This window comes from Falco cherrug, chromosome 4, assembly GCF_023634085.1.
Source record: "Falco cherrug isolate bFalChe1 chromosome 4, bFalChe1.pri, whole genome shotgun sequence".
Classification (NCBI taxonomy): Eukaryota; Metazoa; Chordata; class Aves; order Falconiformes; family Falconidae; genus Falco; species Falco cherrug.
Genome location: NC_073700.1, coordinates 93,803,629 through 93,875,717, shown reverse-complemented (window position 1 = coordinate 93,875,717; position 72,089 = coordinate 93,803,629). Strand labels below are relative to the sequence as shown.

The 72,089-nt window shown below is 42.7% G+C and overlaps 1 protein-coding gene across 1 annotated transcript; it reads right to left on the bottom strand.

The window, feature by feature from the left end:
• Positions 1–11,613: 11,613 nt before the first annotated feature.
• NPSR1 (neuropeptide S receptor 1) lies at positions 11,614–71,033 on the bottom strand. The gene is made up of 9 exons (XM_055707630.1): positions 70,887–71,033; positions 57,852–57,984; positions 30,426–30,529; positions 29,981–30,074; positions 25,016–25,217; positions 15,015–15,091; positions 14,247–14,336; positions 11,976–12,156; positions 11,614–11,853 (listed from the first exon to the last, which is right to left on the bottom strand). Exons 1-9 carry the CDS (start codon positions 71,031–71,033, stop codon positions 11,760–11,762), a joined length of 1,122 nt encoding a protein of 373 aa, XP_055563605.1. The 3' UTR covers positions 11,614–11,759.
• Positions 71,034–72,089: the final 1,056 nt, after the last annotated feature.

The window sequence follows — 72,089 nt, the reverse complement described above, 5'->3', positions numbered from 1 at the left end:
GAACAGTTAATAGAAGAGGAAGGGGGGGAACTGACATCCTCAGATGGGTTAGAGACCATCTCCCGCCCTGTCCCGTTTTACCAGCAGTGATCTTGGCTGGGTTTATCAGCAGAGGAAAAAGGAGACAGACCCCAAAGCAATATATGACAGGGCATTCATTCACAGCTACACATTGCTGGGAATGGCATTTCTTTCTGATCCCACCTGTGATTGTATCTGTTTTTTTTACCTGCAAATATAGCATTCATATTTCTAATCTGAAACCCACCCAGAGCTGCTGTAACTGCAGGTGCTGCTCATTTCAGTCAAGCATTGAAGAGTTTACAAAGATTTAAATTGATTAAGTGTTAGCATGGAGTAATGAATTCCAAATACTGGTATGCTGATTATAATATTGCATTTGCACTGATTACTTACAAGTCTGATTGCCTTTCTGATTGAATCCAGTACTCTTCTTTGGCTATGGGATAAAACAGATAGGAGCATCCAGTCTATTCTATATCTCTGGCTTTTATATCTTATTCCTGTCCTCCTAAGACAACTGTCCCAGCAGTTCATAAATGATATCACAACGTTGTCCAGATTCTGATTTTTTTCCCAGGTGAACTGAGAAATGTTTGTGTGTTCTTTTTGAACTCAAAGGCAAAATTCCCATTGATGGCAGTAGGATCAGGAAATCTCCTTCATAGTCCTGCAAGTTTCTTCTTGCTACCCAGCTGTGGTCTTGCTCACCCCTTCTTTTAACATGTTCTGTTTTCTCTGTGTCCTGCTGAGGTGAGGTTGGGAGCCTGCTTTACCCGCACTGAACATCCCATCCGCTCGTTTCCCTGTGTTGCTTCACCGTGTCCTAGAAGATATCTGGACATTTTACTCATTTTGGTTTGATATAAACAATCAGTGTTTTGAGATTGTTTCTATCCAAAACCAGGGATGCAAACACCAGGTTGGAAGCTGGCCAACTATTTTACCTGTGGTTCTTATATTACTCAATACAGCTAACTATGTCTAGAAGAGACAATGCAAAGCCATGCAGAATATAATTTCCCTTTTCACAGATTTTAAACTGCAGAAGGACTGTTGGATTGTGTTTATAAAATAGAAACACCTCAGCTTTGATTACAGTACATCAAAGATGAAGAATCTGGTATTTCTCATGGTAATTCCCTCCACTGGTTAAAAATTTTCACTGTTAAAATGTGATCCTAATGTCTGACTTGATTTGTAGGCTTCAGCTTTATACCACTGATGCGTAATGCATTGCTTCGCTAACCTTAATTTTTTGGTGCTGTGCTTTTCCTCCCTGTGAATGTTCTTAGGTGCTGTTTTTGGTGATCCTATTCTAAGCAAAAAAGATTCATCTTGACGTTTCTTACTGTAGGAGGTTTCCTTCCATCCTGGCAGCGTACCCAGGTTTTGTAACAGCTTTTTGAAAAAGATGTGATTTCCACATCTGTCCTTCCCGTTGGGCTTGGAAGGGTATGGAACAGCCCCTTGTTTCTTCTCCATGATCTTTGATCCCCTGATCACAATGGGAGCTCGTGCTGTGTTGTTCATTCATTATTCTCTATAGGTCCTTTCTTGGGCTTTCCAGCCCCAGCATCACTTTCTTTAGACAGAGGGGACGTATATTTCCCCTGGATGCATAGCTTGGTGTTTGACTCTACTCATACACCTTTAGTACGGGACTAATTTACTGGATGTCCTTGTCCTGCTTCTGTGAGCGCTCAGCCCTCATCCGTGTTTATCTCTTTGCCATCTGCATAGTTTAGCAGAAGTGATTTCTTTTTTATTTCCAAATCAGTGATAAGCGTACTGAATCAGATCAATATGATATCTCTCCACACTCTTTTTGGGCTGCCTACAGGCTTCAGACTGTACAAGGCTTGGTGGCAAAGTGATTGCAAGAGCCCTGATGAAGGAACCTTCAGTGGAAGGTGATGATTGAAAGGCGCCTTTGCCCTGCTGCCAGCCCTGCCTGCCCTCCGCTGATCCCCACGTTGCCCTCTGCCCTTTGCCTACATAGCGAGTGGAGCTGGAGGACTGGATGGGAAGGGGATTCCTGCCATCGGTAGGATACTGTGTGTTCTGAGTTTCCGACACACTGCAACATGGTGACAGGAGGATTTCGGATGCACTGTAAGGGATTTATGGTGCTGCAGTGGGGTGGCAGGAGAAAGCTTGAAATGTGGGGGTTTGATATGCCAAAATGTCACGCTGCTGTTCTGATGGTAGCTGTGGGTTGTGGTAAACAAACTTTCCTGAGAGTCACTCCTTACTAGAAAAATCTTTTTTTCCCCTATTCTTTTCAGCAACACTTTAAAGGACTTAAAAGCAGCTTTAGTGCCAAAGTGCCACTTCTGTCTCTGCTTGCAGGTATGCACCTGAAATAGTATGAACCATAAATCACTTTAAAAGATAGCAGCAGAAGCTTCACAAATCCTTGTGATTCAAACTTCAGAGGAAGCTAATGTAGCAATTCAAAAGTGGAGGACTAGGAAACTGCAGTCATGAAGACTGAAAAGATCAGGAACTGAATTCAGTTAATCACATAAAGATTGTCGGTCAATAGAGCAACGGTGAGATGTTTAAAGGTTTTAATGACTCCGCTGGTGAAGGTCCCGTAGCTTGATAATCAATTGTCCTTGAGTTAATTATCACAGTCATATTAGCTTGGCAAAGCAGAGATAGAGTGGTGGGTGGCTTTTATGTGCCGTAGAAATCTTAAAATCAGATTGCTATATCCTGAATCTTAAAAAAGAACGTCTTGGCAGGGGAAACACTTTTACTCTGAAGCTCACCTTTTGCTTGCATCACTTGAACAAACAGCAAAGCAATTGGGCATGCTTTTATCCAAAAGCCTTTACTTTATCAAGAAGACAGAAGTTAGACGTGGTGTGACTGTGACCTAGACATAAGGGTGTCACATCCACAGGCGCAGTGTCTGAGGGCGCACCTGGGTGCAACAGCATGCAGAGGTATCCAAACCAGCTCTGAACACAAAGTAGTATGGTCAGGGTACCATGGCCCCTGACTTCTTGCCTGTAGCCCCACATGTGGACAAGAGTGCCATAGAGAGGGCTACTCGAATGACGGGCTTGGACGTGGCTTTTGACCATGAGTAAATCTTTCCTGGACTTTTTCCAGCCTGATTTCTTCTCTCTCCAGACTGAGGTTCAGGCTGCAACCGCCAGCATGTGTTACCAGTTACCCCACAGTAACCAGGGTTTCCCCACGGTGCAAAAAGATGACAGTGACTCCACAAACTCTTCATGAAGACCCTGGCACTTGTGAAATACTGTGGACCTGCTTTGGGAGGTCTATGACTTTGGGTCACACTCTGAGGACATGGAAGAAAATTTTATTGAGGTTAAGACTCTTTGTCCATTGGCACCTTTGAAACAGGTCTTATTTCTGCTGTTTAACCCCAGTTTGGGGTGGGAAGGAGTGAAATTCAGCAGAGTTCTGATCTTGAGTAGGGAGAGGCTTTCGTTATCCCTTAGGCTGCCTTTAGTTCCTATAGATGTGGCTCTAAGCATACTCAGTGATCCAGGAATTATATTATACCACTGCTGAGCCCATAAAAATTTCAAGAATATGTTTGAGGTTCATGCAATGTTCTTGGAAAGATTTGTGCCCCACAGTGTCATCAAATACACGCTGTTTAAGGGCTGTTGGTATTCTGTGATTTTCCTGTCTGTAGTCTAATTTGAATCCACTAAACTTCAGCAGGGTATCAGGGCAGTCTTTCAAAAAACAGGAATGACCTGTGCTTCTAGGAAGCTTGCATTATTTTTCCCCCCCTCTGTCACCATTGAGGTGATTCCTCTCATCCTATTTCGTAGGTTTTTCTTAGATAACTCCGTGTCAACGTGCACTATTTTCTCTTACCATTTTGCTTGGCCGACCTGAAAAAGTCTGTGCAACCTGTTTTTTAAATGTCAGTTTGATTTGAGGTGGCAGTTAAATCACTTCAGTCCTGCCCAAAATAGTAAATGTAAACACGTTAAACAGGTCTTGTGTTCCTCTTGAACAGAGCCCCATCAACTCCCACTGAAACCAGCAAGAAGAATCTTCCTAACTTGTCATAGGGCTGGGTTGATCTCCCAGTAAGGTTTATTCATCATCCCAACAGGCTTCCTCTGACAATGTGAACTGAAGTTCATGCTGCTTTATCTAAGAAAAGAAATTAAACTGATTAGATACTTTCAAAATATAGCAGTTTAATTGCCTTCAGGCCTTTGCAAAGTCTCCAGCTGGGTTGACTACTAATATTTTGCAATTATTCTCATCATTATAAAATTACAATTATGCCTGTTTGCTGATGATTGATCGTGGTTCAGAATGGCTCACACATGTATTCCTTGATACATGGATGTAGGCCTGCTCTAATAAAAACTATCATATCTTCAACAGAAGGTGATAAAGACCTGCTGAGACACGTGAACGGACAATCTGGCTCAGAATATTAAGCAGGTTCAAATGTGTGATGCTGGGCTCCCAGCAGGCTCCTTCTGATACCTTACTGAGTCCCTGTGTGAGCCATATCAACAGCGTGCCTCCATACATTGTTAATTAAGTATCTTGCCCATATACTTGGGATTTGAAAGGAGCATTCGCTATACTCATGTAGCATGATATGTTGCAATGATTCTTGCTTACCAAGCAATGCACTAAGAAAACTGAAGCAGAGCTACATTACCCCTCTTGACTCAGGTTAAACTAATTTTCATGCCATTTCCTTTTTTTTTTCCTTTCTTTTCTTTTCTTAAGAATACAGACATTTTTCCAGATCCAATAAGAAGGCCCAAACCACATGAAAATCTTGGTGTGGGAGGTAAGATAGACTGAAAAAGAGGAGGGGCAATTGCAGAAGGGTGCAACAGCAAAGGCAGCTCCAGGGTGCTCCTCTGGAGGGGTTCACCACCCAGGGTGGATGGTGGACACCATGTCGGAAAGTTCACCAGGAAGCATCTCCTTGACTCTCCTGTTGGAGGGGTTCACCACCCAGGGTGGATGCTGGACACCATGTCGGAAAGTTCACCAGGAAGCATCTCCTTGACTCTCCTGTTGGAGGTGTTCTCATTCGAATGAGTGAGTATTGGTTTAATACCTGGGTGTATAGCCCTGGGGGTTTTGGAGCTGGGAAGCTACATCAAGACCTTGTTCCCTAACCCTGTGGCCATGGCCATGGCTGCGCTGAGGTGCCTCCCTCTTCTATTTTATCCACAAGATGTTCTCTGCATGCAAAAAACTTCAAAGTTTTCTCAAAAATAATAATTTGCTGCAGGGGTCTGACAATAAACATTTCCAGATGACACTACACCCTGTCCCATGGAAATAACCACATTAACAGCCATCGAGGGAATTGCCAAGTATTCCTGAAAGAGTGATTGCATTTGAAATTCCTCTATGAATTATTTTACACCCGTGGCATTTTATAAACTCCACAATGCCAAGTCACCTTTAAATTGTTCTTTTGGCACCATATCAAAACTGAGCACGCTTCTTCCACCTACATTACATCTATACAAATCAATAATTCCCCTGTGTAGGTTTTAAAAAACTCTCCTGGAGTAATCCTTCTCTCCCAAATGAGGACATTAAGCCATGTGCTCCAAATGGGACTTAGTGATGTTTTCCTACTTGATTACTTTAAAGTCTTTCCTCACTCTGTGGTAGCTTCATAAAGTACCTTTTAGCTTTTAGCATGATCATGGGAGTCTGACTTCTCTTTAATTTTCTATGTAATGCATTTAAGTGACCCAAATCCTTTAATTCAAGGACACTTTATTAATTTACGGCTAAAGAATTTTTCCCTCTGGCTTTAGTCTGTACTGTCCAGGAGGTGCAGTTTGCCAGTCACGCCATGCATAAATGTATGCCTGATTACAAGCTCTTAGCCACTTTGTAAAACCGGGAGCTCATGTGGAGGTAGCAGAGTGGTCACTCTGCAACCGGTGAGTAGACACAGGCTGTCTGCAAGCTGCCAGCACGGCTGTGGGCTGCCGCTCCCACACAAGGTTTGTACAAACGACGTGAGCCACTGTGTCTTCGGCAAAAGAGGGGGAAGGATTATACTTCAAAGAGTAATGCTTGTATAACTCTACTATCATTGGTATCGGTCTCAACCTGAAAGCCTGAACACAAGCAAAAAGGCCAGCTGCTACCTGGCATGCGTCTGAAACCTGGGATGTTGCGGTGGTAGGGCAGGGATGGGGAAAGCATGCTCATGCCTGAAGTTCACTCGCTTTTCCAGCTCCATCAGCTTGACTAAAGATATTATTGCTCCAAATAAATGTCACCCACTGATACTCTCTTCATTAGATCTCCTCACCGCACCATTGCAAAGGCATGGCCATCAGCATGCTTCAAAATGAAAGGAACTGGCTCCTGGTGCCCTTGAAAACTTGCACAGAAAGTCTTGCCTTGCATTGCATTTAGATCTCAATAAACAGCCATATAGCAGAGACTAGGAGAGCTCTCTGATAACCAAAAAGCTTGTTGCTGTCCCATGAAATAAGGTCTGGGCAGGCTGATCATTGTTCTGCTGAATTTATTCAAATTTATTCATGGTGAGATTGTTCCCGGGGGCAGGGTTTGTTGCACATTTATCATGTCTTTTAAGAAGAAAGTTAACTCCATCCCAGCTGAAACCAGGACAGCAGTTGTCTCCTCTCTCTCCTTTTCCCATTGGTATCCCTGTATTAACAGGCAGCAGAAATACCCCTTTTCAGCTTTCCATTTCACCAGCCCCAACTAGCCAAAATCTTAGGTTGCTCTTCTCCGTGTTCTTTCTTTCCCTTGTTTTGCACAGAGTGGTCTCAACAGAGGGCAACGATGATGCTAGTACAGCCTTAGCTCCTGTGACAAACGCTTCACCACACACACGTTGGGACCGTATTAGCTCCCGTGGCCCCAGCAGCCGCTTTGTTGTCAGTAACCGGGCATCGCCTGGCCAATGAACTCACCCAAGGCTTTCTTCCCTTCAGGTATTTCCAGCTGATGAGCTCCCAGTTTATAACAGGATTTCTGGTAATCGATGCGATTGATTATTAACACGCAGCGTGGTACCTTTCACCACTTTTCTGCTATTGAGTTCTGAAGATCACCCAGTACTTTCTATGTGATGCCTCAGGCTCCGTTAACTTTTACTGAATTTATTAAAGCTGCTGAATTTTAGCCCATTTTCATTTGCCTCGCTTGAGTCTAAATTAACAGTTAAGCTTCTAATTATGTCCCACTATAACCAACTCAGTCTGAGGAATCAGCGAGGAATCAGAGTCTATTTGTAAATTCATGCCTGTGTTTGTATGCCCAACCCTCTACCCCCATATTTTATGTGTACTCAGAATAAGATGCCATCAAACATGACAAAAGATTATCTAATGAACCATTCAGCTATACTGCTTATCTAAATTGAACGCTGTATGAAATAAATTACAGTTTGCTATAGAAAAGGAAACATATTTTACCTTATGCTAAAAATTGCATTTACTCCCCAAATCAATCATATTTCCCAAGGTTGATGAATAAACTAAAATCTCTGCTCCTGCAAGCGCCAGGCGCTGGGTTGGAAGGTAGGCACAGACAGCTTTTGCACTAGTGTATTTTTATCTGTGGAGTGGTTCCTCTCTTAAAAGAAGGCACTTGTGCCTGCATCATATATACGCTTTTTTGCTGTGCTTCCTGCGATTGCTTTCTTTTGTAGGTATTCTGTTTCCATCAAGTATTTCTGAAGATTGCATGCAGCCCGTGGGAGGGGTAAGGTGAAGTGGCAGGTAGTGTGATGCCTTCCGAGTTCTTGTCTAAAATGAATGGGCATGAGCGGTGAGGTAGAGCTTTCTGAGGGGACGCAGAACTGGAGGCATCTTGCTAGCAAGTCTATTCCTTGTCAAGAGAGTGCCAAGAGACTGTTCTTAGTAATTTCAGGCTGGAGTTACCCCCAAGCGCTCATATCTTGAGAAATTCTCTGCCAAAGTCACTTTGAAAATGTTTTTTTTGGGGGGTCGAGTCACTTGTTCCTATGTTTTGCACAGGGTCCTGTGGTTTGAGAGAGGATTTTCCCAATTTCCTGCATCTTACAGTGTCAACAAAGTACGAAATCTGAATAGGCATAAAGCTTTCCGGTATTCAAATGCCACGCCTCCAACTAAAATAAGCACCAGGCTCACTTTTATTTCGCCTGCTTATGTGTCTGTCTTAGAGATTGCTATCAGTAAGGGTCTGATGCTTGCAATAACTAGTACTCTAAAAATATATTGTGGAAGTCCGCTTCTGTAATGACATTTATGTGCCCAATTCTTACTAAAACAATTCGTATTTAAATGTCTAGGTACCTTGTAGAGTATGGACCTTCATTCGTTCATTCCTTGCAAGTCTTAGACATGTGTAAAAATTAATTTTATTTTGTTCTGTGGAACTCAAATCATCCTGTATCATATCAAAACATTTATTTTTTCTGTGAAAGACATCTCTAAAAAAAAACCCACCAAAAAACCTCAAAACCTACAAATGACCAGGCAGTAGCTTCCTTTTCTTTTTTGACTGATAAAGTCTGCACCTCTAGGCACTTGGCCAGCAGTGTGCAAGAGCATGCAAAATGCTTCTATAGGTAGGCATTTACTTTGCTGTTCTTCCCTGACTGCAATGTGGAATATTGCACTGCATTATTAGAGTATACCTACTCAGTGATTTGGATGTTAATTTTTGCTGTCTTGCGTATTTTTTTTTTTAAATAAAAATGAAAAAGAAGACAGAAATTTCAAAGGCAAAACCAAGATGAAAGACAAAATACTGGTTTATGCTTTTAGCGACAGATGGAAACTGGGCTAAGAGAACTGAACTTTAAATTACATAAGAAAAATGTCCAAGAACAAATTAAATAGCCTTCTCATACAGGTTTTATTTGAACCTGTCACAGAAAGCACACATTTTCTATTCTCTTGAATTAATATATTAGTTGGAAAAGTATCCTAGTCCTATGCTGTTTGATGTGACTTCTCTGAGGGATGAGTATCTGATTTTTCATGCTTCCTGGGAATCTATAACCATACAGGACTTTATTATCATACAGGATTTTATGTCCTAGCAGTCACGCATACCAATATTTCTGGTTGCTGCGGGAATGTCAGGAGGATCTCACAGATGCATCTGGAAGTGTTAAAGCTGGTGAAGAGCACAGCTCCTCATGGGCTGTCACGGGCAAACCAGCTGGGTGCCCTTTTCTTGCTGTGTTCAGACTCCCTGGGTGTTCAGACCTTGACACTGACTTTCGCTACCTCTCCTCATAGGTGTGGGGTCTTTTGTAACAACTCTGTCACCGTTAGGCAAGTAAATAGATGTAGAACAAGTTGTGGATGCGGAATAGGAATAAGAAACCTGCCGGTGTCAGATGAAATCCCTAAATCTGTCTCCCAAAAGACAAAGAATGGCAGTGCAAGTGTTTTCCAGACTAATGCAAAAACTCAAGCTTTTTCTATTTCTTTAGAATAAAAGTTTTGAGGAATATAAATAGGTAGTAAAATGCCATGTCCTGCACAGTAAGAAAGCAGGATAGAAAATGAGATAAATTATTTACCTCTGTATTTGATTACTTGGAAGGGATGCAGGCAAAAGTGGTATGAGGACATTTCAACTGACAGATCCTCATAGGAGGAAGGGCGTCACCATCATGTCCAGAGGCAAAAGAATAGGAACAACATCTAAACGGTACATAATGCAATAAGGAATGAAACAAAAATACTTTTTCTTTGAAAATAAATGGGTAATTGCTTCATTTAAGGCTGGAACCTTACATTTACTCATGCATATGCTTAATTTAAATGGGATAATTCATGTGGTGACCCCAGTGAATAATATGCAAATCTTAGTGGGATTGAGACATGTTAAATTTGCAAATCAAAGTACTGCTCAGAAATGTTATCTGATTTCCAGGTATTAAGTCTACAAACTCCATTAATTGTTCAAAAGTAGGTAGCCAGTGTATATGTATCAGATGAAAAAGTTAAAAACCAAAATCTGTATCACTATGAGGCTTAAACTGAGCAGTCCACTTTTGGGAAAGTTATAACATGCCCACAAGAAGAAAAAATTGTTCTAGTTCTTATATACAATCTATCCAAGTTGGCTGCTGTAAAGGCTGATGTAGATTTATGGTTTTAATTAAGCTGTTACCAAAATTTAGACATAACAGAACTTCATAATAATAAAAAGAGAACCTTTACTTATTTTCCTGAGAACATAAAGCCCCACAATTTTATGTATCTCCTACTTAGGAAAAAATATTTTTGTAATAAAGGTAATTCTAAATAAATTTTATTCAGTTCTTGTGGGGAACAAACTCATTGCAAAGGATCATGATAATAAAAATCACGATAATAAAAATAACCTGTTTAAACTGCCTCCACTTAAGTAATAATGCAATATTTTTTTTTTACCAGGACGAAATAAACACACTTGCCGTACAGCTGCTTAGAGTGAATTATCACACAAACACTTCCCGTTGCCTTGTGGTAAAATGCACCTTGAAGTCACTATCGTCCACCCACCTGCTCAACCCATGTGAGAACATTTCTTAAGTTTAAGAAGGATGTGGTGGGAGGATGCCCCGAGGGCTGGGGGAAGGGGATGCCCAACAGCCCGGGCGCTGTGCAGCAAAGCTCTGCCTGATGGCCAATGCTCCACAGCCCCTACAATGAGTGTACAGGATGGGACCATTAACAGGGATTTTTTTCTAAATATAATTTGAGTTTTATGGTTCCCCTTGGGTTTTTTTTCCAGCTCTGAGGTTGTCTAGAGATGCGTATGGCTCCCTGCATGATTTAAGTGACACGAATGATTTACACAGGGCACGAGCCAGGGAGATGCTGCTGTGTAGGCAGTGAGATTGGTCTGTGCTGATGAGGTGCCACAACTGGCAGCTCCCTGTCGGGTCCCCAAAATCCGCTTAGGGCCTTTGTCACAGAAGCATGTGAAGATCTGTGTGTGTGGTCCACCACGGGGGCTGGGAGAGGCTGGCAAACACTTAGTTAATATGGTAGCCCAGAAATAAATGACCATCTGGATGTGTCATGTGGGAGCTCTGCAGGGACCCTGGGATGCCATCAACACACCAAAGTAGGACAATAGAGAAATACTGTGTGGGAAAAGGGCGACAGCAGGACCGGTGCAGCTGGGAGCATTGGTGTGAGCTGAGAAGTGGGACCAGAAGGGGTGGGAGGCAGTAACCCAGCCCCTCAGTCCCCTCTTCTCTGGGTACTGCTTTGTAAGCGGTTGTGCATGAAACCCAGATATAATTACATAGTGTGACGGTCGTGTGTTCTCATTGGAAAAGTGCCTGTGTGTTAATTTTAAGCAGGGTCCTTGCTCTGTAATTGTGAATCCTCTATCAGTTATGTGAGCTGGACAGTGCAGTAGATGGCTTTTAGTGGCTCCTGAAAAAATAGAGAAGACTGACTAGACACCATTTACATTGCTTTTTGAAGTTTGGAGTACATATATGTATTACAGCTTGCTTAAAACCAGTGTGCCAAGGCAAGTCTTCACAATGGTGGCATGCAAACCCCTTTACTGATTTAGCACTTGCAGCATGCAGCTGCTGAGGCTGCGGTGCCGATCCAAAATACATGGGCTGCTCGACAGCAGCAAGGCGTGGGGTCTTGCCAGTCGGTGTCCGTCTGCTCACGATGCACAGGGCTCGTTGGGAACCTTTCCTTTCCTAGACACAGGTCACGGTGTGCCTTTGTGGAGCATCAGCTGTGCTAGATGTATTCTGGTTTGGACAGGACCTGCATCTCCTGCCCTCCATTGCACCTGTCCCGGAAAGTGCCCCCCAGCCTTCGAGTTCTTCTTTCCCTAAAGAAAATAAGGAACGGTCAGAGTTAAACCAGGGGAAAATAGGTAGTCAGGTTAGGAACTGTGTTTATGTGTTCCCTCCCTTCTTAGGGGTAGTCAGAGTGACGGTAAAGGAGCAATACTCAAAAGGGGGGCAGAGGCGGTTGCTGAAGAGGCAGTAGATGAGGGGGTTGATGGCACTATTCAAGGCTGGTAGGTTCTGAATGATCACAGATGCATAGAAGCGCTCTTTGGTCTCGGGGAGTATGTTGAAGTTGTCCAGGATATCAAACAGAAAATAAGGGCTCCAACAGAGAACAAATGCTGGAAGAGAGGCAGAGAGAGGAACAGCTTGACATTAGATAGTTTAGCTATTTAGGGAGGTAATCACACACGCATTGAGAGACTGGCAAAACACATAAATATTTGTTCATGCAAAAAAGAAATCTCTCCCTATTCAGGGTCTTATTTAAGAGAATAGTTATTAGATTGTGCTTTTATTTGTCTTTATTTTTATTTGAATGCCCATAAAATATATTATGTGTGCTCCTTTAAGTGTTTAGAGTGCTCCCTCTAGATATATCGAGACAGTTTTGAACACTACACAACACATAAAGGGTAAATAGGTAGCCAGTTAAAGCATCATCAGTTATAGTGAAGCGCTCTTTTAATGGTCCCCTGAGTGAGCAGCCAATCTAAATGTACACACCACCAAATTGCCTCTCTGTGACAGCACTGCCCCTCACAGCCACCTATTAAAAAAGGCTTTTAGACACCCAGGAGCAAGGAATTACACCCTTTCACACCACGTTATGGCAGACCAACATGTCATTTGGCATGCTGGCTGGTGGTGCTGCGTACAAAGGGTGTGCAGGAGGACACTAATTCCTGTACTGCAATTTAAGAGATAAGCTTGGGGAAGGGAAGAGGGGACTGCGTTGTTCATAGCCCCTGCTTTTGTTCAGAGATGCTAGAATTAAAAATGCCACAGATCTACCCTTATTTGCAGGCACAGGGAATAAATTTTGCCCCTCACGGATTTCTGTCATCTCCTTTCACAAAGACTTTTGATTCGAGATTTACATAGAAACGGTGGGACAGGCAGTTCGCTCAACTAAGCTGTAAGTATCTGGGTTAAAAATGTACAGGTATCTGTGAAATCAGACACAGGATCTCTCCCTGACCCAAACGGGACAGCAGCAACCTCATGTTTGCTTTCTTGTCATACTGATCAGTATTTCTTTGTTGGCAGTTAGCTGAGTGCTCACTGAACGTGCAAGGAAGAGGTAAACTCCCCTCTATAGTAACTAAGCTGGTAACATCTATGCACAGATTCCAGCAAAAGAGCAATACGGTGTCAGTGTATGGAGCATAACACTGATTACGCAGAACTTTAAGTGGCTTTAGAAAAATCCATGAATGTTCGGTGCCTTCATCTGTTTGCACACCAAGCAATGCTGGCTGCCTAATATTATCAAGCCCTTCTGAAATACTGAGCATCCAGGTGAGCCCTTAACATCTGATGGCATTGCAATAGTAGTTGTTTCAGGCAAAAGCTTTCTCTGATTGCCACGCAGGAAAGTTCAGACACAGAGAAGCTGTTCTTGGGCTTCTGAAAAGCATGAATTACATCAGCCTCTCTCATGTCTGCAGACGCTACCACTAAACAGTGAGCAAAGCACCTCAGTAGTAGCTATTATCACAATATCATCCAATCTGATTTTTGTGTAGTGTCGGCAAGAGAAGCGATCTTTTTCACTGGTAGGGGTGAGCTGTTGGCCCTTGGGAATAAATAGCTTCGGTCGCCTTCCTGCCTGTCGCTGGCAGCTAATCACAAGCCCTGTGCGACGCTGCCTTTATTTATTGAGATAGAATGTCAGCCTCCTAATTCCATCAGAATAATGTCATCTCCCTGGGAGACGGAGAGCACCTGCACTGAGTCATCTGCTGCCCAGTCAGGAAAGGAGAGCTTGTTCTTCCCACCTCAGCAGGCAACACACCTGTGACATCAGAGTCAGTTGCTCTGCATCCCTCACCTCTCCTTCCTCTCCCCAGCACCTAACATGCTGTACATAGTCTCCAAGCCTAAAAGACAACTCAGTCGCCAAATCTTTTGGGAAGGAGAGGACCCCTTCCTTTGTTCCTTTTGGGCAATATCCCTCCTTCACCTTCTTTATGCACATGAGGGGCTGTGCATGTAATTTCATTTGAAGCTTATGTCAGATGCCTAAAATAGGAGTTTATCAGCTAGAGGAGAGGGAAAGGACAAGAAGGCGAAGCAGGGAGTCTAAGTACAGGTCCTACTCTGAGCCATCTACTGCACTTCATCTGCTGATGACGGAGGGAGCTGAGGAAAACCAGCTTCCCAACGTCAGCAATCCTCCCTAGCTACCGCTGTGGGGCTTTTCACTTACCAAGGATAATTACGATGCTGTACTTGATCGCTTTCACTTTCGCCCTGGATATGAACCCACGACTGGTGTAGCCAGCAGAGGTTTTACCACCTGGGGAAAGAACAGTTTGGCTAGTAAAAGAGCAGGGTTGGTGTGTGCATGTGCCAGTGTGTAATGCCACAGACAGGACAGCAACAAAGCCCATCCCTCCCGGTGTCAGGCAAGGGCTCAGGAGCTGCTGAAATTCAGACACTTGCAAGCCTGCTCAAGTTGGACACTCAAAACCTGAGCCACCCAAATTCTAAAGGGGAAAATGTAAGCAGAAGATATCTTTCTGAAGCAATGTGGCGTTTGTGGTCTTGGAGTGGAAAACCCAGCTTGTTTTATGGCTTTCCATAGCCAGGAATTTCTGATCTTGATAAAAATCCAGACTTGCAAGGGCATGTGAAAACCCAGAAAAAGTGTTATCTAAGTATATGCTAGAGGAAAATCATTCTGGAAATGGGCAGAGTTCTGGGAATAGGGATTTTGAGCTCTAGAATAAGGATCTTTAACTTTTAAATTATTTTCTTACAGATGTTTTCCGTTGTTCCTTTAAAGGGGATTTAGTGTCAAAGGAAAGAAGGTAAATAATGCAGAAAAGAGTTACAAATGAGCAATTACAGAAACCCCATTCCCACCGCAGTGATGGGGCCCCAACACGACACTGTGTGTCCAGGCATTTCTGGATTTGGGGGACCGGCTGGATTTGAATCACGAGGCTGGAGACACGTGTGTGCTGAGACTCACCAGGGCAGCTGGATATGATGACAGCCTGAGCTTTGCTCTTCATCCAGATGGTTCGTATCACGATTGAGTATATGACACTACAGAAGGGAGAGAGTCATTGGTATTATTAGACACTGTAAGTTTAACTGACATCTCAGAGGTTCGTGCTCAATGAATACGTTTATCTATGTGTAAGGAGCTCGTAGAGATAATGAGACTGCACAGGAATAATAATAGTAATAATAATAGTAATAATAATGACAACAACAATAATAAAATATAACTCTTCTGTAATACTTTTCAGAAGCAGTTCTGAAGAGCTTTCACCATGGAAGTCATTATCATTGTCCTGGCTTTGCAGATGCCAGATCTGAGGCTCGGAGGAATGCCGTGATTTGGCCAAGATCTCACAGGCAAGAGCTTATTGGGGATTTGGAGCTAGCTGAGGCCAAATCTGCCTGGCTACCAGCCCCAGGCCAACAGCCTGAAATGGCAAAGGGAGGGATCTGGTTTTGCTGTGTGTATGCTTCTGTTTTGATGTTACTTTGTGAGTATGAAGCTGATGAATAAAACGGTATCCTGAGGAATTCAACAGGGGCAAGATCCATGAGAAATGCAGTTAAATATCGTGGTGGTCACTTTCAGGTCTCAAGGTCCTGGGATGGAAATAGAGAAGGACAGAAGTATCAGGTAGGTGGGAAGAGTTAGATGATTCAAAACTAGATCCACTGCAATTTGCATGTTTAGAGGGGAATATACATATACTTTCAATGGGAAAGATGAAAAGTGTCCTAGTCCGCAGTGCCCTCGGGTGGTTATGACTTTTCCCATGGTGATAAGAAATCCAGAATTCTTTTTATTTAATATAGAACAGGTAAAAATAATTCCTTCAAGCTGAAGAGCAGTTTGAACCCACATCCTGGATGACGATGTTACCTTTTCAGCAGTTTACATAAAAAAAAAAATACAAGGCCTTGCTCTGTCTGCCTTTTCTCCTGCAAGCGTGCATAACGTCCAGTTAAAAATCACTAAGCGTACTGGTGTTTTACCTTTTAGTCTGCTATAGAATACAAAAATGATTTAAGATTATTTCAGATAATGGACTCAGGTTGCCATGTTTTCCTGATGTAAAAACCAAACCTTGTAAGAGAAGCCATCGTGTGCTGTTTGCAATACACAGTGGTGATTTGGGGGGCCTGGGGCAGCCTGACCATTAATTGCCATAGACCTCAGGAGTGAGTCTGTGAAAAAGATGCAGCTAGGGAGATTATTTCAGATAAAGATGAGACTAAAATGTGTCCTACTATCATGTGATTTATTTTTATTATCAGAAGAGATGTTATTCTTATTAGAGGTTTCAGACTGATACACAAGCCTTTCCTACAGCACCCGTGATTCCTAGACACACTTGCAAAGGCAGTATTTGTGTGCCTTGGAGGCTTCTTTTCTATGGAAGTTTGAGCCATCTGGTTTCCAGGCTCGATAGGTGAGGGCTGGAGATGCAGCGTGCAGCCTGGGCTGTGCTGCAGAGCAGTAGTGTACTTGCCCAGTGAGGGCTTTGCATGCATCTGCCGCAGACCCTGGCTTGCCCTCCTTAATCCCTTCAAAGGTCCAGCATGCCTCCCAGCTGACTTGAACATTTTCCTTTTATCTCCTGGCTTTTCAAGAACCTGTTTATTTATCAGCTGGTGCACTTGAGAGTTCTTTTGTACTTTGTACTGACAATGGTGGAAAATTCATGTATCATTTCTCCTTTGACTGTTCCAATGAATAAGAATGCACCATAATGACAATTGTTGTCGTCTCAAGAAAATTTCCAGGCAGCTCCTAAAAGACTTTTTTCTATTTTCTCCCTAGCCTGCTATCTCTAGCCTGACCTTTTTATTTGCAGTTGAAACAATATCCCCCCTGATGCAGACCTGCGTGTGCCCAGTAGGACACATTCAGAGTTGCCTAAACACCAGGACAAAGGAGCTTAACTCCATAGCCAAAATACTCAGACTCCCTACTTCCAGCCAAGTGCCAAAAAGATTGAATTACAAAGTCAGGCTCCTCACTTGCCTTCCCTTTGACCCCAGAAATCCTGCCCTCTTGGCTGCAGAGCCTGGTAGGAGCATCCCTTCCACCAGATGCAGTTATAGCAGCTATCTTCTTCACTTGGCATTTCACATATGAGATTAGATGCTGTTTCATTTGAATCCTCAATTTTTAGAAGGCCAGGGGAAAGTTTAATTCCTGGTTTAATCCGGTGGCTTCTAAAGTGCTGCCAACAGAATGGATTTGTACCAGTGGTTTTGCTTCTGTTCATCTTTCTTTTTTCTATAGCTGGATCCACTGGAGCCTTCCTTATCGGGAGGGGACCAGAGGCTCAGGGTGGGTGTCAGGAAAGACGAGTCATTTGTCATGCTGGGTACGCTTCCCAGCAACAGTTCTGCCAGCCACAATTATGCCTTTATACTTTGATCTCTCTGGGACTCCAGATCTTATTAGTACCTAATCTTTCTTTTTTTCCCAGCTATGTTGGTATGAAGCTAAGAAACTGGACTTTCCAGAAATATGTCACCCAAAGCTTAACATCAGAAAAGGCATCTGCACATGGGTTTCAAAGCCACAACAATAAAAAGAGAGCACTTAAAGAACAGAAGTTGTCTTTTTCTTATAGGGGAAAAGCAGTTTTTTTCCAGAATGCATTTGTAGCTTCTTCCTATCTGTAAAATGCAGCTGGAGAAGGACATGGCGGTTGGTGACATCTCAAAGGGTGGGAAGAAATTCCCACTTGATGGAAAATGAAGTGTCAGATAAGCAGAGAGAAGCGGATGACAGATGACAACTGGTATTCAGGTGGACAAGAGGGTGTTGGCAATGGTCTGCACCATTCTGACCGTATTGTAATCTCTGTTTCCTTCCTCTTGACATCAAGCTGCTCAGTCTTCACTGCCAAGATGTAAAAGCACACCATGCACGTTGCCACAGAACTAGTTTTCCAACACATGTAACATGCCTGCATGCTCCTTGCCCTTGTCTCCACTGAAAGCACGAGGAGATGTGATGTACAGTTTGTTAGGTCCAGGTGTTGTCAGGTTTCCTTGTCTCTGTGTGTAGTGCGCTGTCTTCCAGCCTTCAGTGGGGATTCTTGGGGACTATGCAGTCATCTTAATGCATGCTATGATATTAAAATACTATATGAGTTTTTGTGGCCTATTATTTGCAGATGAGAGACTAAGGATAGGGAAGAAAGAGCTGAGGTGGAGCAGTGAAGCCTGGATGGAAAAATATTCCAAGCCTTTTTGAGAAGGAGCTGCTCAGGCTTTGAAGACCACAGGATAGATATCTTTACTGAGGATCTGGACAAGGGGATCGAGTGCACCCTCAGTAAGTTTGCAGATGACACCAGGCTGGGGGGGGTTGTTGATCTGCCTGAGGGCAGGAGGCTCTGCAGGGGGATCTGGACAGGCTGGATCCATGGGCCGAGGCCAGTTGTATGAGGTTCAGCAAGGCTCAGTGCTGGGTCCTGCACTTGGGTCACACCAGCCCCAGGCAGCGCTGCAGGCTGGGGCAGAGCGGCTGGGAAGTGCCTGGCGGGAAAGGACCGGGGTGGGGTGTGTGCATGTGTGGCTGGTCGACAGCTGCTGAACATGAACTAACAGTGTGTGCCCAGGTGGCCAAGGCGGCCAACAGCATCCTGGCTTGTATGAGAAACAGTGTGGCCAGCAGGACCAGGACAGTGACCGTCCCCCTGCAGTGGGCACTGGTGAGGTTGCACCTCAAATCCTGTGTTCAGTTTTGGGCCCCTCGCTACAAGAGGGACGTTGAGGTGCTGCAGCGTGTCCAGAGACGGGCAACGGGGCTGGGGAAGGGTCTGGAGCTCAGGTCTGATGAGGGGTGGCTGAGGGCACTGGGGTGGTTCAGCCTGGAGAGGAGGAGGCTCAGGGGGGACCTTGTTGCTCTCTACAGCTGCCTGAGGGGAGCCTGTAGGCGGGGAGGGGGTGGGAGGGGTGGGGGTGTGTGTGTTGTTTCGGTCTCTGCTCCCGGGTAACAAGGGACAGGACAAGAGGAAAAGCCCTCAGGCTGTGCCAGTGGAGGCTGAGACTGGATGTTAGGAAACATTTCCTCGTGGAAAGGGTGGTCCAGCACTGGAACAGGCTGCCCAGGGAGGGGGTGGAATCACCATCCCTGGAGGCATTCACAAAATACATAGATGCCGTGCTTAGGGACATAGTTTAGTGGTGGATTTGGCAGTCCTGGGTTAACAGTTGGACCTGCTGATCTTACAGGTCTTTTCTAACCTAAATGATTCTATGATTCCATGGTAGAAAGGACATGCTGTTGATCTGAAAATGCAGCTATTTTTATAGCCCTGATAAAATGCGTTATCTGGAGACATGTCAGGAAAATACAAGAATATGGTTCGGACTGCAGGTGTATCTCAGCAAATGACATTTATTGCACCTCCAAAAACATTTTGGCTTGATCCAGATTCTGAAGGACTAAGATACATGTTCATTGTAGCATGTTATCTGTTAATGATGTTGTTTAATATGGCCCCATTGGTAAATACAGCATTTCTTGTCCGTGTAACTAACTCACTCATGGTCAGTCATACATAATGCTACCATGAACAGTCCATCTTTGTTTTTAATTCATAGATTACTTTTGTTTTGGAAAATAAAATGTCTGCTGGTATAGCTATGTATTGATATTAAAAAACATGAGAATTATAGGTCTGCCCACTCTTCAAACACAGACTTTTAATTTTTTTTAAAAATAAATGATTGCATTATGCTAGCATCCCACCCAACTTCAGTATTTGCTAGTAAAATGAAACTTTACCACGGCAAAGAGTACACTTAAGCTCCCTGCTAATTGCTCATATTTATCATCCAGCATTGCCTATTGTTCCTTGTACTTTATTTGTGCAAAGTGATGCAGCTGCGTTATGTTTTATGGTAGCTAATTTACAGCACTATTTATCCAAAGACAATAGGTACATGTAACTTCATCTGAACAAACCATTGTAAGCATGGGTAAGGGGTGAATAGACAGGCAGATATTAGAACATACGTGCAAGACCTAGGCTTTTTTATTTATGAATGGAAATTGCAGGCAAAAATGATTGTGCTCACTGAATCAAGCTCAAAAGATGACCTTTGGTATTTTTATTAATGCTATTTTTATTTCCTTTATTTGATTTAATTCAAACACCTTTTATTTAATCAATTTTTTATTTCATTGCAATGTCTTGGGTTTAGTTCCATATTTTTCATTTTAGCTGATTCTGTTTTTTCTCTTCTAATTATTTTTCTGTTCTCCAAAGCAAATGTTTTCTTGGAGTTTTGATTTTAAACAGCAGATGGATATTTTTTTTTCTCTGTGCTTCAAGAGGAGCTTTTGCAATTTTTTTTAATCTGAATTTGGAATTATATTAGGTAAATGCCTACATATTACATTTATCAGGTTAAAGTATAAGAAAATGTATTTAGTGATCATGAATAAGAGCTAAAAAATACTCCAAATTTCTCAATATATTTCAAAATACTCAAGTGTCAGAATATAATCGTTGGCACAGAGTAGCAACACAGAATGGGAACCCAGCAGCTCTCCCATCTCCTCATCACCGGACCTGAGGGGCCCAGGTGCAAATATTTCCAGGAGAGCAGTCTGTAATCTGGATTTGACCCATATTTAACCTCTGTTCAGCAATGCCCCGGAGGTATTAATCTATCACAGATACCGTCTGAGCTCTGCTTGGCATATATTGTACAGGAGAAATGGCTTTGATTATAGCTGATGATGTCCCAGAATAGGAAAGAACTAATTACAACAGGCTGCCTAATTATTTTTTCTGTATTTTCTGGATTTTGGTAGGTTGATGATATAAATGGCAGAAAAAGTGGTAGATGAGTCTAAATAGGAGGGAAGAACAGACCAAGTTTTGAAGTGCTGTAAAGAAGAATGTGATTCAGGATCTGTGGCTCTCCCTGACTGGCACTGAGACAGTGGGGAGGAGGGGAGGGAGCTTTTACACGAAAAGAACAAATATTCTCCCCTTTTCTCAGCTCTCAAAGCTAACCACACACTTGGGTTAAAAAAATCTAATCACAGCTTTTCATTCTCTTTTTCATTATTCAGGCCTTGCTCGTTTGTATTATAATCAGATAAAAAACTCGCCACAAACCCACAAGGTGTTTGATATCTGTTTGCTGATTCTCCAGTTGTGAAGAAGCGGTGGGAACAGACCTCAAGCATTTCAATCTTTCAGGCTGTTGCAGTTTTGTTCATAGATTGCCTTTTCCTATAGACATTTAAAAAAAAAAAAAAAAGGAACAGATTGTTGTTTTCTTCTGGTTCGTGTTTTGGCTTGGAATCTATAGGGTTTGCCCACACAGTGTTTGAGGGATTAGCTTGGTGGTGGATGGGTTTTACAGACTGAGCAGAAGGTTATCAGCTTAATAATTCATTCCACGGGCTGCGGCGTTATGAATAACACAGCTCCTGTGAGGTGGTTGAAGGCTGTGTCAGGAACATGTGAAATCAGCTCTTCCGAGAGAGCTGAGGGATGGCTGAGAGAAGCTTAAAAGATGATGGTACCTGGGCTGTAGCGAATGAAAAGTGCTCAGCCGAAGTGGCGTATGTAGTATGGAATTAAGCCCTGCACCTGAAAAGTAAAATTTTATCCTTTGTATGCACTTCGGATGAACTGTGCCAGAAAAAGTGCTGTCATCAGTGAACTGCTTTGCTTTAGAGGTTAGGTTTTCAGCAGATTCAGGAGGCAGAACTAATTAAGAATTAACTCCACCAGCCAGTGTCCCACATTGCGTCAGGCACCTGTCACGCAACTAAATCAGAGTGCTTTGGTGGAGAAAATAAAGTAGCTGTGCAAACAAAATGAATTATTGCAGAAAAGGTTTTATTCTTTCTCTGTGTGCGCCCTGCCTCACTTCCTCAGTAAGTGTGGCGTCTGCCTTGGCTTCTGGTTTATTCATATTCCCGGCTTCTTAGATACTGAGCCTTGACTTTTCAGTCGCAGATTTATGGATTGTCTCTCCGTCATTATGTTGTGGCCTTTTTTTGACAACATCTTCGGCTAAAAGCCATTAGACAAAAAAAACCCCAACAAACCTCACAAAATGCCTTCTTTTGTTTACTAAGTAACACCTGTCATTTTTATAATTAATTTTTTGACAGAGTAACACACAACTACCATGTACCTGAACTCTGTCACTCACCCTTATGAAAAAACATCTCGTTGGTCATCAAAGCCACTGTGCGTCTGAAAGAATTCAGTGGAACGAAACTTTTGCAGAGAAATGGAGTCCCTGCAGACATTAACAGCCATTCCTGCCACTCTTTAGCTGCAAACTTCTTACCAGATTATTTATATGCTGCAGCCGCATCAGGTGGATTAACTTTAAACTTCTGGTCTGCCAAGAAATTTTAATGAAATAGATGTCACACCTTGAGGCTACGTTGACATATTTTACAGACACATCAGCTGGGAAGTTGCAACCTTCAGCTGTATGCTTGAAGCTTGAAAAACTGTTCTGAAAAAATAGCCAGTTCTTCCCAAACTGCATGGCATTTCATTCGTGTCTCTGGTGACCTTGCCACAGTGGTAATCCTCTTTTCATGTGATTTTAGACAATCCTCTCTATTCTGAAGAAAACAGTGTCACTGACTACTAGAAATCAATGGGCACCAAAAAATCCTTTCCTGTGCCACCCCCTTTCCTTCCTCCCACTTAGGACCTGTCAAAAATTTGACTTGTGCTGGCAAGGGCATGGGAGCATTGGTGTTAGCATGCGCTGAAAGACAGAATGTGCTTGGGCAGGCCACGGGCGCTGCTCTGCCCTGTGCCTCCAAGGCCGGTGTTTTAAGTCCTGCCATAAACTTCTCGTGTGAAAGTTGCTTAAGGTTAAAGCTGCAAAAATTTTAGGATGCTTTACCCGTGTCTCAGCTGTCAGGGCAATCTCATGAACTGCCGGTTTCACTGCCTTTTCCTTTCCCCTTGCGCCTTCATTGCCTTCTTGCTTCTGGGGATTGACTGCAAAGCAAGTCACAGAGCTGATCTGGTTTGAATATCTCCCTTTGGCAGGGAGGAGGGGAGCATAAAGTCAGCAGCTCTGAAAAATTCATTGCTATGTCACTTGCCTTTCCTTGCCAAAATAGTATACATGCCATGTAAAAAGAGGTGGCTGATCTTTGAAAGAGATGCTTCACATGCCTGTGGAATGGCTGATAACTAGACAGGCTATGGGCCTTTTACCTAAAGCACTGAAGATGCTGGCTAGAATTTCCTGATCGCTGGTTACTTGAAAAAAACTCCTAACTCCTTTCACAGTAAAAGCCAGCCTCAAGTTTTCTAGTGCCATTGCTTTTCACGGTTAAATTACTTTTTGTCTGTTCTGTATGTCTTTATTTTTTTTTTTTTGCTGTTAGGCTGGACTGCAGACCCACCCACATTTTTATTTACATATTCCCAAGAATATTTTTTGGTTTATTTAAAACCAGGCTGGTTTTAAGAGACAGGAAAACATACAAAGAGAAATGATCCTGTCTGGGAAGGAAGAGCAGTTGGACAATCTTGAAGTAGTTTTTCTCTATTGCCCTCATATCCTTTCTTTAAGGAGAAATTCTCATGCTTTTGTTATATCTGTGCAATCTGGCACAGAAACGGAAGGCTTAGAAAACTGATGTGTTATAAGCAAAGTATAAAAATTGTTCCTTCTCTCTAGAGAGCAGCACTGGTCAATGTTGAATTCGTATCAAAAGTCAGATAGATGAGTTCAGGCACCATGTGGTTTTGATTGTATCAGAGATCAACTTGTTGCCATTAGAAGCTGCAGAACTTAATCTCCACGCTTAAACAAGTAAGAAACCTCAATGCACAACTCAGCTGGAAAGGAACTAAATCCGTGACATGGCCTTTACTATATAGCTTATGTAGCCAGCCCTGTCATCATCTAGAAAAGGTCAGTCTCCCCACCCTGCTCTCACTTGGGGTGCTAATGAGCAGGAAGCTCATGGACACTCATGGCTCATCACCTGCTGGCAAAGCAGATGGACCAAGAGAGATGTCCAAGGGACATACACGCATAGCTCCTCACTGACAGCCCAAACAGTGTGTTACCAAATTAAGGTGAAAAAAAGGAGTCCTAGCAAGTCATCTTTGCCACTGAGAAGAAGGGATGGACACCAAGAAATCCTATTGCAACCTTGTAAAGAAAGGTAAAGAAAGGAAAGGGCTCGGAGAACAAGTCGCTGCCACCAGCAGCCTTTCAAGACACTTAAGAAGCCTCACCCCCCTTCCACATCAGTTTTTGACTGCTCCTTTGCATTGGTAGTTTCTTATGGCTAGATAATTTTAGGTTAACAGCAGCTAATAGCAGGACCCCAGAGGGAAGCAGTAAAATTCACTAAGCACAGTCTTGGGATATTGGTTGACCTCAGTTTAAAATAGACTCTGCTGCAGATTGTCCTTGTGATTTGGGGCAAATAGTCTCAAATATTTGCAGTGGAGGTTTCCCATTACAAAATGGGAATAAATTTATTTGCTTGTATTTTAGGAGCGGTTGGCAGCTTCAAACACTTGGAGATTTCTTTCCATCCTGGTGAAGAAACACTCTTCTAGTACTATGAAGCTTGAGAGCACTTTAAGTTAATTTTAGTTTAATTAACATTAAGTACGGTTTCCTGTTCTTTTATTAAAACTGTGTTTTGTCATAATAGCTAGACATTCATACTGGATTTATAAAGATATGTTTCAAGCCTGAAGCTGTGGAGATAAGTGGACACACTCAGAGATTCAGTCCTTTTTTCAGAGAAAATGTTTCTGGCTATTAATACCGGCACGGAGAACACCCAGGGCAAGTACAGCGACCCGTGCATTATGTGATAAAACCCGAAGCAACTATAAGGCAAGTGTGGAAATGAAATTGTAATGAATGAGTAGAAATTAAAGCATTAAGCTGATTGCACACTTGACAGCTTTCACCACACGCCTGCTGACTGCGGTTCAGGCTTACCTGATAATGATCAGAGGAATGAAGTACACCAGGAAAGCCACCACCGTCATGTAGGGTATCCAGTAGGAGTCATCAGGCCAGAGAGCCCAGCACTGCACTTCCCCATTGGAGAGCTGCCGTTTCCCAAAAATAATCAGAGTTGGTATGGAAAACAGGAAAGAGAGACTCCAGGCCACTCCAATCAGAACTTTTGCCTGTCTTTCTGTGCAACAGAGTCAAACAGACGGTGTTAGTGGTGCTGGCGTGACCGGTCCCCTGTAGCAGGACTGATGGAAAGGCAGAGGTGAGGAAAGGGAATTTTGGGCTGCAGTGGGCTGATGTTGAAAAGACTGCAAAGGAGAGTGGGGATTTCATGCCTTTCTCGTGATAAACAGTCATGTTGCTACAGGCTTGTATTTTGTATGTTTTATTTAAAGATGCTCAGGGCCCATTGAATCTGAAACGCTGTGAGAAAGGCACTGGCCAGGGTCAGCAAGTCAGAAACAGGGGATGTAAATGGTTCCTCTGTGCCACCCAAACAATGTCATGAATAAATGCAATGGACCACAGGCCTGCCCTGCTGCGTGCTCTTACCCTGGCACAGCAGAATGGTGGTTAGTGGGAGGACACAGAGACAGAAAAGAAGGAGCCCTTGTGCTACAGATAACAGAGGAAGGCTGAGACTGGGAAGCATTGCTTAAAACATAAACCAGATTAAAGTGTACTGGATATACTGGTGGGGAAAATGTCCTCCTTGGAATGGAAATGAAAAAATTTGATGCAACTTGCATCAAGAAATCTCACAAAACATTGCCTGCCAGGAAAGAGAAAATGCCTGGGTTGAGGATCAGCACACAACTGCACAGCCAGCTGCCTTTAACTTCAGCTGCAACTTTGCTGCCCCAAAGAAACGTGGTCCTGGAGAGCCTGGGCACCTCCTGCATTTTGCTGCATTGTGGTGGGGACCAAACCCATCTCCTGTTGATGGGCCTGTGCCCAAGCCATGCCAAGGGTGGGCTGCTAATGTTGAGACAGGGCAGAGGGAGGTGCTCAAGCGCTCAGCCCTGTTGTACCTGCCCCACCAGACACCAACTAGGAGATCCTGCTGGACCTCATGATGAAGAACAGGAGCTAGAGGATCCCAAAACGCTTGGTAGGTTTGTGCTACTGCTTCCCCTTGACTTCTGTCCTCCTCCAATGCCAAATGGGAAAACTAGTGGGAAACCAAATGATGCCTGGTGGCACTCATGGGATTTTTTAAAAATCAGTGGGTCAGAGCAAACAGCCCCGAGGCTTTCATTTCCACAACCTGCACCTTCTAGCTAAAATCCAGATAGCTCCAGCCAAAAATTGTGAGGAAAAAGGGCTGATCTGTGGAGTATCAGCGATTCCCAGAAGCAGTTATTCCTCCCGAGTCAAACTGCAAGAGGAACAGATGGGGACAGATCTTTTGATCTGGGAAGATTTGGTGTTGAAATACTTTATTGTCCTACAAAATACCCAAGGTTGCGTGTGAAATAGAAAATCACTCTAAATTATGCATATCAAGAAGAACGTCTTTCCTCCTTGAAGCTCAAAGAGCAATATGAAAGCATGTGGGCGAAACATTCAAAAAGTAATTTTATGCTTTATAAAACATCAGTTGCAAATATTCACTTATCCTGCTCATTATTAAATGCTACCCACGTTCAGCAAAATATGGTCTTGCTAATCTAGGGCTTAAGGGAACTCTGATGACATCTACATAAGTGAGAGGGTTAGATTAAGTCTATAAATATTCCACGGGCAAAGGAGAACTGCAAAGTTTCCCAGCGCATAACAGAATAAGCTCAGCAAAAGGAATATTAAGAGTAAGTTTCACAAATATTTCCTGACAAGACAGACTTTTCAGTTGTGAGCTAGCTACTTAACCTGCACACATACAAGCCTCAGTGGGGCGCGCCTGTCTATTTCTATGGGGAAAAAATCATAATTGGATAGTATACATTATTTTTTGCACTGTACAGCAAAGCCCTTAATTTGAAGAGAAGTGGGCAACTTGGGTTGGGCAAGAGCGGTATTATATCTTTGTGTTTAATAAAATATTAACTGCAATGCTCATTTATTCTTCTTTTTAAATATCCCTCGTGTTTGGTAGAATATGCCCTTGCTACTCTGAAGGGCCTTACAGGGCACTGATAGCGCCTAGGTAAGTAGATTTTTTTTTAAATCAGACTAATGTTAATTGGCTGCTTCACAAGCAGGGTGTTTTTATGTTGGTTTTTTTTTGTGAAGGCTCTAATATGTTTTAAATGCCAGCAAATCATATAACTAGAACTATATAAATGATAGATGGCATCAAATAAGTAACAGCTTTTGAAATACAATATTCTAGTCAGCTAGTCTCAGTATTTTCCTTTAAAAACAATATTTCTCTTTCAGTGGAGAGTTTTTCATACGAGGATGGCCAAGACTAACACCCAGGGTTGGAGTGGGGATCATAGCTCTGGCACTAACTCACCTAAAGGATGCTTTTATGTCCCCGTCCCCTTTGCTCCGCTTTTGCCATCGGTGCACTGTGGCGGTGGTTTTGTGCACATCTGCTTGCTCCCAGCAACATGCAGCAGGGAGGCACCTCCTGGGAGGAGTTTTGCTCCCCACTATCGTGAACAGCAATGCTATACAGTTCTTCTACAAAGCAAGTGCCATTTTAAAATTAGGTTTTAAATTCAGAGAGGGAGAGCTGTAGTAGAATCTCATTGATCTGATGGACTTCAGCATCATTTGCAGCCCAAAGGCGTGCAAGGGGCAGTTTAGACCTATTTGGGTTTTCTCCTATACTCAGGCAGTTTTGTTGTTGTCTATTGCTTAATTTGTATACTCTTTGCATATAAAATGTCTTCTGCTATAGCTTCTCAGTTTCTTTTCTTTTCAATCTTTATTTTACAGTTTTTTTTTTTAATGACCCTTTTGGTTATTGAATGTGGTGCCTTGTACAGCAGAAGTGTTAGGATTAGAAGGTCTAATTCTTCCACATCCTGCACTTTCTGTGGTCATTTATGTATTCACAAAGTTTAAAATATTTGACTGTTGAAGCTGGTTTTCTTAGAAGCCATGCAAAGTACAGCTAATTGTAAATACTTTTTAACAGGATTTGAGACAAGTAACTAATCCACAATTTAAAAAAAAATATTTTTTTGACATTATCAAAGCAAAATGCTATTTCAAAGCTACACAGAAACATAATTTTAAAAATTTTAAAATTGGTAAGGAAAACAACTCTTGTTTCTTGACTGAAGGATTTTGGGGGTTGAGTGCTTCATTTTGGAAAGAAATTTGCCACAGCTTGACTCAGAAGTTTCTGTATCATCACCAATGACAAAGTTTTGCAAATCTCTTTGTTCTCCATCTGCATAGTACCTCTGAGGGTCTTTCAAAAGCCCCCCACCTCCCTGACATCTCTGCTAGGAATAGCTGGGTACGAAGGGTGAATGTTTATGTATATCCCAGGAAGCTGCTATCAGTAAATAAAGCTCTCTAGATCCTTCTTTTGAGTTTACAGCTGCCTCCCTTTCCCCGTTGCATGTAGTGTTTTCTTGTGCATCAGTGTGCGGTGAGCTCTGGCCAGGGGCAGGTGGGCTTTGCTGCTGCTGTCTCTGCCCAGGGCCTTTTGCCCTGCCCAGAGCCCATGGCTCTGCTGCCCTTCATCTGGATGCAATGCCTGCTCTTCTCCAGTCTTAACCAGAAAAAAAAAAAACCTTTAAGGTATAAGTATAGGACATGTGACTGAGTGAAAAAAAGGCTTTTGTAAAGATTTGAGGTGGCTTGGTTTTTTTGGTTTTGGGGGTTTTTTTACATTTTTTTTTTTGTTTTTTAACTTCAAAGTGCTTCTCAAAGGTTAATCACCGATGTCTTTACTAATCCCAGGTGGTAATTTAACAAGTGCTGCTTTTCCTGTACCATGTATGAAGCAGAGGCATCAGCGGTGTGTCTCACAGCTTGCCCCACGCAGCCAGCAGGTTTCTGAGCCCTCCCCAGCCTGGTGCAGCGCCAGCAGGAGCTGCAGAGCACGCCGTGCTCCCAAAGCCTGCTGAGAAGACCTTGATATCAATCTCTGCATTCTGAAAAAGTTGTTCTGCATGCTGGGGAATGTGAAGCTAAATTTCACACAAGTATTTGAAGTTTTTAGACTTTAACATCTGCCAAAGCTGCACCACTGCCTGGGCTGTGATTGATTCATAGGTTTTTAAGGGCAGAAAGGACCATTAATCTGATCCCCTGAATAGAGCAGGCTGGCAAAAGCCATCATTACTCCAAAACAAGAATGATATTTGCATCTGATTAAAGTGTATCTTCCATCTTCCAGTCTTGTGCTTCTTGTAACTGTTCCCCTTTCTCCCCACCTGCTATTTCTGTTTATTCACTCAGTGCAACATACTTAATGTCCCACTTTGTCTCTGCAGGAAAGAAATCATGTTCTTTAAATTGTGCTGCTAAGCAGCCAGGATAGTTTTGAGTGCTGCAAATATAATGAATAGAAGAAATTACAGGAAACAATAGGTATCCAGACTTATACATTACAGCTTTTGAAGTCCTCTTATCAAACTATTGTGTGAATTCTCAGTATTACACTCTCTATCCAAGTTATCTTTTAATGTGAATAAATGGACAATATGGCTGTTGGAGCTCCTAGAGTCAGTATAGTTGTATGAGGGATAGCTTTTGCCCATAATAACCTTCTAAAAAAATGCTGGGAGATAATGAAAACCTCTATACTTTTGAAAATGTCATTTCACTCTTTGCTAACACAATGCTTATAAAAACTGCTAAGGGCTAAGTGCAGCTTAATAAATCTTGAAACCGCAGCTCCTTTGCCATTTGGAAAACTGTAACAGAGTCCAAATGTTGCTTCAGCAGGAATGAATAATTCATGGCAACAAGGTTAAGAATTTTGAAAGTAGAAAACTATCTGATAATATCAATAGCAAGGTACAGAAATTCTCCTACCTCCTTGTAAGAACTTCATTGGGTAAACTATGGCATGATACCGGTCTATGCTTAGTGACACGAGGACGTATGTCGAGGCGTATAGAAGGACCACCTGGGGCAGAAGGTGTATGAGACAGCAGTTGAGACACTTATTGGAGAAAATAATGTCAGTGAGAACACTGGACTAGGAATATCTGAAAACTGTTACTCAAAAAAAAAAAAAAAAAAAAAAAGACACCCCCACCTTTGTATTTTCACCCAGATCTTTTTATCATGTCAACAAAACTTAGAAGATTTAATACGCTTCAATTAAAAGTGTTTCGACTTTAAATGAACACTTTCAGCATTTGGCACTTCTGATGCTAGAAAAACTTCTATGCAGTATTTTTTTTTAGAGTTTGTTGCTGTGGGGAACAAAAGCCACGTGAGTTTGAGCATACAGGGGAGTACAAGTTTTCTGTACCTGGAAGTAGCGAACAACTCTGCAAACGATGTCAGGAGCCATGAAATCTCCAGTGTAGCGCCAAATGATGTCAGTCATTATGTTTATGAGTCCCGTGAATGCATCTGCAATGAAAAGTAACTGAAGAAACATTAAAAGAAGCAAACACATGACTACAGAGGCAGGTATGACCGTCGGGATGTACCAGCTCTCCCAGTCTTGAGAGCAGCCATGCTGTGACTGCTCAGCCCAGGATGCTAGAGGAGGTGGGAAAACCTCAGAATACACTTAAGATTTTGTGCATTTATTTTCATTTTTACATACATGCATTTTAATTTAACACCAATCCATTCAGACAGCCAGGGTAAGATTCCTTTGAGCACTGGAGCCACACAGCTGATTTTTCGCAAGCACAATTTGCCACTGCCTTCTGGGCTGCAGTTCAGCCTGGCTGGCATTGCAAATGGGGTGGATGAGCTCACCCTTAAAGCGTCTTTTTCTCTCCATTGCTTATAAAGGGATGTGAGGTGACCAGCTGACATGGCCATGTCAGCCCAAAGTTGGATGCAGGTGCTGGTCTATACACATATCTATACCAAAGATACCTAAAATTAACCGAGATCAATTCCTCCTCAAACAACAATTTGCTTTTTGTGAGTAGAGCTGCATAAAAAATATCACCTGTGGGTGTTAATCCCACATACGCCTAAATGTCTCGGGAGTGTCCATGAGAGACATCGATGGGACTGCCTGGTGGGCCTGATCCTGCAGTGTGCTGGGCTCCCTGCCACCTGCTAAGGGCCCCCAGGTTTTCCATGAGGTGTGGATAAAATACAGCATGGGAGAAGCTGTAGGTAAGTGTCTAAGTGCATCAGCTTGATCCCGGCTGCACCAAATATTGAACTATTTAATGTCCTTTTTTCTTGTCTTTTATTTCACTGTAAAAAGAATTACGTCTCCTGAGAAAGCACCTGGGTGATATCCAAAAGCTGCTGAAGTTAGTGGAAATTTTGTCAGGATTTTGTTCACAAACTTAAGTATTTAATGACTAACCCTGCCTTGTCAGCTTAAAGTTAACCTACTTATGCTTGTAGTTTTGCAATCACCAAAATAAATACACCTCAGGCCATCTTTTTTTTTTTTTTTTTTTTTTTTTTTTTTGTGTGTGTGAGAACATCTAAGGAGATATTCCAGCCTTTGTTCTGCTTCTTATTGAACAAATGAGCACTGACAGCTATGCAAGTGTTACAAAGGAATTGCAAAAGCTGGCACTGCTGTTGTACATATGGGTGATATTAAGTTTTGTCTTTAAAATGAAGATAATAAAGAAGTTCTCTCCCTGCAGAACAGGGTAAATGTTTTCAGTGCTGTCCATGGAAGAAAATGTGCACCAATCCAGCATCCTGCCACTTCAAGTAACACAGCAAGTTGTTCTTGCACAGACTGCTACAAAGGGAGAAAGCAGGTTGGGAAAACATTTTGTGCGATTTGTCAGGACAAAACCAAGTAATAAAAAGAAATAGCTTCAATCCATATTTAAAAAAATATTTAGAGTGGTGAAGTAAAAGGTTTCATTTTGGTACCACCATTTTACACATTCAAAAACAATCTCTAGAGTTTAGTGGGCTAAAGGCATCGTAACCCCCATATCAGAAGATGTTGGTTTGAAATATACACTTCTGGAAGCAAGATATTTCAACAGTCTCAAAACATACTTTTGTTTTGAGCAGGAAACAGTTTGAATCAGTATTTCCAAGCAAACAGGTAAGGGTTTGGCAAAATTAGTTTCTTCCAAGCAAGCCCTTTGAAACGACAGAAATTCCAGATATTTCTAGCTGGAAACCAAGATCTCAGCTTAATGCTTTAGCAGCAGCAACCTATTTTGCATCACTGGAAAACCAGGATTATTTTTTTCTGTATCAATTATCCTTTATCTCCTCTTTTTCTTCAAGGCTTAGTTCAAAATGAAATTGGAGCAGAAATACCTTTGCCGTTGTGCGTAATTACATTGCCTCCCTCCCTGTGACTTTATCGTTCAATTAATTCTGGTTTGCTCTTTCCTCTCCAGGTGTTTCCCAACCCTGCTTTCTCTCTCATCTCTCTTTCCCTGCCTCCAGAGGGAGGCTGGATCACAGACGCCCTCCAGAAGTAAGTTTGTGGTTTGAAACCTTGTGTTAAATGTTGCTCATTGATTAGCGCTCATTGATGGGGCAAGGGATGGTTGTTCTTCTGGTGAGTACAGTGGCTTTAAGACTTTATGGAAGACTGTAGGTGTGTATATAATTAAGGTGGTCTTTGAATAAACCACAGAGTGTAAGTGTTTCAAAAAGTGAAACGCATCCTCCAGCCGTGGTTCAAACCCATCCCTTCCCCTTTCCTTACGGCTGAATTATTGATTCATATTCTCTCTCCAGTAATGAAATATTTATTGGTTCAAAGTAATACACATCAATAGAGCTTCACCTCAGGGTATCCTCCAGCTTTTGATGATCTGAGCATCTGCCAAGCAGGTGGTAAATAGGGGTTCAGCTTCCCTTCAGAAGAGAAGGAGGGTGCAGGGGCTGCCCTCCCCCCTACCCGTGTCAGTGCTTTCTAAGGGAGAGGGAGGGAGAAGGGAAGGCACCTCATTTGTCTCCTCATTTCCTTCTTCTCACCACCATTTGGCCATCCTTTTCCAATGCTTGGGGAGAGTGCTTTGGAGGTGCACCCTGCAGGTGAGCTGAGAGGTGGGCCAGTGTCCTGGTGGCCTCCAGGACACCAGGTCCGTGGTTGCCTGCTGGGTGTAAGGAATTTGGGCAGGCCCAGAAGCACACTTCCAGCATATGCCCACATCAGCTTTTTAGTTTGCACTGGGAGCATGTATTTTAACCTGTGCATGGCCCCCACTTCACTGGCTCATGTGAACCCACAGAGGAATGAACCTTTGCTTCAGCTGATGCTCGACCCAAAGGTGTTGTCCAGGGGTGCCCCTCATGCACCCCACACCATGTAGCTGCCAGGCAGTGCTCAGGCTGAGGAACCATGGAGGGGGGGTTACTCAGCTGAAGCAGACCCCTCCCTCCAAATGCACAGTGTGGATATCAGCTCCATCTTTATCATGCTACAGATGTTCCCGCGGCACAGCATCGCCTACTAATATAGCTATAGCCTTAAGGACTTTGGGAGCTTTAAAGGCAACTCGAAACTTTCCCTTGAAAGCCTTTGAGTGAGGTTTTTCAGGTGGCTGTTGAGGCTTTTAAGCAAGGTGCTGGCAGCCTCAGCTCTGGTCACTGGTGGTACATTAGGAGAGCTCTTTGTGCTGAGTTTCTGACTTGCTGTGCAGGGCTTGGCATGCCCTTCTCCGAGCGTGTGCCCTCCCCGAGCACAGCACCCACAGCGTGCTAGAGCAGATGCAGCCAGTTGTGTGCATGCACCAAATTAGCCAGATTTCTCAGTACCCTTTAATTACAGAAACATTCTCCTACACAATGTCCTTATGCCCTCTGCAGGTTTCAGAAATCTCTAGTCTTTTTGATCCTACCGGGTACCAGAGCAAATTTTCTTACTCTTTTGCTCTTCTGCTGCCTGCTCCGGAGGGTGTTTCTTATCCCATCTCTTCACGGGACCAGACTTTCACAGTCTGACCCAACTGCACACCTTTAGAGGATCTGTCATGCAGGCACAGGTTACTTTACACAGGGCACCAAGTAAATAACGTGCCTCTTGCCGGTGATCTAACAGAATGCAGGAGAAATGCAGCAAACCTACAGATTATGATAAATAGTTTGTGCTACTGCTCCCTGCTGTATACACTCCAATCTGCTGCTTCTGTGCATCTTTTTCTGTTACCCAGCTATGATTCAATCTCTAGTCAGCTAACTGGTTACCCCTGTGTGAAGTGTACGTGCGAGCTCCACTGATTAGCAGCGCTTCTTGCCCTGCATGTCCCACCTGGCCATTTCTTGCTTTGTGTCCTCCCCCCCTCCAGTGCCACAAGTGCCTGATGCAAACCTTCATTAGTGATTTAGACAACAAACGTGCTGCTCATTACTCTGTTATCTTCCTGCTCATTGCAGCCGCAATAATTAGACTTCACATTTTGCACACCTTCCCAACACTGCTTAAGCCTACAAACCCTTTTCCCACAAAGCCCCAGTGTGCCAGCCCTACAAATCTGATACACAGACCATGAATTACCAGCAGAGCTGCAGTCACTGGTAGATGAGTCCTCCTCACCCACGTATCATCTGAGATGCAATTACAGCCACGATCACAGTGTCTTGAAATCCTCATTAGTCATGTAATTTGAATTGCTGTAATCGAGGATGTTGTTTAGAAGCCAGCTAGTTTCAGTGATGGGATCTCAGCAGATCACACCTTCCCTGGTTGCTTTTGGCAAGCCTACACCTCGATGCCTGTCACTGGATTACGTCACTGACATCCTAAGCGGTAAATGTCAGGTACAGGAAACCAACATAGGCGGTATGTTGCTCTAAACCTTGTTTAGAGCTGCTGTCCTCACTGGTCCTTGCTATGCTGGTGGCTTGCGTATTAGATACTTGCGTTCTGTTTGTGATGAATGTTCCTGGACCAAATGGCACAAAATTTGTTCCTGAAAACCGTGCTAATCAACCTTCTCTTATAACTGTGTGCGAGCTTGTCATTGCCACTGCTTTTTTAATACACCTTTTTTTTTTTTTTTTTTTTTTTTTACCAAGAAGTGGTGTGTGTGCTGTGGTTCTGTGTCTGCATTGCTAGGCAACTGTGTGGTTATAGGCTCACCTAATTCCTCAGAAAAATAGGCAGAAAATCAATTAATGACATATATACTCTTTTGATAGAAAATAACAATACCAGCAAGTAATAGTTTGTGACATTTAACATAAGCCAAATGTATATTCACAAAATGATGCAGACAAAATGATTCCTTGTTGAAGAGGAGACATGGCACTAGTGTGATGGGGATGGCAGCAGTTCGCTCTTGAGGGGCAGTGGAGTTTCTGTAAACTAATTAAAAGAAAAAAAATGTATGAGACTTCAATAATAAGGAAAAGTAGAAGGAGGTAAGGGGAAAGATGGCTTTGCCTGGGGTGCAGAGGGAGGGAAAAACAGACTGTTGGGGTTTGCACAACTTGGAGCTGCATGGACCGGGCAGGTCTGCAACCCTTCATCTTCCTCCTCATTGCCACCACCATGGCTGCAGCCAGCCCTCAGAGGCAGAACTAGTATCTGCCCTTCCAAACCTGTCAGTGTTTCAAAATACAGCATTTTTAAACAGCATTTATCAAAAAGACCAAGAAAACAGTTAAGAAGGAGAAAAACCCTATTGTTCCTAGAGGACACTGAAACGTGCTGAGTATAGTGCTACAGCAACTATGGCTAGGAAATACGGCAGGTACTGAAATGACGTGTGAAAATGCTGGACCCTAAAGACCAATTTTACCCAAGTCTCCGTCACGCTTAGCAAAATCCCTGTGGATTTTTTATGGGCATGACTGAGTACAGGCATTGCTTCTACACGTTTGAGCACAGGAACTGCTCGGGTCAGGAGGTGATTGCCGCAACTTGGGTGGTGGGCACTGCCTCATGTGACTGATGGGCATAAAAATGTGAAAACCACTGCCCTTGGAGGGACAAATATGAATGCAGGCTTGCTGTTGCTCTGAGTGAAACAAATTTTCATGGCAAAAAACCCTCCACAGAGATAGAAGTCCATTATAGAAAACAAATGGACATAATTAGCGATCTGGCATGGGAATAGAGACAGGTTACAACTGTCTCAGTTAATTTCTTCATAGAAATTCATTGACTTGATGGCATTGCCAAAGGGATGTACCTTGTGCAGACTTTCAGGATATTTCTTTCGTTACAGCTAAGGAGGTGAGAACAGAAATCTATGCCAGCAAATCTGCAAGAAAATATCTCTATCATTTGATTATTAGTACTGACACCACTCTTCCCTTAAGACGCTTACCCTAAAGATGTTGAAAGTCTTTTCTGTCAGAAGTGGAGAACAGTTTTGTGGTAAGCTGTGGTGGGTTAAAAAGCTCCACATGTCATCTGAGCTGCAGTTTGATCATAGTTTCCCCCGATGGGAACAGTCCTATTAAGTTGGATGTGGTGATCCATGGCTTTTTGGTGAAGCTGTACCTCTTACTGAAACCTCATCGCTCTTTTCATGTCACTTACACAGTGATTCCATTTTAAGGAGGGATGTTTTGTTCTGCTTTGTTGATGGCAATGAGCTGCACAAGGCACCGCAGCAGCAGCATTTTGTAAGGCTAGACAGGGAGTGCGAGCTCCCTGTCGGGGCAGAACACTTCCCATGGCTCATTGGTTTTGGACCTCACCATGTGCGTTCCCATCATTTATGACTTCCCAAAGAGCACACCCTCTGGAAGCTTCAGTAGCAGCAGTTTACTAACACCTGCCTGCAAGTGATGGACCCTTCAAAACAAAAATGGCATCACTGCCCTATTACAGTGGTAAAGTCCTGTCCATGATTTTTGAAGTGAAGAGGCAGCCGTCACTGCTCTGCTCTATCACGCTTGATGCGCTGTCAGATAACAGTGCCATGAACTTGCCTTGCAAGTTAGTAAACCCTCTAGCTAATTTTGTAACAGACCTGAGGGTGCAAGCAATTTAAATTTAAGTGTACTTAGAGCTTCTGAAGTGGCAGGTTGGCTCATGGACAGGCACAGGGAAGAGATTGCAGGAGAAGTTTCCCTACCTCCCGCAGACATGCCTGCAGCTCATTTCATTAAGTCCTTACTCCCAATCTTCCCTTAGTCTGTGGTTGCTACTGAAAACACCACATGTGGCTTTGCAATTATTTGCTGCACTAGGAATAATTTTGTGACCACGTTAGCTAGAAAACGTACCCAGCCCTCTGCTGTCATTCAGCAGCTGACGGTGAAACAGGTTGTGTGCCTGCTTTGGGCGCCTCTAGGAGAAGATAGTCGCAAGATACCTAGAAGATGCTTTTAAAATGATTGCATTTATCTCTTAAAGCACTGAGCCCGCAGGAGCCTGGTGCAGTGCCTCTCAGTGCAGCTGCAGTGCAGTGAGGAGCTGCACAGGAGCCTGCTACGGGCCCAGGGGCGAGGGCTGCCCTCACGCTTTCACCTTTGTTAGCCAATCCATCCTCTTCGCAGTCCCTCCAGCCATGTTTGAGCTGGTGGTTGTCTGCAGCCCCTTGCTCCAGCACTGCAGAGCACCTGGGCACCATGCTGGAGATGGGGCTGGTTAGGCGGTGCAAGGGTCCCAGCTCTCTGCCAAAGAATCCCTGGAAAAACGGGGAGAAGCAAGAGCCCAAATTCAGGGTGCATGAAGCTTTCGGGGGGAATCAGCAAGCACACCTGCTCTGTTCCGCTGCGGTGCTTGTGCTCGGGCACGTGAGGCGGCAGGCTCGCCGCGCGCACCAGCACTGTGCACTGTGCTGCTCTCTGTGTTTTCTCCTTCAGGCCTGACAGCCCCAAGCAGAACACAAAATGCAATGGTTGAAACAAAACCCACTTGAAATTTTTCAAGAGGAAACCTGTTCGCTTTCCCTGTTAAAGCTGTGCGGATTTTTTTCCATGGCAGAAGAGATGCTTTTTTCCTCTTTCTGTCTCATAGGAAGGTACAAGAAGTTTTGTTGTGCTGGGTGAGTGTTTTATTTATTTATTGATTTTCTTACATTTCTGATCTGAGGTCCCCCTCCTTCTGAGACGAGGCAGACCCTGTTAGCTAGATGTTGTGAAAGGTGGATGTAGTGAGGCTCCAGCCTCACTCCAGAGCTCATCCAGGCTAAAAGATGAAGGGCTGAGAAAGGCATGTACTGCACAATGTTCACCTCTTAAGAACGGCACTTACAAGACAGCTGGAGAGCAGACGCCTAGGAATTAAAATTCAGTATGCCCTGCCACTGTGAAGAGCATTGAGGTTGTGTTTCATTTGCCTTTACTAACAAATTTCTTCCTACCATTCCTTCCCACCCCACTATTGCTGTGGAGACACAGCTGGAGGGTCACAGGGGTCTAAACCAAACCAGTGGAGCTGCAGGAGGGAGCACGGCACCCACCACCACAAGGCGGGACAACTGGAACAGCACGTCAGATGCAGGGGAGGGTAAGCAAGGAGGAAGACCACCAGGCCATCCACATCAGTGGCGGTTTTCAGTCATGCATTAAAACTGGTTCCTCCCACAAAGGTGAAGAACTGACTGAAGAATTGTTTTCTTGTAAAATCAGGATGTATCATGAACCAGTCAGGAAAGTAAAGGCAAAGGAGGTACATTCAAATGCCCCCTTTTTCTGCCAATACCCTGGTTTGGGATTGGCAGTTCCCCTTAGGGGGGATGTGCAGGGGCAGAAGAAGTTGATGATAGTTCTGAATGTTAGGACAAAGTTCCCGCTTCCCACTAGATCAAATATTATTTTGTTGTCCACAGTTGCTCAGCGGGAAGTTACATCTAAAGAGAGAAATTTTTTGAACAGACCATATCAAATCAGCTGAATATAGTTTCACACTGGGGTTTGAAGAGAGGACAAAGGGTTTCAGCAGCTGCTAACACAACAGGTAACAGCAAACCTGCAAAAAACATAGTTAAGGTTCCTGTTTTGTTGAGTTCTGTGGCTTTAGGTTTTGAAATAGGAATCAAGCTCCTCTAGGTATATAAACATATGACTTATGCATGCCTGAATATGTAAGTCAAAGTTAAATAAGAACAAGTGTTCAATCATTATTATTTGAGTTCTCACTATTGTTGGGAAGGTATATTTCAAATGCAACTCATTAATTTAACTCTTCTTTTCTCCTTCGGGCAAAGCAGAATAGTTGAAAGAATAAAAGCAGTGGGGGTTAAAAAACTGCATAGGGGAGGCTGCCTCAGTGTAAATGCAGAAGATAAGCTCCTGTAGATCAGCTTGTGTTATCTAAGCACTGGAAAATGAGGACATACCTCCTCAAAGGGCATAGAAATCACCCCATTTGTAATTCATTGCCACTTCGTTTATTTCAAGTGGTGTCTGTACTTCTAGTATCTCCCAGAAGAAATATACCTTCTAAGATACCAAGAACCAAACAAGTCCATTTTAATTCTGTCCTTCCCCAACATCTTGTACATAGATTCTTGTGTTATTTTCTCTGAATCCCCCTTACTGATCCTTTTTGGCAGCTCTTTACCTCAAGTATTTTAAGGACTGCATGTTTTTATCTTGGTCACAACAGCATCTGCATGATTATTCTCACACAAAAAATATGGACTATCCTGGCAATATTTTCTATTGGTGTCGTTCAAGCATTCTGCTCATTATAGTCATCAAATACCTGCACTTCTTACAGTCTTGTCTTAGTAGGCTCAGATATTGTTGATGTAGATACTTCAGTCTAACTAGGAATGGCAAGAATAATTCTTTCCTCTGTCACAGCAAACTGTCAATCAGATTCCTATGATGCTCAAGCAGTGATATTGCATGCTGCAGCTCAATTTTTGTCCAACCTTAGGCTTGCAATTGCAGAATGGTAGAACAATGTTCACTCCCTTTTTTGTACCTGCTTTGTCTCCCCTGATGTTGGCTGATAGCATGAACAAAAGCATACTGGTAAGGTTCATTGGAGAATTGCCTTGTAAAATTCTGTGGGAAAGGTAGCACATGCAAATGTACGCCGAGCTGCTTTCCATTAAATATACTGCAATGTCAGAACAGGCTGAAGATTTCATTACATATGGTCTGGATATCACTCCTATAATTGGACTGAATTTGGCCAAAATGGACTTCTAAGCATTTGGTCTTATTAGAACAACTAAACCTCTGTAGTGCCATATGTGGTATCTTTGACCTGAATTCCATAAATCCTGTTAAACCTTTGTAAGCATTTGGAAACCAGCTAGGCAATGCAGTTAAAGGAAGTGGCTTTCCACTTCCTTTAAAAACCTCTAAAACATGTGAATGTGAGTTGTAGAGACTGGCAGGTGAGGAAGTACTGCATGAAGATGTTGAGTGCTTTGTCCTACAGCCCTTTTGGAAGATGGGAAAAAGTGTTTTATTATTGGAGGCACAAAGACAGTGCAACTCAGAATAATAAATAAATGTCATTGCTTTAATATGCAAGAAGGGAATAGGAAAAGTCCCTACCTTCTTAATGCAGTTTTTTGTTTGAGTGCTTTTTACTGCATGCAAAGGCTGTTTCCAGCATAATTTCCATTCGATTGCAATTACAAATGCTGCAGTACAAATGATGGACTAAAAGGTGTTAATGATGTATTTGTACGCCTAATGTCAAAAGTTTAAAGCCATGTCTTTTAACAGGAGCTAATGAGATCCTAAACGACGATTCTGAGTAAAGCATAATCCTTATGGCCATCCAGCTGGCAGCACCGTGCTCAGGCAATCCTGTCGCTTGATGTTTACCACCAGTATATGAAGACGCCAGGTAGAAAACTCCACACATCAGCCTTCATTTATCAACAAAAGTCAAACTCTCACATAGAGTAACAGTTAAGCATCCCCTCTATCAGACAACAATCCTGCCTGTACTTTCAGCAGGGAATCGCACACAAGTCTGTATAATTTAGAGGCAACACATTTTCCAAGCAATTCAGAAAGAAATCCACTTCCCCCCTTAATGCTGACATGTTGGACCCAAAGGATTATACAACTTGGCTGCCAAGCACCTTTTATTAAAAACAAAAACAAACATAGCACAACTGTCATTAGGATTTGAATGTCTGAAACAGGCTGAAGGCAGGAAAACCATAATCAGTCCTTCAGGACCACAGAACAATTCTGTAGTTGTCAAAACAAGAATCAAGCCTTCCTATAAACCAGCATAAATTGACGCAGCAAAAGCCAACTGCTGCAGATATAAAAAATATACAGTTCAGTCCTTTAGCTGCATATCTACAAAGCATATTCAGGACTACTACCAGGACACAGGACAGGCTATCAAAATATCAGCCATCCTAATGTCTACTTTTGTTCTGGGGCCCCAAAGACAACCCTGAGTTCACCTCTTGCCCTTCACATTTCCTTGTGCCACACAGTGTGTGCTGAGCGTGATAGGAATATTAAACCAACTGTTCCTCTTGCACTCTCCCTTGTCCAAAAAACGGGTTGCTTTGAAGAAAGTAGTTTGTGAAAAGATGTACTAAACATGACCAATGTCCAGCCAAACTTAGAGATGATGCTGCTCCATTTCCCCAAGGCATGTTACAAATCATAGAATCATAGAATGGTTTGGGTTGGAAGGAACCTTATAGATCACCCAGTTCCAACCACCTGCCATGGGCAGGGACACCTTCCACTAGACCAGGTTGCTCCAAGCCCCATCCAGCCTGGTCTTCAACGCTTCCAAGGATGGGACATCTGCAACTTCCCCAGACAAACTGTTCCAGTGTCTCGCCACCCTCACAATAAAACTCTTTTCCTAATATCTAATCTAAATCTACCCTCCTTAGTTTAAAACCATTACCCCTTGTCTTATTGCTACAGGCCCTAACAAAAAGTCTGTCCCCATCTTTCTTACAAGCTCCCTTTAGGTATTGGAAAGCTGCTATAAGGTCTTCCTAAAACCTTCTTGTCTTCAGGTTCAACAACCCCAGCTCTCTCAGCACAGGAGAGGTGCTCCAGCCCCCTGATCGTCTTTGTGGCCCTCATCTGGACTCGTTCCAACAGGTCCATGTCCTTCTTATGTTGGGGGCTCCAGAGCTGAAGGCAGTACTCCAGGTGAGGTCTCACCAGAGCTGAGCAGAAGTAGTATAAATTGCAGGTGTGCCTATGCCACCCTTGACACTGTGTCTGTGGCTTGTGGCATGGCACGGACATGGTGCATCAAAAGTTCCTTGGTGTGGCCAAGTCAGACCTCTCTGACAGCACTGTATGTGCATGCTCCTTCCCTGAGGTCCCAAACAGTTCAACCCCAGACTGACATGAGGGCACACAGAGCCCTCGAGACCTGCACAGAGCTTTGCTAAAATGGTGTTAGAGTTTCCCACCCATGTCAAGTGTCTTTGGCTGAAGAGATTTTTGGCTCAAGGGCTAAGCCAGCCAGCAGCTGCATCAAGGTTGCAATCCCAGCCCAAAACTGAAACCACAGCATGCTAAAAAGATAAAGGAAACTTGTTTCTTCAAAATGTCTGGCTTTTTTTTCCTGATCAAAAAGGTCTGGGTATCTTTGAGATGAATAACCAGAAACCTGGATTTTCCCTACGAGTAATTGAATGAGATTGATGAGTGTAAGGAGTGTAAACAACTCTCGTTTGAAAGCTAAAATCAATTTACTTGTGCCTTTTCTGCATCCTCTCAGTCAGCATCCTAGTAGAGTTCTGAAATTGGAATGTCTTCTGAAACAGTGAATGAATATGAACTTTTGTATTTATCTACAATTCACACCAGAAATGTAATTCTGTTGGAAAAGCTTCATGCAGATCGAAGTGTCTTTCTCCACTTCTGGAGCATAGAATGGTCAGCCAAGAAGGGATGTGAATATTTTAAGCCACCTCTCAGAAGAAATAGATAACATGAACCGTAGGCTGTATAAATCCAGCAATCCGATGAATTTATAACATCACTATCTTTTCAAGAACATTTTCTGCAAAGCATAAATTCTGCAAAGCATAAAATGTGGAAACAGTGCTGAAAACAATGCTAACGTGCCAAAGCACTTATTGGAAAATGTATTTGATATACTAATGAGTGAGCGTTTAAGGATTTGGAAATACCATTGAAAATGCATAATGCTATCTTGCAAGAGTAGGCAGTCGATTCATTTGTGATGTTTCAGGATGATCAAATTACTCCTGAGCAGGAGCAAACTATTTTGTTTGTGACACTATCTGCACACAAAGAGGTCCAATAAAAGAACTCAAAACCATTTCCTTTTCCAAATCCTTTCAAATTTACATTGGCATTATAAACGACATAAGCACAGAGTTATTTAAAAGCCTACCTGTAAGGGGCACGGTTTTGGAAGCACTGCTTTGTTTTTCTGACGGATCTTGTTGAAACAATTTTTTCCAGTCTATTTGTATTAGTTGGGTAGAGTGTTCACAGAAATGCAATTGCGTATTGTAATTTCCCTTTGATCACAGTCGTTTTCTTTCTTGTGTTTCCCAAGCAGTCTTCTAGAAAATACAGCAGTAATGGTATGCAGCAATGGATATTGAACTGCTTGCAAACCACTCAAGCAGCTCATAAAAACATTATTAAAAGGCAAATGCCCTTTGTGCTCATAACTTCTAAACTCTGCAAGCTGAAGTGCTTTAATACTTCTAATGCATTATAATAGATTGAGATGTGCTCTGTTGGAGTTACTGCCGTGCCTTTCCAGCTGACCCCTTGTGCTCTCCTGTCAGTTACTGGTTTGACGTGACTCTGACTCTCCCCCCAGTTCAAGAAGATGGGTGTCTGAGCCTCATTTGCTGGGCAGTTTGATGAATGGCAGGTGGCACATTTATTCTTCTTGGAGTTGTCTCTCATCTCCTACACAAGGAGCCTTCTCAGAGCATGCTGAAGCATCTCATTGGTACCGGTGAGTGTTCTCCTCCCAAACCACAGAGGTTCTGGAGATGTCCAGTCCTGCAAAGGTGCTCTGGCTCACCTACTAATGCTGAGTCTGTCCCACAAATGTGGGCTCCAGGAGAGCTGTGAAGGCCACAGAGGCAAAGCAAGCTTTCTGTGCCCATCTGCTGTGAGAGCTTCACTTGGTAAAATAATAATGGAGCTATTATAAAGATGTCCTCGGTGTTCACTGAGGAAGTGGCATATTGCTTTAGTTTCTGGATGCATTAAGCAGCCGTCTTCTCTCCTAAGGTAATCCCTTGCTCAGCGACATCGATGAATTTAATGTTCAGACTTGTGAGTTTACTCCTTTACCAAGAGAACCGGGAGTTCATCTGAGGATGTGCTTTCTTCCAAAACCAGACCCTGTGCAGGTGGCTTGCAGCTTTCCCCAAGTAGGAGAGAGAAAAAATACTTGCTGTAGGGTTTAGCAGCTGCATGAGTATTATATGACTCCTCAGAGTGTGCTGGGGACTCTTCCCACCATGGCAGCTACCCCAGGTTCAGTGTATTCTTTTCCTCATTGTAGATTTTGTTTGTTGTAAAGTTTGCTGTAATTGTCTTCATCTTTGTTCTAATCTTACCTATTTCTGCTGTAAACTAAGCATTGACTTTGTACTGCCTATAGGGTCTGGGTTTTGTAGCCTGAGAAGTATTTCTGCAAATCACGGTTAAAAAAGATGCAGAATGTGTTGGAATAACTAAGACTTTCATGCAGACAACAGGCACCTGTCTAGTCAGTATCAAATTGTCAACATCTTTATTTTTTCAGTTGGCCTCAAGATCTTTATTGCAAATAACAGTTTCTCTATGGGCATATGATTTCATTTTTTCCCTTTTGGTGTATTAGTGGAACGTACTTTCCCTTTCATAATAGTATACTGTACTGCCTTCTTTTCCTGCTCTCCACTGCTCCCTTCCCCATCCCCCGCTCCCAGCTCTAAATGTTGATAAGTGATAATTTGATCGCTTTTGTCTAGATAGGAGAGTGAGTGTTCTTCCCAGAAAGAGCACGTAAAAGTTATTTTCAGTGATGGAGTTTATGCTTCCACTGTACCCAGAAGAGGCTAGCAGGGATGAGCTGAAGTCTAATTTTAAGCACGCTAGCTGTTCCATGCTGCATGCCTTTGGAGATGACACGTGCCTACATTAAGCTAGCAACATGCAGTTTTAATACCATCGCTTTTCAAAAATCCATACTTGAGGTAGCACACACGCACATTTCCCTGCCCCAGACACAGTGTGGAACACTTTCATGCTGATTTCCACCAACTACCAAGGTGGTCAGCATTGAACTCTGTCTCACCCACTCTACAACCACATCGCTATTATTTGAGGTGCTACATGCCCTCAAACTCAAAACTTCTGTTTGGACAAGTTTTTCCAGGAAAAGAGATAATAATGCACGTGAGGGTTGAAAAAGGTGCCATATTTTGAACAAACCCAGCTGGTTTATTTACCGCATGAAAGGCAAACCAGGCATTTGGGAGGTACTTGATGAACACCCTGCTTGTGGGGTTTCAGTTACTTTGCCAAGCTAGCATACCTGTGCAGGGAGACTTAGAGACAGTCTTTGCTTACGGCTGGGTTGCAAAGGTACAGGACACACTACTGATTTGTTTGTTTAAGAAGCTTCAACATCTGAAAGAGGTAAGATTTTGAGTATAATGTTATAAGAGGATCCTTCAGAGAAACTAGGTTGATGCACAACTGATGTGGCTGCCACATTCATATTAGATTCGATAGCTTTGCAAAGCAAGGATTTCAGGTGTGTAGTTTTATCACTGTGTTGTCTTTTGTGCATTAAAATTTCATGATAGTTTCTGACTTAGAGCAATGAGATTTGCCACTAATAACTCTTAGACAGAAAGAAAGTTATCTAATGTTTCATAGGGAGTTTGAATTCACAGCACTGTAAAAACACATCAGGGGAGACGATGAGGGATTGGAAATGCATGCACTGCGTGAGTGGATCAGTGCTGCAGTACAGTTTTCATGGGTCCCAGGCAGCCAGTACTGTGAGGCTTACTCCAAATGGGCCGTGCCATCTAACAAGCTCAGTATTTAAAATTTGTCAGGCTTGCTGTGTGCCTGCATGTGCTTCTGTCAGCGAAATCCAGGGACACAAATTTAAATTGATTCTGTAAATGAAAGATGGAAGAGGTGATATGGTATTGCCCTTTCAGAGAGATGAACAAAACACCGAAACTCCCTCACTTTCCCAGGGTCATGTACAAAGCTGACCTGAGAAGTGGTGACACTGGATTGATTCCATGCTAGGCCTGACAGAGAAAGCCACTTTTACTTTTTGGCCCTTTTGGAGGGGATCTGCTACTGACTTCTATGAGAAAAGGTCCATGGCCTTGCAGTTTTTCAGTAAAAACTTTAAATAGAGAAAACATCCCCTTGATTTTTAAATATTTTCTGTGTTTCCTTAAAACAAAGAAGACTGAACAACAAATGACATTTCTAGCATTTCAGTCAACTTATCAGATATCACTGGAGAGACTATTTCCTAATGAGCAGTATGAAATTACCATATTTAATATACCTGAAATTGTTTTTCTGGACTTAGTAGTAACATAGCAGCAACTCCAGCAATCCCATATAAACCAGTGTTTATACAATCCCTATCTCTGTAGCATGGGAAATTCAATTTCTAAAAAAGCTCTTCCCCGACTCCCACATCAGTTCCTGGTTTTCTCCCTGCCTATGTGAGCTGGAAACGAAAATGGATAGAAATCAGCTCTTTCATTCAAGACTAGAAAATATCCATCCATAGAACATAATTTTACAATGTAGAGGTGTGTTACTCATCTTCACAGGTAAGGTTACACCAAAACCCCAGTAGATAAAAAGCTCTCCTGGTACATCCAGTGGATGGAATCTGATTTTTATTGTTAACATTATTTCTTCAGTTCATAAATGACTTCATAAAAATATTTACAAACACACAACCGTAAAATACTGATGTATTTTTTTTTCTTAGGACATAGTTAAACTTCTCTTTTTGTCATGTTTCTTCAGGTTCCTACAGCTTCAAAGCAAACAGTTTCCTTGTGCTGAAACCCCTCTATTCCCCACTTTGAGTCTTCAGGCTTCTGTCATGTTCAGGTAATATTTTATCTATCATTCCCATTCACTAGTTTACAGTGAAAGTACAAACATCTTCATGAAAAGGACTTCTGTTCATTATCAGTAACCTCTTGGTCTAAGAAATCGGTGTGATCAACCAACTGCTTTTTTTCAGTGGTGTTATCCCTATTCCTTAAGAAGTAGCAAGAAGTCTGACTTGGAAGTGAAATGTCTGGGGGTTTGTGCAGATGTAATTCCCATCCTATTTTGACTATTCCCGTTCCTGTTAAGCAGGTTTTCACCTTTCTCTCTTTCTTGCTACTGCCCACCTAACTTAAGAGGAGTACAGAAATACATGACTTATGTGCAAGTTTCTTTTGGATTTCGAAGTCTGGGCTATGGAGTGGCTATAGCCACCTCAGTTTAACACTGACAAAAGCTTTTTGCGTGCGTGTCTATTCACTGCATGCAGAAACAGAACAATCTGCTAAAATGCATCCATATCCACATTGCCTCCTTCAGGAATTTCAGGTTGTTCTTTCTGCTAATGCAGCAGGGCATGGCAGTTACCTGCACAGCAAAGGTTTGCCTTTAAGGTTAATCATGCAGCTGTAGTGTTACTGCACAGGTCCGGGATAACTTTTGTCACTTAAGCTACACTTTTTTTTCTAGACTGCACTTGAATAAATTGTCTTTTGGGAAAAGCCCAGAAATGTTTAGGCAAATTCCAGGTGGCTGTTTAGAAACAGAGCTGAGCACAGAAGAAATAATCATGCCCTTTCCATAAGCTAACATGTTGATATGCCTTGCTGTGCTTAAAACTAACTAAATAAAAAAGTTCTGAGAAATACCTTCCCTCCAAAACTTTGTATTTGCAGATGGGTTTTGAGTCAGAGCCTCCGGAGGTCTGGTTGAAATGGTGGGAGATTAGTTTCTTAGTTGTCAAAGTTGCATAGTAATCCTGACATATTTGGTGACGTACAAACACCAGAGGGTTTTATATAGTCAACTTTAGGGATCTAAATTTAGGAATTGAATCCTTCTGTACAAGTCAGTGAAACTTAAAGGCAGCTCAGAGTGTTTTCCTCTACTGGCTATAAATGGAGCACAGGGTGAGTGACTTTGTATCTTACATACCTACACTGAGGCGCCTGAAATAGATGGCATGAATAATCCCTAAAATGAATACCAGTGTGCAAGAATGTAGTCATGAAACTTAATCCAATTATCTCTCTGACAGTTATGTCCCATTCTGCTTCCCAGGACTGATGTTGAGCTGTATGCTTTCTTTAGACCTACTTCTGTACACATGGCAAGAAGCTAAGAGGGCGCTTTCCCTCCAACCTCCCTGCCAATAACAGTGCTGTATAAAGCAAAAGGTGCAATGCCCCACATAACAGTAACTTCCTCAGGTGAAGAAGGTCACAGGTTGAAATCCCTTTGGCACCAAGACCTGCAAACGTAGGTTGTCAACAAAGTACTCAGCCGCCTAGCTCTGTGTCTGAGGATGCTCGCCTAATTCACATTTCACTAGGCTAACTAGAAAAGTTACTAAGGTTAGGATTTCATCGTTCTTTTTGCTGTTTCTTTCAAATGTTGCTTGGTCACTCCAGCATATGCACCCAGATCACATTGTATTTTTGTTTTACAGCCCTCAGTAGTGCCGTGGCTGGCCAGGCGTGCCTTTATAATCTCCGCACAGCCTCCCTGGTACCAGCGGCGCTGTGACGGCGCAGTAATTTAGCTGCACAGTGCAGGTCTCGGCACAGGGGTAGAGAAATTACATTGAAGGTGAAAGGGGGGGGGGGGGGGGGCGGGGGGGAACCTGCTAGCAGGAAGTGGCTGGAAGGAAATGTTCATTTTAGTTTCACAGATGTCTCATCAGGAAAAGCATTTGTATGCAAAGATCTGAAATGATGACAGCTCCTTTTAAAACAATAGAAATGGCAGATGTGGATCTCCAATGTGGAAAGCTGTAGGTGGGTAAGTGGAATGGAGTTTAGGCTGTGTGTACGCCTCTCGAAATGAGAAGACAGTGCCTTTGTGTGCATAGGGCACCTAAAGTCCATTCATCATTTTTTAATCCTTTCAGAAATGACTTATTGCCCAGGAAAAGCAAACAGAGCGACTGATTCCATCTTAGTTTAAAAATGTATGACCTGGGGTGAATTTGGGGAGATAGGATTGTCACAAGATGTTCCACTAATATTATTGTTATTTCTATTGTGGGAGTGTCCAGGGGCCCAATCCTTAGGGATGGCATTCAGAGGCACTCCAGGGTGACTTAGGGACAGAAGTCTGGTGCTTGCTTGTGATTTTAAACATACATATACACCGTAAAGGAATAATCATTGCGTACTGTATTGAATATTTATAGGTGTATTGTAGCTGGTTTTTCTTTGCTTTATAAGGAGGTGGATTTGTGGACTAAAGCCTATTAAGTCCCTAAAGGTTATATAAGGAAAGACTCAAATTCTTTGTACAGGAATCCACACCTCTACTGAGAATATGTCATGGCTCCACCAAATAAAAGCTAAAAATGATTTCTCTGTGCAATGTGAGAAAAAACCCACATCATGTAGGATATGAATCCTACACCGAAATTGGTACTGGAGCTACTAGCAAGCTGGGACAGTGTGTCTGCTACTTTGCAGCTGCAGAAGGGGTATAGTTTATATCACTTGGCACTTTGAAAATCCTGCTCTGAGCACCTATGGGTGATGAACACACAAATTGTCCCCTTTCGGAACAATTTAGTACAGTTTTAGATGTTGCACATTGAGGAAAGAAGGGTTTTTCTCATCAGTTCTTGCCTGCAGGGACTTCAGCTTTATACTTGGAGCTATGCTGCAGAATGTTTTTTGTTACCTGTAAGGGATCTGAAGACCACTGCTCAGAGACAACAGGCTGAAAAATGCTGGTTTAAGGATGTTTGCCTAGTGGGTTGTGATTACATTAATTACAAACCATGAATCACAGGCCTCTTGTTCCTGCATTTGTAAGATTAAAGTAGGCTATATAAATAACAATCATTACAGGGTGTTTAAGTGGACGACCATTCTTGCTTCCAGTAGCAAATTCAGAGAGCTCATTATCTTTATACTTCCACTAATGGGAGGAACATTGCATTTTACTGTTATAGATACAGCACTTCATGGTTTTTTGCTTTTGTGTTAGTACTACTGTTTCCTACTGCAGTGAGCGACAATGGATAGAGTTGCAGCAAACACGAATATTGTGTCCAGCCCTGGACTTTCCAGTGAGCCCTTAAGACGGTATCTAAGAATACGTGAGCATTAGGCAAAATATGGAGCATACAAGCTTGGGTCCAGGCTGGTTAAAAACACTGTGAATTGGAAACTAAAGCAGAAGTAGTAGTCATCAGCAAACCTACAGCTCATTTCTACACTCTTTGGGTGTCCCACCTCTACAAAAGCTCCCTGGTGGGGCACTAACCAGCCTGCATTTTGGGGGTACCATATTCTAGACTAAAACCCTCTGGCTATTGCATAGAGATCAGCTCCATCACTGTTTCTTTGTCTTTCTGTTTCCTTGACTCCAATTCTCTTGCCCACGTACATAGGAGGCAAAGGCAACCCAACTGCCTTTGACCACAGGATCACTGCAAGTCCTTCAAGGCCACCTTTTTCTCTTAGACCCCTTAGTCTTTTGGGAGCATAACTTCACTCTTCAAGGAGTTTATTTTGCACCAAAAGCAGTTTCTTTTACATTAAACCTCACAAGGCAGTTGTGTAACTAGACTAAATGTCTGTGTGCTAGTCCCAGTTTCGCTGTTCCTACACTACCAGAATGGATTGGAGCTATGTGTTTTCAGGATGCCAAGTTCTTTATGTCAGACCTGTAGATTTATCATTTCACCTCTAAGACATGAAATCTACTTTTTTTTTTCCATGACTGTTTCCCTTTGGCTGTGTGACCAAACACTGTGAAACAGAGGTCCTGATTGAATAGACTATGTCTCCCCCTTTGCATGAAGCTTCTTTCTGTCACTCAGTGTTGATGCTCATGCTCAATCTTGGTTTCCTGGCCTAACTTCTGTGGATATCCTGCTTTTTACCCCATCTGCTTCTGGCTTGGTTTTGGAGAAAATGCATTTTAAGATGGATGCATGTACTGGGTATTTTCTATTTTCCTTGGGAAAGATGGAATCCTGTGTTGATTAACCACATCGGCAGACAAGAATGATTAGATATAGACATACAGAAATATTCCTGGCTGTTCACATAAGAAATCTAAGAGTATAGAAAACCATGATTCATAATATCAAACCGGAATTGTATAGTGTCAGTGTCCAGTTATTATGATCTACGGTACTATGACTCATCTTCAAATCCGAGCTGAAGTTCAAAGGAGAATTTGAGTTTCCCCTAGGTGGTATTAAATCACCAGAAATGGCAATGGGTATCAAATCCGGTTGGCCATGTGCTACCATGAGGTGTTGCAGGCAGTGACCACATTTATCTTATCCTGCATTATGTCTCTGGGTACACTAATACATACCTAACTTAAAGTAAGTCCTATGTTGTTTTCCAGTTACTGAATTAGTCTTCTTGGCAGAATCGGGATGGAAAATGATTGCTTCTCCTCTAGGCAACTAACGCAGCCATGCAATGAATTTTCTTATTCACTCCCAGTGCAGAGAACTCGACATAGTTTCATAGAATGCACTGAATAAGTAATGTTAATATTGCTGTGTTTACTACTGGAGATGATTTTTGCTCTTGGTAAATTGATTCTCATTTATTCTGCGGATGCAAAATGAACAGTTGTACTAAATGCAATAGTTTCTTTAGCCTGCAGAGGAAAGGTGGATATAATCTATCTCTTTCCCTGTTTTTCAAGCTGTGTGTACACTCAGGTGACTTGCAGAGTTGTTGGACTTCCAGCTAGGCGTTAGGAACCCGGTGGCTTCCAAAATTGGGGAATTTAGCTGCCACTGGGTACTCCATCAAATTTCAGTGTCCCTGACTGAGAAATGTTAACAAATGACACCCTTCCTTCCCAATTTATACATATCCTTCGCAGTAGTGACAGGAACATGTAGCGTTGATGTTCCATTAGCAGAGACTCTTTCTTTGCCATACCTTAATTACACTTTCAAGAGGTTTTAGGACATAATGAACATAAGAAATGCAGATATCCTTCTCTCAATTTTATCAATGCACTCTGCAGTCCAGTTGTAACTTCCTCCAAGTCTTCTTTTCTGCAGGTGAGGATACTGATGCCTCTCACCTTTCCTTCATTTTTTCCGCCCAAAGTAGCAGAAAATAGAGGTGCAGACGGGAGAAAGCCACGGATTTCTGGGAATTGTTGAAAGAAACTGTTTCCTTTCAGCATTCTGCATTAGGTATCTGTGTCTTGAGTGGGCAATCATGTAAATCAGATGGCAGGTTCCCGCCAAGACCCTGCTGGCAAGGTATAAGTTTTCCAGTATAACTGGGAACTCTATGGGCTCTTTGGCTGCCAACAGTCCACCTCCATTAAGCTGACTTGCTGAGTTAGCTGCTAATTGGCTCTATGCAATTAACTTCCAATGCTCATAATCACTGTGATGTCTAAGGTACTTGTAAAACTGATGAATTCATATGTGTGATCTCTCTGAAGTGCAGAAATATTACAAGTACCATTTTCCAGATTAAAAGCTGGAACTGAGACAATTATCTCTTAATATTGTTCTACATGATAATTTTGGTAATGGTGTTATTATATTAAGCTTTTGTACAGATCAGGGAGTAACAAGTCATCTTCATTTCTTCAAGTCATATAGACAAGGAAGAAAAATATTGAAGGACAGGCACAGTTCATTAAAGCAGTGAGTGCCTTAATGGTTTTGTTGTAGAGGAAAAATAAAGAAGAAGAAAGGAAGGACAACTTATCATGTGTTTGTTCATGTTTAGCTGTTGTAGTAGTAGAGCTAGATGCACCTATTAAATGCATTTAACTAGCAAACTAGTTAAACTAGCCATCCCAAAAGTCGGTGGCTGAGCCTAGCTGGTTTTAGTCCCACAAGCATGCTCTGTCTGGGCAGAAGCAGCACAGAAACACTCCTTGCTTCAGCAGGGTCCGTTTCCACCTAACCCTCTTGTAGCAAGTTTTCAGCATATTGGCTTTTTACTAATCACTGAACAAAATGAGTGCAGCTGCTTAAGGACCAAGTCATCCTGTGGTCCAGCTTGGGAGCCACTGAAGAAGGTGGCAGTGATGATATAAAGAGATGGTTTTAAAAATACCTCCTTCTCTTTTTAATGTCATTCTCAAGCCATGCCTTAGGATCTGGTATTATATCATAATACAGACTATGGCTAAATATTTTTACAGGTTGTCTTTTTCTTTTCTGCTTATATGTAAGCTAATATAGAATTAGCTGATGCTCTTCCTACTTTCTCTCTTCATTACCGCCACAGCAATACTGAAGTGAGCATGTATTTCCAACCAAATCCATCAGCCTATGGCTTAAAACTAGGCATGTGGTAAAGTGCCTACACGTATTTCTCACCTTAATCACAGACAAAATCTAACACTGTTCTTAAGGCACTGATTTCTGCTAAATGTTGGAATAGAAAGAGAAACTCACAGGGCTAATGGTCATGACATTTCCAGCTCCAACTTCTTAGATGTTAATGTTGGAGGAAAAAAAACCTCAATAAGCTATGAACTTTTGGTCATTAAATAGAACTTAAATACGTTCCTCTGTGAGTAGTAGTTAAAGCTGGATGAGGAATGATGAGAAGCAAAATACTTTTCAGCTGAGTTTTTTAATGTATTTGCTTGATTGATTTTAGAATTGATCAAATAACAACCTTTTTTATTGAATGGACTGTTTGCCAATAAATGACATTCATTGTCCAATGCTACTCAAATAATTGTGTTTTATACATGCTCATATCCGCTGCTTTTACATTTTGATAGCAGAATTAAGAAGGCCTTCATTTGGTAGAGCTTGGTGATCTCAATGGATATAAATGTGTCGACAAACCATCTTTTGTGAAAACAACCATATTTCACTGGAAAATTTCCAGCACGATACAATGCCTGTGGACACATCCATCTGTCAGACCTCACTCTTTGATCTTGAACCGCCCGGTGAATTTAGTCAGAGGCAAATATCTTAAAGACCCAAAGACTCTGAAGTTATGTGAAATGGCACCAGGTAAGGGGTGATGTGAGAGGTTTCCTGCCAGGAGAGACAGCTATGCCATAAGCGTAACTTGTGCTAAACTCAGAAGAAATCTACTTGGGAGAAAGTGTTTAGAAATACCCTCCTCACAGGGTAATCTTCAGAGCTTACACTTTCTGAGAAAATAAATTGCCTTGGAGATAGAAATCTGTAGGAAACCTAGCTTCAGTTTCAGTCTTTACAGATGAGCTTGGTTCTAAGAAAAACATTTTTCTGAAAAAGGAATATGGCCGAAAGCAAACTGAACACAAGGCAAATACGGCACTATTCCTCCTTGTTAAATTAGCTGATGCTCAGTGATTAATACTATTGTTCAACTCAGCTGTTAACTCTTAGCAGATTTCCTAGTGCTTAATTCCCAGATAATTTCAAAGAGATTTATGCATGAGCTGGGAGTTAAGCACAGACTTAAACGTGGTACTGACACAGGCATTGTATAGACATATATTTAACACAAAATATTCTGAATCGCAGCTTCAGCAATATCTTTAAGGACACTGAAGTTGAAGGGATTGCTCGCATTCCTACGGATCCCTGCAGCCTTGAGCACCACATTGAATTATGGTGTAGTAAGGGATCAGCATGAGTCTTATCTCTGAATTTGCCGAGTGGGATGAAACACTGAATTCTGGCGGTGCTGAAAGAAGCCTCAATCAGTTAGTTACTTCTCTTCTGCATCTGGCTTGGCAACCAGTCAAGGAGAACAACAGTGCTCATTTCCTATTCATGTATTATGCACAATTTGCTTTGAATACCTTGTTTATTCTAACACGAAGGCTATATTTTAATTTCGTTTTGGTGCTACATTACTGGGAAGATGTGAGAATTGAGGACACTACTCAACTATTCAGCCACAGATCAATAGACAAAAAGTTTTTAAATGGCTTTGAAATGCCTGCATTGATAAAGCTATATCCATTATTCTTCTCCCTGCTACTGGGGCAGAAATAATAAATATTTCAAGAATCTCAAAATAGATGGAAGTAGTAATATTGACTAAGCAGAAACTGTTTGCCAGGAGATTAGGCTTTAGTTGGTAGGATTTAAATATGCCTGGCATGTCAAAGCAATGTGACAAGCCAGTGTTTTCATAATGTTCTCCGTCTACCTCATAACTTGTTGTGAAAGGATGATGACTGTTGCCAGCTTGCTTTGTTCTTATTAATATTTCTGAAGATAAGAAAGTGAAATGGCTCCATTTCAGGAATTAAGTCATTTTTTTGTGCCAAAATACTGACAGAAACTCTTGGTGCGGGAAGATAAATTAGAGTTCTGACTCCTGCATCACAAAAAAGAAGTCAACATTGCTTGAAAGGAGCCTCGCTGTTCAAGCTGGTGTTACTTCTTTTAACATTGCAGATGTGAATGTCAAGCGAGTTTTCTGTGTGAATTTCTGTAATATGAAATGGAACAGGCTGTTGAACTCAGGCACTTTGAAGCTCTGAATTTAAAACGCAGGGATAATTTTAGGGAAGGGGAGGTCAGAAGAATCCCCAAGTGGAACACATGGACAATATTGTAACGTCAGCTGTATAGCACTATTCGCTGCCCATGTGTAGTGGGATATTTGCCTTGTTGTCTTTGCCGCTGATTATTTTCCAGCCCCCTCAAAACTGAACTTGCAATGCTTTACCCTCCCTTCATGCAGATGGTATTTGAACCCCTAGTGAATAACTCTGTATCCACTTCCACTCAAATCCAAAAAGCCAGCTCTTCCTCTGATTCCAAAATGGCAAAATTCCCACCTGGGGCCTTACCCAATGCAGCAACAGAAGTAGCCTCCTCCTAGTACAGCTCATGTGGACCAGCCTTCTCCTGGGCTATCCTGGTCCAGACATTTCTGTCTGTTTCTTATTCCTTTGACCTGGACACCCACGTCATTATGGCCGTTCTTTCTCTGCTGCAGTAAATACATTTGTTTTCTTACTAGGACAAGACCCTTTGCTGTTTAGTTGAGCTTTTCCTCTTAGGACCTCTCTTCTGGCTGCTGTATGGACCATCTGTGCCTTTGCTTTGGCAGCGAACCCAGTCCTTATGCCTTCTGTACTAGGGACACACAGGGTCATTTTCCATCCTTCTCTCTTCCAAAGCCCTTCTCGTGATTGTTGCCCTTGGTACTCTACTTGCTGATGATGGTAGGTAAAAAAATGGATGGTGTCCATCTGGCACTTCAGTTGTGAAGACCTCTTCTGCTCTTTGCCTGTACTACTGCGTGGTTGCCTACCTTTTATCATCTTCTGTATATTCATCTGGGATTGGGAGCTCCCTGAGCAAAGACTGGCTATATTGAAACTCCTGTGAACACTGTAATGCTTGATCTGTGACTGATGCTTCCAGACTGTGCTGTGAGGCTGCATCAACAACCTGACAGAAAATACCGCTGGCACATGAAGGAAGTGATGTGAAAGTCAGGACCAAGATAAGAAGTGAAATGGTTTATTATGGATGACTCACAGGTAAATAGGAAAACTAGCCATCAGCACTTCAGAAAAGGACTCACTGCAAACTTTCACCTCCTTACCTTGCAATAATCCTTACATCACCCATAGTTACAGGACTGTCCCTTTGCATGGCTTTGCACACCTTGGTCTAACTGTTTCAGCTGACAGTGGTTCTTTCAATGGCACAAGCTCTGGGTCAGACACAGTTGAGACTGTGAGCCAGAATTCACTTACTTGCAAAGTGTGCATGTTGAAAATTGGGGAGTGTAGTCCTTCACTTTTCCAGTTTAAAAAAAGATACAACAGACACCAAAGGAGGATGCAATATTGCTGGAATATCACATAGCTCTTTAGTGGAAAAGTACTGAAATTCCTAACATATCTTACAAAAAAAAAAAAAAAGCAACAGAAAGCATACAAATATGTCCTATATATACAAGCAATACAACACAGCTGCCTTGTAAGCAAGGATTAATAGCAGGACACTGTTATAGAAACAGCACATATATTCCCCATGGAAATATAAACCCCCCAGAAATTTAGTCCATTCAAGGCCACAGAGCAACAATGTGCTGTTTATGCTTTTGTTTCCTAGTTGCTGAGATTGATATTTTACAAACCAGGTTTCTGTACATTTTCCATTTTGTTTAAAAACTACAAAGTTCTTGGATCAGCTTCCTTTTTTCCATTAAAAAAAATTAGCTAAATGCATTCCTCCCACATTTTTATATTTCTCTTACTTGGTTAAACCAGACAACACAAGGTTATTTTCACTGTTCAATGCAAGAGCATAATTGATGGAGCAATACCATTACAAAGTACTTCAGAAAGAGTTTTAGCAGAAAAACACAAGAGATTCATCTTAAACTCATGTAATTTAAAGAGTTCTGTGACAACAGCTGGGTACATAACTTCTAGGAAATGTGGATGCAAATTCAGACCGGAAGATAAGATCCGGTGAATTCAATGAGTTGCAGCTGCTGCATCTGACACAGACACTAACTACTACATCTAGCAACTACATCTAGCAATCTACAACATCAGAGGTAGACTGAGCCCTAAGATAAGCAGTCATCCATCTGCCTTATGGCAAGCTGCGGCTGGACATTAGGTGTCAATTGAATTCTCCACCACAAAACTTGCATTTGCTGATTTGCCATTTTAATAGTGGTTCCTGTGCAGTTCAGATGCCCTTTCCCCTCCCGTACGCTACCTGTGATTGCCAACTGTGTAACGAAGAAGGTCATTCGGGATTTCCGCTTCCTCCTCCAGGTAGAGAAGAGCACAATGGTGTTTCCAGCAATTGTGACAATAAAGAGAATCCAAAGAGTCACCAGCTGCTCTGTCTGCATTGGAGGAAAGGAAAAAAAGTGTATCAGTATGTGGGTGGGTAGTGACTTGGGTTAAGCCAGTCAGTTATCCTAGGACAAATGAGATGAGAATGGAAAAAAGGAGTGAAATGTGAGTTTTGCCAATTGATTTCAATCATTTAGTCTAGAAGGTATTCTTGCTCTTTCAGAAAATACTTAACATGCATCACTGCTGTTGATGTTCATTCCAGTTTGATTTGCAGTGGCTGTGTATTACTTCTATCTTCACAAAACCTCTAGCAGCGTCTGTGTTTGGCACTTAACACTAAAATGAGAGGCAGCCCTCAGTTTTCCCGCGTTGCTCCAGCAAGCTGTGAAATAACCAGCTGCCTTACTTCATAAGGAATATTGATAGATGGTCTCCTTTGAAGAAATGGGGGAAATAAATACTTCCCTTCTTCCCAGCTGTAGCCAGTCTGGGTCATCCACAAACCCTACAAAATGCAGACATCTGCTCCATGATCTAGATGCGCACCAAGGTTGCAAAGAAAGCATGAGCCCACTGTAAGGAAAAGTAAAATTGTGTAGCGAGCGATACGTGATGACAAAACGTCCCCTAGTGGTGGTGTGTACAAAGAAAAGCAAGCAAAGAAAAAAGCTACTCACGTTCTCAAAGTACCAGGATCCTCTGGCTGCAAGAACAAGGATGCACATATCCCCGTTCGCTTGTTTCGGCGAGAGCACGCCCCACCTTCTCCCTCCCTTTGGCCTACCAAACCCCGCCTGGTCCTCTAGGTGCAGGACGGCCACTTTGCAGCAGCCACTCTGTAGGTTTCCCCTCACCATGTGAGACTGTGGTTTGTGTTTTCTCCAGAGCAGCCAGCCAGCTCTGAGCCCGAGAAGCACCGAGACTGGTGAGCGTAGGGTCAGCTTGGAGAAACTATTCTGCATTTCTGCAAAATTCTCACTTGTAAAAACCTGTCCTGTGTAAAGCTGTTTGCGGTGGCATGGGGGAAGGTGGTCCTGCCGCTCTTCTGCAAAGCCAAGTAGAAGAGGGGACTTTTTGCAGTAACAGTTTGAAGGGCATAGAGCAGGGATGCTCAGGAGAAAAAAAATCCTAATGTATCCAGCTGCAATAATATACACATTATTATCGTATTCAAAGAGAGAAAAAAATACACGTAATGGCTCAGCAGAACTGGTAAATAGGAAGGTAAACCCAGTTTCCAGAAGGGACCCCTCTCCCAGAGCCTGCTGCTCCCAAGCAGGTCCCTGCCTTTGATGTTTCAGGAGGAGACGGTCTGTATGACTGAAATACAGCAGCCCCTTCAGACCCTGCTCTGCCTTCTTGTGGCTTTCCAATGCTCCAGATGCACTGGTCTCCTGGATTCACATCCTAGCAACTGGGATGGGTTTCGGGTTATGTCAGTGCAGTCATTTGGGATCTTCCAGTTCCTGGCACCAACCCCATAATGTGGGAGATGGGTAAGGGCTGCAGCTGAAGAGGGATCCCAGCAGAAGTGACCCCAAAGGCACTGCCCTGAGCAAGCAGGGGGAAGGGGGCTGCCACTGAGACCCGCACCTGCCTGACGGGGCTGATGACGGAGCAGGAGAGGAGGGCATGTCTTAAAAGCATTTGGCAGCTGCTAACCCATGGCTTTGTCATGGATGAGCAGAAAAGAGGGCTCCTGCTGCCTGCAAAGAGAAAACGGCTCAGCTGTGAGCGTGGGAAGGGAAGGTGAAATGGTGGGAAAGGAGCAGTGGCAAGGAGCTTCTCGCTCTGCCACAAGCTTTAGTGCCTCCTCAGCTCTTAGCCCCCTCATGGCCAGCAAGCATGGTCCCTCCTCTACTGACACTTGTGGGAACCAGCCTCAGCTTTGCTCCAGGTAGGTAGCCACGCTACCCTGTGGGCTATGCGGGCACGCAGGCAAGGCAAAACCCCGTGTATGAGCCACCTGAGGCTGCGCTCTCTGCCTGAACCCAGAGCTCAGCTTAAGCATACAATGACGGCTGTGTTTAGATGGTTTCACTTTTCCCAGCATGATCACTTTTGCCAGCATCATGTATGATCTGGGTCATCTCACCTAACTTTAAAGCTCTGAAGAGAGACAAGTACTCTAAATTGTCATAGTGCAGTCCAGATAATAGCAGTGTCTCAGAGATGAGTCACCATTCATCTCACCTACTTCAGGATGGCCTGTATCCACTGATTATAGTGACCTAGATGAGACAACTTGTGTGGGCTGGATGCTTAGCTTTTAGACAAAACAACCTCCACCTTTTCTGAGTGTTTGCAAATCTCTTGAATTTCTTGGAAACAAATTCCCTTCAAAATGTGTGGCAGAGACATAGTGGAACTATTTTTATGGGGATGCTTTGCTTTGAACAGGAATTGGAAGGAAGTGACCTTTTGGAAGGTAATTAAAATTAAAAAAGGTAAGATTTCATATCACTTTTGTCCTTGAAATCAGTGGGTTCTCCACAGGCTTTGATTTGTCTTCCATTTCAGAAAGGATCTTTCACATGTGAAGAAAGCTGAGGGGCAAGATTTGTTCCCATTTTCTCTGGTACAAAATCAGGAGAGCATTTTCTTGAAAGAAATTCTGTATTCCTATATTGTACTGATATGGGTATGAACAGAAAAAGGATGTGACATGCAAACCTTCTTACAATTCCTGCAGAAAAGTAGCTATGGAGCCACAGAGACTGTTAGAGGGGTGTTTCCCCACCATAGGGGTGCAGCACATACAGTCAGTTTAAATCCCCTCCTGCCAAGTTAAAAAGTGGTGCTTAACAGTTAAGCAATTTTAGGCTCAGCCTCTATGGAAATATATAATTAAACGAGCTAAAAAGGTAACCTAAGAGGTGCAAAAGCTGAATATAGGAGAGGTGAGTTTGAAAGGCCATAGACAAAGGAATAAAGCTAAAGTTTCTATTAATCTATTTGTGGTAGCTGCCATTCAGAGAGAGAGGAGAGAAAAGTATCTTATTCTTGGGGATTAAGGAGCTATAATAATAGAGAACTTAAATCACTGCAGCCTCTCTCAGTCTGTTAGCTTGCAGAATGAAAACTTCTGTGGTTATTAATGGGATGCCTACCGTGATAAAGGCCTTCATAGTTGCTAGGTTTAGAATTCAAAATTATCTTGATGAATCGGAAACAGGCATTGGAAAAAAACCCCAAGATGCTGTCCAACAAAGCAGAAGTGCAGCACTTCACAGTGTAGTGGGCATAATGACATCAGGTTGGGCAAGCCTTCAAAACATGCCCCCCCACATGCAGCACAGAAAGTGCCCCACAAGTGGAACGGGATTTAATAACATCACCCTATCACGAGAGCGATAACCACCGTCACGGGATTAACACTAGTCTCGTGTGCCTCTGCTCTAATCCTTCCACTGCACCCAGCAGCTGTACCGTACCCACTCCTGGGTGCCATGCCTCATGAGGCACAAAGCAATGAGTTGATAGCAGTCTAGAAGATATAGCCAGGCAATAAGACTTCATGAATTAAGTTGCTTAATCTAGTAAAAAGCAAACTGCAGGAAAATATGAACATAGCCTTGAAGTCACAAAAAGGCTGATGTAAAAAAGTAAAGGTATAGTCTCTTCTTCAGATCCCCTGGAGACTGGCTGAAAATCAGTGAACGAAAACTACAGAATTCAGGCTGATCGCTTTAAAAACTTGACTTAAAAATACACCATATATATAGATAGATTGATTGAGTCAGTGAAACCTCCATCTGTGAAGGTCTTAAAAATAGTTTTTAGATTAGAGACATAGCTGATTGATCCCTGAACTTCACTCCAGCTGCATTTTCTATAATTTTGTTTTATTCATCACCTTAAGGTTGTTTAGACATAGAGGTTTAGACATAGAGGTTCATGCCTTGTTTGTTCATCAAGCAAAAATCCTTTTTCTAACAATCCTCAGCAAGGTGATTTAGAAAAAAACATTGTTTAATAACATGTTGCACAGACATCAGAGGTATTTTGGATAAAAAGACAGATAAGAACATCTCCTAAACACCTGTGTAGGAGCTTTTGGCAAGGGCTGCTTTTGCAATGGGCATTGCTAACTGCATTGCATGAGAATGCTGCGAGGGAGACTAGTGTCATATACCAGCTTTTCTAGACTAGAAAAACTAAAGATGCTGGCAAATTAATTAAGGTCATAAACCAAAACAAAGTCAAGAGGATTTCATTGGTTTGACTATAACCATTGGATGCACTACCATTCCACAAGACTGCTGGGTTTGGAGCATGGAAGTGCTTGACATCTGAGGCACATATTCATGTTTTGTTAATTTTCTTAAACATTAAAACCAGCTTTAGTCAATGAAGCAAGCCTCTTCATGGGTGAAATTTAAGCCAGAAAACCTGTCTGAAGACTGTGTGCATTTTCTTCTGCTTGTAGAAGAGGTTTATTTTGTTTCTCTGACAAAATTTCTGAATCCATAGGCTGTGGTAAGTCTATCAAGACAGACAAAGATCATCCTTGTGAGCAGCTTTTATCAAGACCTCAGGAGAGGTTCAGCATCAATGGAAAAAGCATGTTTGTACTTGAACAAGAACTTTTGTTCTAGCTGCTGAGGCTGGTGGGGAAACAGCTGGGAAAAAATAGGTCGCCAGGTAAGTAATGAGCAAATAAACAGCAAAAGAGAGGGAGAGGTACTCTGTTCCTGATGTGTCTCTTGGCCTCTTAATGTGAGGAGGGGAGGCCTATAGAGAATTCGTGTCCTTACTGACCTGGTGCCTTCCTGCTCCACATCTTTGGTCACCTGGGTGAAGAAGGGGCACTGATCCCTCATATCACAGGTCAGGAGCTGCTTAAGTCTCTGAACAACTTCCTCTTGCTGGTTGATTAAATTCTGGAAATATGCAAATGTTCTTCCTGCTTGCCTTTCGTATATTTTAAAAATTATGTTTCTAGCATAGCCTACTGCAGCAATTGAGATCATAAGAGAGATGTAATCATAGAGCAAGCCAAACAATTCTGTAAGGATGTTCTTAACACATAAGAAGAACACATAAATCTCCTTGCTAAATTGGGGAACTGTCATGCTCATGGTCAGATTCACCACTAGCAGATTGCATTGCACTTTCCTAAGGGAGGGGAAAAAAAAGAAAAATATTTTCTTATCCTCTGAAGTAATCACTTTAATTGCAAGCCATGCAAGAAAATGGAGGGCCTTAGATTTACATTTTTTTTACCTTGTTGTGGAAGATCTGGAGTCTTGAACTTTCACTACTGAAAATGTTCAGGACAGATTTGCTATTTTAACAGCCCACATTTAGACTGGAACAAAAGAAAAAATACCACCCCGCCCCCACCCAAAAAATACCCCAACAATAAAATCAGGAAGCTTAGCTTTCCTGAGGCAGCCAGGTGCCATGCAGCTTGACTGATTTCAGTCAGGGATTTATAGTTCGTTTACTTCTATGGCAAATTGCACTTTGGACTGCAACACTAGAAGAAATCAAAGACAGTCATTGGCACAATTTAATTAAGGACTCTTAAAAGTACTGGCACAACCTCTGACATAATTCATAAATTTTTTAAAAATAAATTAAAACCCCAAAAATAAATAAACCCCCCTCTGTCTCATACTGCAAGACTCCTCCACAGCAGAAACCCTAGAGGAGACTTGTGGGGTCTAACTGGTGCCTACAGTTATCTAACAGGAGGGTGCAGAGAAGAGTGAGCCAGGTTCTTCTTGGATGTGCACATTGAAAGGTCTGGAGGCCACAAGTAAGAGTTGTAACAGGGGACATTTGGATTAGGCATTAAGAAAGGTGTTTATCCTGAGGGTGGTCAAACACTGGGATGGGAGCCTGAGAGGCTGCGGGATCTCCATCCCTTGAGAAAGCTCAAAACTTGAGTGGACGCTGCCCTAAGCAATCTGGCATAGTTTGAATTTGCTTTCGAGTGGGTGGTACAGGTGACCTCCAGAAGTCCTTCCCTATCTGAATTATTATGCACACACAAGTATGCGTAAGACCTAAAAGGTGCTTTTACAGATGTAATCAGATGAGTGCCTTGCACAAGCTGTATATTATTTATTGTATCATAAAAACGTGAACAACTCATCTTTGTGGGAATCTTATGTAAATTAAAGTTCACTCTGCGAGTAAAGAGTATGGGTGTAAAGGCTACTGGCATGGAAACGACATAAACATATTAGTCTTAGGAAAAAGGACTTTAAAAGTGTAAAATGGCATTTGTCTTATGCTTATAAGCATGGAGGCCTAAGATGAAGAATTCCTGCCAGGGTGTGACTAGCTTAAACCATGAGAAGTAAAGTGTGATGCCATTGAAGGGATCATGACTAGTGTTACTTTTATCAGCTACACAATAAAGGTTCTTTAATACATAAAAAAGAACAAACTTGGTTAAAGTGAAAACTGGAAACAACCATATTTCTTCTTGTATTGAAACTTTCAACACAAGTTGGGTTGTTGGGAAACAAACCCACGACCACACCTAACAGAAATCTGCTTGAAGATAAGCTGTAGGTGCATTACACATACGTTAGCAGTTCTGACTGTCAAAAGGGAATAAAGAGGCACCAAATATCTTACAAAAAGAGGGACAGTGGATGGGATACTTAGGCTAGAAGTAAGCTTCATACAGTAAATGTTAGTCACCTGCACGTGAAAGTTCAGATGATGAATTCAAGTCAGCTCCTAGTGCTCAAGAAAAGCTGCAAAAATGGCTGGATCACCCTTGATTCATTTGCTGGTAGCCCTGGTCTCAGTAAGCAAGAAACACACTAACATCTAGGAAGATCAATGAAATCTTACTCCCTAGCTGTCACAAGGAGCAACAATTGTGCTGGCCATCCCTGTAATACAAGTGCGTTTTGAAAGAATGTTCTCCATCTAGCAAGGCAAAACTGTAAAGATATTTCTATACAGCATCCACACAAGTTGCTCCTGAAAATTTTGGGAAAGCAATTTGATTGACACTAAAAAGCTCTGGGAAAACTCATGTGAATATAAGAAAGACTGAGAAAAGAGAAAGTTCAAAGCTATGTTTTATGTTTTGTCTTTGAAAGTGCTTCCACTAGGATTGAATTTAACAGGAACACACTTGGGCAGGCAACAAGACCTCTAGGAGTTGATTTCTGCTTTTTTAATTAGCGTGGTCTGGGAAGGAGCCTGATTCAAACTGCATAAATACTGGTTCAGTCCCAGGTTTGCCTCTGGGACTGCTGCTTTCTTCTTTCAATGGCACCGGTCATGCCTGAGAGTTTTCATGCCTCCAGCACAGCAGCTGCCTTACTGAGATGCTTTCTCACAGGCTGTGTGTGTTATCCGCCCAGCACAAGGCTCCAGGTCATTCTGGAGATCCTGGGATGCATTGCCACATGAAGCCTTCGCAACATGTCAGAGATGCTGGCAACCGTTGCTTCCCCATGGGTCCTTGTGGTTGGAAGAAGGGCACAGCTGGAAGGGACCCAAGCTGATGCTTTCTGTTCTGCTGAACCTGAGAAGCAGTTTTACATGAACTTGTGTCTATATGGTATTGCATTCATAGTCTGTGTAGCTAATGTGTTATATAGAGGAAAAAAAATATAATATTCTCTCCTCTTTAGACTTAGGGAAACAGACAAGCTGAGAAAGCCTACTCACTAAATCAGGACACTTCCTCACGGAAAGGAGTAATTGTGTTATTAAGGTTACTTTTTGAAATCTAGCAAAACTGTATCTATCTTCTTTGTGAATCCCCAGTTTTTTAAAAATGTATTTCTTAGCTCTAACTTCACCATCACAGATGAGTCAGGGTCTTTTCAGCGCACAACATTTAATGCATGTGAACTACTGTGATCTTTCCAAGCTCAAATAACAGACAAACAAACCACCCCTCATCCTGCCCTAAAATCCTCCGTAGGTGTGACTGGTATAGAGGGGAATATTTGCATTTAATAATAAATGGTAACAATTCAATTTCATTAGCAGATAGTTCACATTTACCACGCTCCTGTGTTTGGCACAAGATGAATAATTAATGAGGACAGTACTGTTCAGTTATTGCAGGATGTTTTTTGCCCACTGCACCCTAGGAAACTTCCACAGAATTAGACAAACAGATATCCCTGATTTTAGTGTCATCGGGAAAGATACATTTTTCATGGTGTACGTATTTATTTTTTCCTAGAACATTTTCAACATGAAGAGATGACATTAGGTTATGGCATCTCCATAATTGTATGATGTTAATAGCTCTATTTAAAACTGTGAAATGCTGTTCTTAATCACAAAAAGGGATAAAATTATTAAGTATGCCTAATCTGTTCAATGAAAACATCCTAAAAAACTGGAGAGATTAGTACTTTCTAGGAATATTTATTTAGGAGAGGCAGACAGATGCAAACCCTGTGGCTGTGTGGACCATGGAGTCAAAGTATGAAGGTTGCTAGTATAAAACCATCCAAATCACTTGGCTCAGAGCTACCCACCGTCGGGCTGTCATACAGCCAGATCACTTCTGTGTTGCATTTCAGCTACTAGATGAAGCCAGCCTGGCCAACAGCACTGCAGCAGCAGTATCACAAGGAGAACAGCTATTACATTCCCAGCGTGGCAACAGTCATTATGGCATATTGCAGAGATCGCGTTCAGGAGTTCCTGACGCCTTGTTTGTGTAGACTTAATTCTCCTCCTCTCCCTCAACCAAAAGATTGTAAAGTTATTTATAAATGATTTGATATGCCTATTTTTCTAAAAATGTATGATTATGTTTGCAGAGATTACTCCAGAAATTTGACAGCATGAATTATTATTTTTCTATTATGTATTCAATGATGGGATGCTCCGTGAGGTTTGCTGGAAAATCAGAATGAGCAATAGCATCGGCAAATGCTTTCCAGGAGAAAAAGAGACTCCTGCATTTGGATTAAATGACAGGGACAACAGATCCTGACATAAACAGGCTCTGCGGACACCTGGAGCCAAATCCTTTTTACTTGATAGTCCTACAAAGCAAGTCTATGCAAACCTCTCCACATATCTGTCTCCTCACCACTTTGCTGGAGATGGTAGCCCCTGACCTCTGTAAAGAGCATTAGGCTCCATGGATAAGCAGCACATGCTCTTAGATTTGTGTTTACACTGGCATGGCTACACAGTCCTGTTTAATATCTGAGCTACATGGGCTACAACATGCGGTACAGTGAATGCCTCAGTGTTTGGGAGAGGACAGCCACAGGCAGAATGTCAAACAGTCCTCCCTGAAACAAATTAGGAACTTAGATTACATGTGTAAAATCATTTGTGGTGGATTCGATATGCATGTTGTTTCTCCCGAGAGCTCTAACACTTCAGCATCACAGCTCAAGGGGCCAGGAGAGGGATGTCAACATGTGGACCAGTGGCTGGGATTCCCACCTGGCAGGGGAGACACTGGGGTTCCCAAACAACCTTGGGTGTAAATGACAAAACCTTTGCATCCTGCTGCACAGGTAAGGGCTCAGCTCTACACATCAGAAAACAAACTAAGAAAATGTACTGGATGATGAAAGACAGGCCACTCTCCTGGGAAACAGAAGATGCTGGTGGTGGGAACACAGTCCCACCAAGAAAGGAACAGTGGCTGGGACTTTTCTCCTTTTGAGCACTCCATCCTTTCTTCTATTGCATAAAAGTAGGGCATCCTGTTTCTCAGAAGACCTCTTAACAAAGAGGTGAGCCCTCTCTGAGGATGAGCACATGCTCCTACCATTGGGGAAGCTTTGGGGCTGTTGGGGCCCTGGCAAGGGGAGGTGCTTCCTCCAGCCGTGACCAAACCTTCCACCCCTGTGGACAATTAGGGCAAACCTATTCTGAGATTCCTACTTGTCTCCATGCATCTTGTCAAATTTCTAGAGTTAAGGAGGTTCTAAAGTGGAGCAAGGTTGCAGGTGTTCAGATGGTCCCTGTTCTTTTCAGGTAACTGTACTGGGCAGAGGGCAGCTAACACTCACTTAAAGCCCTTTCACACCTAGATTAAATGCATATGGGGGAGATTGTAAAGGGATGGAATGAACTCTCCCTTGGCCTGGGAGATTAGAGATGTAATCAATACAATTTGCACATCTGTTCTGAATTTGGTGCTGACACAGCCAATAGGACTTCTTGTGGTTTCAGACAATAACCTACCTGGATGCCTCATGTAAAGGCACCCGGGAAGAAATACAGGCTGGGTTTTCGGGGACAATTTGCCATAACACAGCAGAAAGACCTGAATGCAGGTGGGAATGAGCCACTGCTTTTGCTGTGGGAAGCACCAGCTCATCCTGCACGCTGAGCGGTGTGTGGGTGCCCCCAGCGCTCCATGCCGAGAGCCAGCCTAGTTAGCCCACGTGGCCATGGTCCCAGAGAGGCTTCACGGGCAAAGCCCTGGTGAGCAGCTGGCCAGGGAGTGGTGGTAATGACTACCAGAAGCGAAATGCGCATTCCTTCAAGTGGATGAAATGCTCCATTTCCCAGCCAAAAATAGAAAAGAAGAAACCTAATTGAACTGGCAAAATGCTTTCTAATCTGAAGCTGTGCAGGATTTAGTTGTTAAACTCTGAAGAGGACTAGACAGAAGCTCAAATGCTTCTGAAATGGAGAGCAGGGAAGCACTCACAGCTCAGCCGGTAACAGGACTTTTTGGCACCGAACTGCTCTAAAGCGCATTATTTCACTTTTGTCACATTGCCACCGCAGTGTAACACAGACACCACCTTAGCTAGGCACCGGCTGTCTTTTTGAAGCATGGGAGGAAAAGAAACCAGCACATGCTCCCATAGTTCAAGCAGCATCCCTCCACAGCTGTCATTGGGTAGAATTGTTAAAAGTTCATTAACAGCAACTGCTCCAGATACTGGGTGAGCGTCACTCCCTTGCCTCTGTTTATCAGCTTAGATCACATTTTCTTATGATTGCTTTGGTAAGATAGATTAAACCTGCATTTCCCAAGCAGAAATAGCTTGTATGCCCTGTCTGCATCCTGGCACAGGCTCTGGGGTCAACCTGTGTGGTGGCCATTCATCCAGCCTGCCTCTACTGTCAGCCATGGGCTACAACATGTTTGAAAACTCCAATAAAAAGCCAAACTCCCATTTGTCACTACATTTTGATACTGACCTCTATTCCATTCGGCCTATTCCAAGCTGAAACTTTTATTGCTTTAGCTGCGTAATGACACCCTTGTGAAGAGGAAAGAGATGCTGTTTGTCTTGCTGGAAGGAAGGGGCGAGGAGATGGCCACAACATGGGCAGCTCTGGTGGAGGACTGCCAACAGAGTCAGCAGGTAGCAGTGGCACCTTCCACACATGAGCTTTTACAGGGAGGGAAGCTGAAACTGCTAGCATGGAGCCCTGACTTCCCTGCACCATAGTCATCAGAGCAGGTGCTTTATCCTTCCTTTTCTGCAGCAGCACCAGCTGTCACTTGTCTCCAGAGTCAAAATATTTCCACGCCTATCAACAGCTAGTAATTGATGTGAAATCAGTGAACCTCCTTGCAAAGTTCATGCTATATATGCCAGAGCTAGACATCCAACAGAGAAGCGCAAGTCTAATAAGAAACTCTCAGCTAACAGAATCAAGTTTCCTTTAGCAATGGATAAGCATGCATGACTATCCATGGCTTCTTAATTATTGTAATTTACTCAGTCTCTCCTATTAAGGAGCATTTTTCTGCCTGAGGACTTTCTAATCATGGAATTAACTGTCACTTTTACCATTATAAAATATTGCTCCCATGACATTGTTCAGATTTATAGCCCTAACTGTTGAAAGAACAAAGGGGATAAAGAGAAAGTTGTTAAAAATATTTTGCTTGTTGCTTCTGATTTTTTTCAAGAGCATTTTAGGAGTCTAACATGAAGAGAAGAAAAAAAAGAATTTTCATCCTTGAAATTCTAGATAAGAAAAAAAAAAAAGAATCAGCAGCATGTTAAAAGAGACCCTCATTAATGAACTGTAGAACTGCAGATCAACTTTATTCTTAACAGGGGTGGAAACCTGTTGTAATTCCACTGGCATTGTGTCACAGCACTAACAACCTCACAGAAAACAAAACTGCCTCTGATCATATCCCCTTTTACCTAACATATTGTGAAATGATGTAAGCGCCTACATCTCTCCAGTTGAAAGTGATCTCTTTGGTTCTGCTCCAGAAGGAACGGCAGGGTACTCCTTCTCAGACTTATTAATAACTTGAACTTAACCTGGACAGTGTGCCACAACAGTAAAGTGACACATGGCATGCAGCATGGCAATGACAACAGGCACAGAAATCTGAAGGAAAGATGATTTTCAGTACCTCTTTCATCTTTTTCCTACACTCACATTGCAAGGGCGATGTTTGTTTTTGGAGATGAATAAATACACTTCCCATGTCATTCAACAGCATTCACTACTGAATGATTCATCTGGTACATTAACAGCAGCCTTCATGAGACACTACATCCCCCGCTCAAGTTAAAAACAAACAAACCAGCTAATTAGAACCTGACCCTTATGATTAAAACCAAAAATCAACCAAAACTGGCAAAAACCCCTCTCACTCCTGTACAGTGTTTGTTGCAGCAGGAAAATGGAAAAGAAATCCTTTATGTCAAGGTGATGGCTGTAAGAAATTATATAGAAGATGTGTTAAACTAATGCAAGCTTGTGATTAAAGCTGCATGTATAATTACAACACCTCTACAGATCAACAGTACCATCCCCTCTTGGAAGAGGATACAATTGGCAAAGACCTGTAAGTCTGAACTCCAGTTCCTGAAACTATTTTGTTTTTCAGTAAATGCCTTACACGTGCTGTCCGCTGTCTTTGCAGGGAAAAAACCCCACCAATATCTGGGCAAGAAAGTTCAATAATCCTAGTTATCTTCCTGCAGAGGTGCTGAAAATGTACTAAAGCTGCAAGCATGAGAGAAAAGTAATGCTCGACTTAAAAGAATACCTTAAAAGAGTAGTAAAAGGATCCCCACTCCTCTTCTGCCACCACTTCGGTGGAAGTCACCATTTCAGTGCAGGTGACAAGGGTAAGATCCAGCCAGCCGGCGCTTCCCTGGGAGCTGCTGCTGGCTTCTGTGGAGCCGACCTCCATCACTGGATTTTGTTCGAGTTGTCTAGGTGCTTGTTTTTCTAAGAGTTAATGCAGCCAGGCTTCTCCCGTAAAAGCGCAGCAACAAAACCAGCTTCTCACTGCTCCACCACTGGCTACCAGAGGCATCGGGCTTTAGTGCAGCTGAGTGATAGGAGGAGGGAAAAAAAAAAAAAAAAAAAGAAAAAAAGAAGCCAAGCTGGCATCATCCCTTTGAGCTTTCCTTCGGTACAACTCTGACGACAGCCATCCACATGCTCTTTCCAGCAGCAAGGGCAGCAGCCAGTAAGAAAGACAGTGCACATGGACACAGCCATGTGCCTTGTGGACTCTGGGTTGTCTTGCATCCCAAGTTGTCACCTCTGGAGTCAGGCACACCTGTAAAAGTGTGGACCTCCTCCCTGCATTAAGCTCAGGAACCTGGCTATTCCACCCAGTAGCTTTGCCTGCTTACCCTAGCTCAGCCCACTTTGATTTCAGTTACCTTTGGAATTGTGGTGTATCTACACACAAGCACCAACATGCTCTCCTGTATTAGCAAAACCCTATGAAGTTGTTAGGCTTAAGTTATCGCAGTTTCCCTGTCAGTGTCTATCTGCCTTCTGAAGTTGCCTTTACCAAGAAGAAAAATAAATCATAAAAGGCCTTCGCCCTTACCTTTGCAGAGAGCTCAAACATGCTTCATACCCAGTACGGGGAGTGCTTTAATCACCGTATGGACAACCTGTCTGGTACGGCTCCTAGAGACTGCTAGTTACTTGGAGGCTCAAGGATACTTCGGAACAAAATGATCAGTTATTTTTCTCCTCATTAATTTTCTAGGCACCAATCTCCCCCACCCTCTGTTCATTCGGATGCTTTTCCCCACCTCTAGTGTTTACCCCATTTTTACACCAAGTTGGCAGATGACAGTGCGCACAGCTTCCCTGAACCGAGCGCAACATCACGTGTAAATTCAGAACTTGTTCAGCTTTGTGGAGATGCTGTGCCTCGATACCAATGCAATCCTAAGCAGAACGTCATGCACTCGGTTTCCCGTTACCTGCTCACAGCAGAATC

Coding starts and splice junctions, on each gene's coding strand:
- NPSR1 (XM_055707630.1), bottom strand. CDS start 71,033: ATGGAGGTCGGCTCCACAGAAGCCAGCAGCAGCTCCCAGGGAAGCGCC. Junction 14,337..15,014: donor CATCATATCCAGCTGCCCTG/GTGAGTCTCAGC, acceptor TTCTTTCCCCAG/GTGGTAAAACCTCTGCTGGC. Junction 11,854..11,975: donor CGCCTCTGCCCCCCTTTTGA/GTATTGCTCCTT, acceptor TATTTTCTTTAG/GGAAAGAAGAACTCGAAGGC.